The 53,502-nt window shown below is 39.1% G+C and overlaps 4 protein-coding genes across 14 annotated transcripts; 1 reads left to right on the forward strand and 3 right to left on the reverse strand.

Moving 5' to 3' along the window:
- Positions 1-1,819: 1,819 nt before the first annotated feature.
- Tif-IA (RNA polymerase I-specific transcription initiation factor RRN3 homolog Tif-IA) lies at positions 1,820-6,501 on the reverse strand. Its single transcript, XM_022853974.2, has 3 exons — positions 6,219-6,501; positions 2,971-4,452; positions 1,820-2,653 (listed from the first exon to the last, which is right to left on the reverse strand). The coding sequence occupies exons 1-3, from the start codon at positions 6,219-6,221 to the stop codon at positions 2,132-2,134; spliced, it is 2,007 nt and encodes a 668-aa protein (XP_022709709.1). The 5' UTR covers positions 6,222-6,501; the 3' UTR covers positions 1,820-2,131.
- Positions 6,502-7,718: 1,217 nt separating this feature from the next.
- LOC111272485 (stearoyl-CoA desaturase 5) lies at positions 7,719-19,929 on the reverse strand. 3 transcript variants are annotated; one of them, XM_022853971.2, is made up of 8 exons: positions 19,598-19,929; positions 11,542-11,846; positions 10,741-10,817; positions 10,350-10,486; positions 9,972-10,094; positions 9,497-9,682; positions 8,962-9,072; positions 7,719-8,643 (listed from the first exon to the last, which is right to left on the reverse strand). In XM_022853971.2, the coding sequence occupies exons 1-8, from the start codon at positions 19,606-19,608 to the stop codon at positions 8,451-8,453; spliced, it is 1,143 nt and encodes a 380-aa protein (XP_022709706.1). In that variant the 5' UTR covers positions 19,609-19,929; the 3' UTR covers positions 7,719-8,450. The 3 variants fall into 3 exon arrangements, with proteins under 3 accessions (XP_022709706.1, XP_022709708.1, XP_022709707.1); XM_022853973.2 differs by having other exon boundaries at positions 11,542-11,807; positions 19,598-19,927; XM_022853972.2 differs by lacking the exon at positions 19,598-19,929 and adding an exon at positions 13,382-13,715 and having other exon boundaries at positions 11,542-11,807.
- Positions 19,930-30,135: 10,206 nt separating this feature from the next.
- On the reverse strand, positions 30,136-44,809 carry LOC111272483 (uncharacterized). Of its 7 annotated transcripts, none has more exons than XM_086973300.1 (7): positions 43,930-44,809; positions 42,999-43,273; positions 38,864-39,004; positions 38,366-38,551; positions 37,455-37,701; positions 36,507-36,707; positions 30,136-36,149 (listed from the first exon to the last, which is right to left on the reverse strand). In XM_086973300.1, exons 2-7 carry the CDS (start codon positions 43,185-43,187, stop codon positions 34,390-34,392), a joined length of 2,724 nt encoding a protein of 907 aa, XP_086829426.1. In that variant the 5' UTR covers positions 43,188-43,273; positions 43,930-44,809; the 3' UTR covers positions 30,136-34,389. The 7 variants fall into 7 exon arrangements, with proteins under 7 accessions (XP_086829426.1, XP_086829427.1, XP_022709699.1 ...); XM_086973301.1 differs by having other exon boundaries at positions 36,507-36,701; positions 42,999-43,278; XM_022853964.2 differs by having other exon boundaries at positions 42,999-43,278.
- Positions 44,810-46,186: 1,377 nt separating this feature from the next.
- Bap60 (Brahma-associated protein 60) lies at positions 46,187-52,258 on the forward strand. Of its 3 annotated transcripts, none has more exons than XM_022853970.2 (5): positions 46,187-47,103; positions 47,428-48,338; positions 48,793-49,014; positions 49,330-49,440; positions 50,137-52,258. In XM_022853970.2, the coding sequence occupies exons 2-5, from the start codon at positions 47,430-47,432 to the stop codon at positions 50,533-50,535; spliced, it is 1,641 nt and encodes a 546-aa protein (XP_022709705.1). In that variant the 5' UTR covers positions 46,187-47,103; positions 47,428-47,429; the 3' UTR covers positions 50,536-52,258. The 3 variants fall into 3 exon arrangements, with proteins under 3 accessions (XP_022709705.1, XP_086829431.1, XP_086829430.1); XM_086973305.1 differs by having other exon boundaries at positions 46,187-46,907; XM_086973304.1 differs by having other exon boundaries at positions 46,187-48,338.
- Positions 52,259-53,502: the final 1,244 nt, after the last annotated feature.

The following is a 53,502-nucleotide window of genomic DNA, read 5'->3' on the forward strand; positions in this document are numbered from 1 at the left end:
ATATTAAAACAAATAATAAAAAAATTCGCTAATTATGAGTGAACGTGTATCGCGTTTTCGTTCACATAGATTCGTTTTTCCTTTGCCCTAAGTTATTCAACGTGTTTTTCATAGAGTCTCATAAATTAAGGTAGGTTTAGGTTGAAAAATAACACGGAGATAAAATTAACTATAACATTGGCACAAAAAAATGCGAAGTTTTTTTACCAGTTCAAGTTACGATTATCGTATGCATTCGTTTGAATTATAAAAATATTATATCAGAAAGTTAAGCGAACAGCTAAAAGTACGGTAGTCGCTTTTGCCAGACGCATGGTATATATACATGAAAGCATCGATTTCAGAACCAGATGAGACACTAACTAAACTAAATGATATGATGCTTGGATTTACTTGCTACGCAAGCAACTTTTTTAGGAAGTTTTTAGTATGATGGGAGCTTCAGCTAAATTCTGCATCAGAATAACGTGGCCAATATTCTTAGAGCATATTATCACGTTCTCTTTTTCTCTGAAGTCGCAACTCACTCGAATTAATCCCCCCCAGGTTTCAGGAATAGATTAGCCAGGTAAAAATATGTGTTAATAAATAATGACAGGGTTACATCGAATACGCTAACGAGAATATTCAGAGACGTTAGAATCCTATAACCTGTAGAAGTGATGACCGTTTCCAGGTAAGATACAGCTAGAACTGCGGAAATATTGTATCTGTAGTAGTTCTATACACGAACCTAACAACCGAATGAGCACTGCGATTTTTTAAGTGATAAACTGAAAAAATTATAATTTATTTAATCAGTTTTAGAACCTAGTAGAACATTTGCTGTATCGCCTCGCATAACTGTATTTGCACAAGAGTATCACAAAATGTGGTTATTATTTTCTGCACCCTTAAAGACTAATGGATATACCTGTAAAAATGATGTATAAATTAAATGAAAGTTTCAACCGTGCCACACGTCCCACTGTCTTGAAAACGTTGTACTACTCATGGTTTTTCACACAAGCCATGAGCAGCAACCGTATTTTCACCTTAAGGTCGACATAGAACTGATTCGGTTCAATCACACCACAGTCAAGTTGTGCCGATTCAATTCTATACCGCAAAAAACTGGTGCCTCTGGTGTTGCTTTTCTGCGTTTGTAAATATCGGATAAACACGAATTGGTTTCGATTTACCCTTCATGACACAAGGAAGAATTGCTTTGAATTCATATCTAGTAATACAAGTACGGTTTACTGGTTAGCAAGCTATTAATTAGTATTTGATTCGAATCATGAGAATATCTTCTATTACGATGCCATTATTGAATCCGAATCTCCTTGGATGATCGCATTCCTTGTTTGTAAATAACTGCGTATAAGCGATTCCTTTCTAAATCGTGGTTTCTCGTCGTTTTAATTTTACAACCTACACTTTAACTTGTATTTACCACATAGAGACATATTCCTTCTTTTGATTGTTGAATTACTGAGTTTAGTAATGATACATCAACAGTGCTCCGCAACAAATTTCGCCGATGCTTGTCTTACTTAACAAATCAACTAAATGAGTAATTATTTTCATTTATATTATATAACTATACGTATCCATGGGTGGGATTACTAGATTCAACGCTCTGGAAGAAAAGCCTTTAGATACTAAGTCACAGCAGGTAATTTAACATCTTGCATTTGCCACTTGCCTCGTTAAAAATCAGTGTTACAACCGTACAACCCCTATATTCTATTATAAGTTTCACGAGAAGCGCTAACCTTCCCTTTCATTGTGAAACCACCCGTATTATAAGCTCTTTAACCATGTAAGTACAAAGCGATAGGTTTCCACACATTTTTATTTCGTTTTCAGCGATATTACACGTATCATATACTTGTTTCTCTTACAGCTCGTTCTTTGTCTAAAACAAATCAGTCTGCGACGCTTAACACCTACTCATCTTTGTTCTTTCGGAGTAACGAGAAACACAACAAAAACCAACAATAACGACTAATTCGATCGCCTGCAGCAAGTTCTGTCGTATCGAAAATTAGTAAAAGTTACCTTCATTTGCATTTACCGAACGACCCTATTATCCTACTGTGTTTAGATTACACTATAGTTCTTCAACCCAACTATAACATACACTTCATCAGTGAATGAAACCCGGTGAAACAGAGTAGGCAAAAAGCTTCTCAGCGCCTTGTCCGCTCAGCGAGCTATTTGCACTCACGATACTCATTGCTACCGAAGCGTCGTGCGGCGACGCTGACGTTATCGAGGTCTGTCTGTCAATTTTCATAACGCGACTTCGGCTCGAACCATCTTCTCCACCACCGCCACTCGTTTCGTCGTCCATTTCCTCAACGTCTTCATCCTCGTCATCATCTAAATCGCCGGCCGATGACAAATAATCAACGTAATGCCTGTAAATGGGCTCAATCCATCGACGAGACCGTATGAGCACGTACGGATCGAAGGGAAAATAACCCTCAATGATGGTGCTGCATTGTGAAGTTTGACCGGATGCCGTTTGGGCATTATGAGGTCCGTAGGCCACATGAGCCATGGGTAAAGCGCTTCGCTGGTTGCGCTCAATAATAGCGTGGCAATATACGACCTGATAATGGCGCGATACATTGGCGAAGTTTGTAGCAATCGACTTCGACATGATCTAAAAATAGCCAAAAAAAAGATTAAAAAATTAAGATTGTTTAAATTACAAAATATACAACAAGGCTAGGTTGATGATACATTATTATTAGTTTAGTATTTACGCACTTATGGAGAAATAGAGCACTAGACGCTTATAGGACAAGTACACAAATATTCCAGTAACAGCAAATTCTAAATGATATGTCCTGTATACTTTTAACAAACCAATCTCGCCAAAGTGCACACAAAAGTTGTTTTCAACATTGTATTCTATAGGTTTTTAATGAATCAATCCAACGAAAATTATATGTACACTGACATACGTAATTGTCTTACCTTCAATGGATTCAGCGGCGACGTGATCAGTTGCTCAAGGTTGAGACTCCGTAAGAACTCTAGCCCGTTAGTGCTTTCAGCAATATCCTTATGACGGAATGCGACACAGTAGAGAAGCGATTGGCAAACAGCGTAAAATGTTGCGTGACGATTTACATCTACCCCTAGCAACTGGGCAGAGCTGCTTTGTGCAATATAACTATGTAGAAAACGTGACAAGAGTGTCAGGGTGTCCTTTAGCGTGCCAACGCTAACAAACGCTGCCCGACTAAGCAACGAACCGAGATACGCAACGGATATCTGTCGAAACACAACTGGTGTATTTGGATCCTGCACTTTGTGCCACAGAAAATCAATCAAATGGTCCATAAATAGCGGACGCTTCGAGCAGATGTAAAACATAAGAAATTGAACGTGCAAACATTTATACGTCGCCATAATGTACTTGTCGAATACGGCCAAGAACCGCCGATATGTGGCCTTTGCCTCGTCTAGAGAACCTGTCACGTGGCTGTCGATGTATTCAAACAAGAGCTCCATAAGTCGATCTAATGCATTGCCTAGAGAATGCTTCATTTCCCTATTACAAATGGAGATGGCCGATGGTTGGCTGTCACTGCCAATCTTCGATGAGTGTTTTGTTGGGCCTTGTTCTTTGATTGTGCTGTCATTTTCAGCAGAATCCATTGTAAACTGGGTTGCCACCGTATCGTCTACAGTTTCTTCCATTGTCAACATCTCCTCTTTGGGGCAGTGACAATCGAGGTCAATGATTTTGTGTACCAGTCGTGATAAAACGTCGAGCGAAAGTTGTGTGGGAACGTAATCGACGATTCGAAGCACTTGTCGGTACATGTTCACCTGCTGAGACCACGGTTTAGTCATAAACGGAAGACATTTGCTAATCTGCTTTAGCAAAACGTCGCTGAAATGTGGCAGCTCTTGGATCATCTGCTGGAGCGCCTTATGCACCAGATCGAGCTGATCTTCGGGTGGCTTCTCGTCCTCAATCGATGCCATAGTACTGAGTAGCAACCGGCAAATTTCGTCGTAGTGAAATGTGTTGGACCGAGCTAACTCAACCAAAAGATGAAGGTAGGCTGCTAGTATGTCAGTTTGAAGTGATAGGATTTTGAATTTAAACAGTTCAACAACAAGCACCTCGTTGAAGCCATCCAATAGACTGGTCATTTTGGCCAATTCGTTAAGAAGTTGTACCGGAGGAATCGAGTTTGTTGACCTGACTCCTGTGTGGATGGACTTCAATGAGGCAAGAATCAAACGATATTTATCACTGAAGGCGCGAGAAGCGCTAGCCTCGCTAAGAACTTCTACAAAATTCATTGCTGTATGAATTATTCCAGACGAGGTTGCCGGCTGAGTTAGGGTTCCATCTCTGCGAGGAACAGGTTGAGGAGTCAAAAACTCCGGTCTCGACTGAACGGGTTTCGGAGTCTCGTTAGTTGCCACAAGGGACGCCATCTGAAAGAATCATAGAAATTGGTTCTTCAACGCAATGTCGTCGAGCCCTTCACGATTTGTTTGTTACGCGGTCGTTCACGTAGTTCCTATATGCCAATATATATGTTCTTTACTGTCCATTACATTCAATATTGTCTTTAAACGTTTGCCAACATTTAAAGAAGCTCTACTTTGTTTTTTGGTGTTTATTCTAAATCGAACGTAAGCACACTTCGTTTTGTGTAGAAACTGACCAGCCGTTTAACGCCTAACGACGGTACCGGACGTGAAAGTTTGAATTTGAATTCTCATATTAACTCATAATAAAATGGAATACATTTGAAAAAAATGCATTTAAACTTATAAACACGTATAACTAGCATAAATATACTCATTCACCTTAAATAGGTTAGTTACTAAGAGATCAGCTATGAGCCCGAACGAAAGAAGACAAGAGGCAAAAAAACTATTTGATTCTTATGGTAAACATATAAATTACAACCGGTAAACAACAAATAAACCTAATTGCTGCCTCTATTGTCACGGCTCTCAAACTGTTACAAACACAATATTAGATAACGAAGTATAAGAATAAAATACGAAACACAACCAGGGCTTTTTCTGTGAGTCAATCGGGTACTTACATCTGAACGACTGCGCGAAACGCACAGGACCAGAATCAAACTATATTATACGAGATGCGGTTTGCGGGTAACACACTTGTGACATGTTTAATCAGACATCAGTCGCGCGATATGTACATGACAAGTTCGACAGTTACCACCTCACTATTAAGATTATGGGCAAATGCAGGCAAATCTAGAGAGAAAAGATAAGGACGAAAAATAAAGAAGCAAATTCTATGGAAACAGTTTAGAAATAAGACATGAAATAATGTAAATAATTATAAAAGCTTCTTACAAAATTGGCGCCGATTAAGAAATTATTAGATTAGAATAACTATAGATATAGAACTCTTCCGAGTTCTATGAACGGCCTTGATGACCGCATCTTAACCTGGTCGTAAGTAATAAAACAGCATTCTTTGTCATTTCATTTAGCTAGCTCCCATCAGTCCTTTGTCGAATCGCAAATTTTGTAATTAATTGGTGCGCTTTTAGACAACTCATATACAAATTCCATAAGGTTTTGGTTTTCCAAAACAGCACAGTCATATTCAACATTATCATACATGTAAAACAAAGTGATTTTTCTTCCATTATCTGTCACGCGCATATTTTATATATATATATTATATACACGATCAATTTTATCCAGTAGATCACATGATTCGAACATCTTTTCCTCGCTTCACGCCTAAGTAAGTTAGCGGACAAAAAGAAGCGAGTCGACACATCCGCATCGAACTCCGGCGTGGGCACTAATATCAATCATCAAATCCGCCACTACCATTCGCACCCAACAGTAACCGATTCGCCCGAAATTGCAGTAGCCACCAGGGCGAACCGGGCAGGCAAAACTCAACTGTCGTTAGCATCTAACTTAAATGGAGCCTGAATACATTCTTGAACGTGACTATGCATCGCTAGCAATAGAGAGAATTGTTACGACACCTATTCTGCCCCGGTAAACACACGAGGAGGTTTCGTCTGGGACACCACGATCTTCTGAGTTTGGGCAATACAAATTTTTAGAAATTTCTTACTGCCCCGCACGTGCTCGCGGGCCCTAACAGACTAAGCAGGAATCGACAATACGCACGATTCGTCCCAGAAGAGTTCTGCATCTGCTCAAACTCTACTGATAGAAAGAATGCAAAGGCTCACCATCACAAACCAACGCACCAGCTGACGGATGCAATAGGAAACAACGATAGAGTAATCGATTGCAATTTTCGCCGCATCTAAAGAACACAACCAAGCATTACCCGTGACGGAACTAAATGGTGAAGTCGTACGAAGTGGTGGCGCACTATATGCTGAGCTAGTCGGTGAATGAAATAGTAAATAATCGCATGTAAAAGGGAAAGGGAAAAAGGCGGGCACTGGGCTGGATCGATTTGGGAAAAAAGATTTTGAACTGAGGCTGTTTGTGGATCCGTTTTGGCGAAAGTAATCACTGAAGATAATAATAGTTGCATTTATTGTCTTAGGTGATGTTGAAACAAGAAATTGGAAATTCTGAACTATGAATCAGCCTTCTCTAGCGTTTAAGTATAGTTCACTTAATCTATTTATTTTCAAAACTTGTTCAACTGCGCAACAGAATAAATGAGTCTAGTTCTTAAATTTGGAAATCAACTCTATGCCACAGATCGTCGTAGCAAAAAAGACAGCACACATTTTAAATCTTTTTTTTTGTTAAGATTAAGCTAAATATTGAAGTTCCGAGAAAAAGTTTAACTGGAAAGGTAACAAACCCATGAGACCCTCGTATTGCAATTATTATGCAGCCGACGTTTTAGGTGATTCTGATATACCTAGAAGGCATACGTTTTCTGAGATGAAAATTTCTCCTATAGAAATACGCACACCAAAAAAACCTTATGAAAACAGTGTGCAAATTATAGTATAAAAAACGGGTTCAGCTTGTATATTTTTAGTATTTGCAAAAATGCACGCACATAGGCGATCTCACATTAAGCTATTAGGATTACATCTAAAAATAGACGCCAAAACAATGGTCGTGCTCGGTAAGTTACAATATATGAAATATCTAACTTGTTCTCCAACATTAAAAAAATAGAATCAATAAATTTCCATGTAATGTTAAATTTTCATTGATACACTTTGCACCTATCGTTCACTAGACGGGGAAAAAGATATCTTGCAGATTTCGGGGTTTTTAGGCTTTCGTGCGCAGATTGATTAAAAGTTGGTCCACAGCATCGTTCTGAGATTAAACCAATTGCTCTCAAGTGTCTTTATAAAAAAAGTATAGTTTGCAAGCAAAATCTGGCCTTTTATCAGCACCCGTTTGTCTCGAAAGGTTGATGATGGCTTTCCGATAAGGACATCCGTTGTATACTTTTTTTTAATGTTATCACGCATATTATACAATATATGCTAATAGTGCGGTTTGAACCCGAATCTACGAATTTTTCACCTTATTTTCAGGTTTATTAGTTACAGACTCACAGCCACTACCTCCAACCACCAAGAAAAACGGCGATTCCCACACTCAACATTCAAGCTGTACCTGAAAAGGCAAGTTTTTGTTGTTTTTAGGTTTTTTCAACTGAAGGGACACAAAGATATATATCCTGGAAAATCTATAAGTGCAATATATATATATATATATATATATATACAAAAAGAAACTTTCAATAGATTCTGAAATAAAAAACGCACGCATTTATTTACCGTAGTTACAATATGAATCTAAGGAAACTACTAAGTTCCTTTGTAAGCGTTTAGACACTTTTACAATATATACAGGCTATTCGAGAATGCTATGACTGCTGTTGGCGTTAAGTACTGGTGTTCAGTACAGGCACAGAGTGAAAACTCAATCGCTTCTCGAAACCCTTTGAGCTGAAATTCTTTGGCATCGAACTGACAACCAATAATAATCGAGCCTCATAGAGAAACTGCTCTATTTCGAACACGTTGGCCACATGCTATTTGCCTTAAATGTAGAAAATATCTGTTGCATTTGCTTGTTTTCATATAGATCGCTTAGGTTCAAAACGCAACCGTCTCAATAAAATACTTAATAATAATAATGCTTAATAAAAAATTTCAATTTAGCAAAAAGAACTTTTGATTCGGATGCGTTTTGAGAGGTGAATTCCTGAATGATTCTCAGATTGATAAATCTTTCGGGCTTTCGTGAGATTCTTGAAACCCATTTCAGATAATTAAGGTGATTAAGTTACTATTAAGATATATGCATTAAAAAAAATCGCTAGTTAACATTAGCATTTTATATTGCGTAGTTAAAAGGGTAATTCAGACGCCAGCATAAGCGCATGTTTAAAGAAGTTTTCATGCAAGATTTATGCCGGGATCCTCTACGCAATCTGTGTGCCTAAAGGACGTTGTATAAAACACCATGGTTTATAAACCTTGCCGATTCATCTCGGTCTGGATAGCCATTGTTTTAATCTCTTTGATTCTTGCTGGAAGACGAGTGCCGTCTCCGGTGGCGAGCTTCTTTCTTAAGATGGTTTCTCGTGAAACCGACCTGCAATCGTATGCCAGGTCAAAGTAGGCCATCAGGTCTATAAACAGCTTAGAGGGATTCACGAACCTGAAAAGGGCACAAAAAGCAGAACCAAATAGGGAAAACATTGTTTTAAATCAGATAGGTCAAATTGGGTTTCGTTCTAGTATAAAACATATGGTAATAGCATGCAGGTGCAACGTTTATGACTATTATGGATTACTTATTCTCGAAAAGATCCACATAGCTTTATTGTTGTAATAATTATTATATACAAATGTAACGAGTGTAAAATGACGGAACGTCCTTTACCTTGATTCAGAGGTGAATACATTTAAATTGATTAGAGAAGCCCCCCTCCGCTTAATCAAAAGTAAATGGATTAATTAAAAAAGTATATATTACCATCCGAGTTCCGAGCAGGAGTAGTCGAACGGGAACGCATGGTGGAAATTATGGAAGCCCTCTCCAACAGCCCAAAAGGACACTAGCGTTGTTTCAGTTGGAGCCATATATCTATGAACAAGAACAGTGTACAGTAGAAAGTAAGTACGAACTTCAGAAAAATCCTTGATCTTAAAAAGCAGATGGTCGTGGAATGATTGCACGGTGGTTGTACACAAAAACTATAGCGACATCCGTTAAGGCGGGGCAGCTGACAGCGAATAGCTACACAGGGAAATTGTTTTGATAGTAGCAATCTACAAATCAGTAGACAACTATGACATGCTGTACACGGCTTACGTATGCATATTATTTTATTCACTTTAATGTTTCGATAATTGTGCTTAGGCATTGGTGATCTGTTTTCAGCGCCTGCCCCGGAAGTAATCTCCGTCTAATGACTGCATATTGTTTTACCTATTGTTTAGTGCAATGGAAATTGCTGATTCTATATATTTTTACATATGTGACCAAAAATTCAGCTAAAGACACTTACTTGTCGAACGGCTTGTCACCAAAATAATGCGCCAACGAATTAACGGACCAAGTGAAGTGGAGTGACGCAATTAGTCTCAAACAAGTTGGTACGAGGAAACTTATCAACAAGGATTCGTTCCACAGCAGCCACGGCACGTATGTGGGGACAAGGAATGCCATAAAGATCACAAGCCATCCGTAATACCTGACAGTCCCAATCGACAACAATCATTGGAATATGGGCAAAAAACAAAAACATATATGTATTTACACTTATTAGAGAACTATCTTTCTATCTGTTCCACTCGTCGCTCTGGAATCGTAAATAAACTTTGCAATAAATAACATAAAAGGTAAAAGAGTTCTTAGACTGAAGCTAGCGATAAGGGATTGCATTTAAGGTACTACTTTATCGCAGGTATAGATGGGTACCTTGACTATGCGGATTGATTTAACTAAATGGCCCTTATAAAAAGCTATCCGTGTTACGATACCTCCTTTGGAAGCGCACAATAGGATCCGCTAGGACATCCGAGCAGTCGATACGGCGTCCGAATTTAGTCACATCGGGATGCTTCTTGAAAAGGAGCCAACCCATGTGTGAGAAAAATAAGCCTCTGAAAAATTAAATTCAGATACTAATCTGTATAATTTCGTTGCACACGTAATTCACTTGGGCTTGAACTTTTTTTGGAAAACAACAATGGGAAGCTCATATGTAACTCACGGAGATTCCTAATATCTGTCTATTATCTTGAGCTTGACCTAATAATGAAATAACGCGCCACCATGATAACGCTAACGAAGCTTTTTCTAGTAGTTCTGGTCGTTTTCTAGTTTGACTTTCTAGTTGTTTTTGGTATATTGTTCACCTGTTTATGTTGTGGGGATCGGCATTAGTATCAGAGTACTTGTGGTGCACCCGATGGTCTCGTACCCATTCGTAGAGATCATTTTGGGCAGCGATACAGTTGAGGATCATAAGAAAGGCCCGAAGTGGACTTTTCGCCTAAATAAAATAAGATAAAGTAATAGAAATCGAGATCAAGAACACTTGGTAATACTTATGTGTGTGGGGGGGGGAAGGGGGGAACAGCAACAGCAAAAAAACCATTCGATTTAATATTCATCTTCGGCCTATCAGTCCTTGATTTTACCAAACATATAGATTTCACTTAACTATTACTTATAATAGCGCAAAATTACTTAGCTAATCTTTTAGTTGTACATAGACGTTTATTATGGGTCGTCTCCATTGTTTACCTTATAGGATCGGTGACACCATAGACGGTGAGCTCCTACGGTTACGGAAAGGCCCGACAGCTGCAACCAAATTAGACCTACAATCCGAAGGATGGTGTCATAAGGAACCTCATGTCAAAAAACAAAGTTTGCAGCTGAAATTGTATGTGTACGTACATCGCCGCGGGTTAACTTGCCCGGTCGATGTATAGTTTATTTTCTAGTAACTATTATTAGCACTTGTCAGAACGAGATTTTTTTGAAATGTTTGTGAAGTGGATTTTAACTTACAATTAACGATATACAAACTATGCCGGGAACATGGACCAAGAAAGTTTCCCGTTATGACCTGGTTGGGCATGTGCAAATTGATGTGATTTTAGCTTAAAAAATGTGCGAACAAACAAAACTCTTATACTTTTTACCTTTTCAAATTTCAAGCAAACTACAACGTTAGAATTCTGTTAGAAGAAGACTAGCACTGAAAAGCTTCAGTAGAACTACATACTAAGAACAGCGCGCTCTGGCGACTGAAATATAAAACAAAAGCATTTTCGATCTCGTAGATGGATAGCTATAGCAACTGGAGAATGCATGATTCCGTTGCCTCTTTACACATATGATATCAGTATGAGTGGCAGGTAAAGATTTAAAAATGATATTTAAAAATATCTAAAAATTCAAATTAACGAAACTACAAGTAATAAATGAAATCCAGCTACTAATTGTGGTATATTATAAGTTTCTATTATGCGGATTTTCTAATGTAACATTTTCTGGTATATTTATTCACTTATTTTTGATACTACCCTTGTCACTTACCGAAGACATGTGTTTGCCATTTCAGTAGGTGCCAGTGAAAGATGCCCCAAATAGCGAAGATATGCAGAAAGCCAAGCTTGACTACGTTACTCCAAACGATGTTACTCCATGTCCATGTCGGAAGCTCTTCACTTGGCTTTTCGAGAACAAGACCATCACGTTTTTGCTCAATCTCATTCTTCAACTCTGTGCCGTGTAAATTTTGCCTGTCACGCTGGTGGGTCTTCAAGTCGGTCTGATGAAGCTGGCCCGTAAAGGCGTTGAATCTACACAACGAACGGGAATCGATAGCCGAGGGAAGGATACTCCGAGTTTGTGAGATAGGTTAGCGGCATTATCGTTAAAAATCTAATAATCTATCGCAAGTGAGATAGAAGTTCTAGAAAAATCATCACTTATGTTATCATCACTTATCACATTACAAAGTTATCCTGTAAGATTTTTTTTTATACTGATAGGCGCCCGTGAGGTTTAGATAGAAAAACCCATCCCTGATAATTAATGGACTTACATATCGCTGACGAGCGTGTCGAACGAAGACAAAAACCTACTTAAAGATCTTATTCTACTTCTTCTACCGCGTATAGAATCGCGTATCGTCAAAGTCTTTGATGCCCAAAATAGTAATATGATTGAGATTAATATTGCTAAAAATATGTGTTTTGAATAAATAGTTGGTCATAATAAACATATCTTAACTAGACTGTTTGGATCCATCAACCCAAGAAACAAGCCATTTGAAGTTTCTCCTCATAGTTTAATTCAAGTCGTTAATAAACCTCACGGGGCCCAAAAGTCTTCGACGCCTGTTCAGCGTCTTTATAAAACTAAGTGCTATTACATAGCGTCCAGCGGAAATGTTCCATTAGAGCTTGAAGAGATATTTCACCCAAATGCGGCAATACCCTCTCATAAATGTGTACCAACTAATTCTTGAACCCATACCGTCTTCTGGATCTTGTGGATCTATGTGCAACTAACTAATGAAGTAGAAACCAATGAAACTTTCGTTCGTTTACGAGATCCCCAGGAGGTTGTGTAGTCTTCATTTTGCACGGTACAGTGTTTCTCAAGGCTTAACCACATCAAATAACGGCAAATGGCCACTCTCTGGCATTACATTCAGTTTGTTTATATTTATAGGCATGATTCCTCCCGTTACGCAAAAAAATAATTTTTCCTTCATTGAAATTTGTTCGCTTATATCAATTCATTTATATCTTGCTCTACGGGGTGTTACCAACTCTCCTATTATATGTTAACCAAACTGTTTAATGGAAATGTTCTATAGCAATAAATCACCGGTGCGACCTATTTTCTAAGAGAAGTGTTCGATTCGTCGATACAATATTGTACATCGCGTGGTGAAACCTTGGCGTTGACATTATTTTCTAAATTAAATTGTTAATTATTATGAAATTAAGTATCTACGGTGTACTTATAGGCTGCCTTTCGGTCCTTGACTAAATAAAAAAAATAACTCGTACAAAAAGCACATCGTTTTGGTTGCTTACGAGCGCGTAAAATCTATACAGTTAGTTTACTTTACTAGGCCTAATCATCTATCACTTTTTTTTTTTATCAAATCAACGCATACCTATAATTGAATTTCATAACTCTTTTATAATAATGATGTTTTGTTTGCACGGCTTCACTACCTGCCAACCCTACTGCTCCTTGCCAGTAGAGAGACTCGATTCGTAGGCGTATCCGAATTGTCAGTGATATTTGCCAAGGAATAGGACATGTCACTGTATTCGTAGTTTATAATCCGCTACATTCTACATACACATGCATGATAATAACAACACTGATCCAAAAGATACAAAAAAAACAATACCCGATATCTTGAGTCATCATGTCAAGCCAGAGTCGGACAGATGCCGTACGAACAGGCGCAAGCAGGCCGTTGATTCACCTCACTCTACTTGAAACGTTCGGTCAGTTTTTCGCCCACCGGACCTGTGACAGGTGTAATGATACTTCCGACGAGAAGTAAACTGTCGCTCTGCGTCGGAGCTGCTTGATACCGTCATGAACGGCAGTTTCAAGCTAGTAGTAGTAGTAGCAGTAACAGTAATCCTTAATCCATTGGATTCGTATTTGGCGAGGAGATAGATCTCACCCCATAAAATGATACTGTGCCTACGAGAAGGTGCGGAGATGGATGCAATGGTTTCGTCTGGGTAAAATACATGTATCGTTGCATAGTTAGAAGACGGGACCGACGAACGACAAATTTTCCCCCTTTCTGGATCCCCAGAGCACTCTCCCCTCAAACTAAGACATATCGATATGACGACTGGTGCTAACTGAAGGACTAGACCTGACGGCTTTCAACGACTGACATATTCGACCCATATCTACGCATCTAAAAAGCTCTTCGGTTGTTCCGCCTAATCGACATGAACACCCGAATGATGCGTTTTAAATTGTATTTTATACACTATAATTTTTACCGGAATTCGTAAGAGAAGGACTATACCGCTCTCTTTGCTGAATGAGGCACCTTTCGGCTCAATAGGGATCTATCTCGACGTTTATATTGGTTCGGGCGGAACAGAAATGAAACCATATATGATGAGTTCGGCAGAGTGCGAAGTAGTGAAGGCGGGTCATGGTTTGTATTAAAAATCTCAGCTCTACTTAGTTTACTAGCATCGTGCTCATAAGCCAAAAACCCAATATTGGGATGTATGCACGCCTATTTTGACATCATTTTTCTAATAGTTGTACATTTTCTCGTCTGATTCTGTTTTTTCAATTGCATCATGCTAACAATCACATAGAACTAATCAGCTTCATTTTGTTAAACCACATATGCAAGAGCTATTGGTACTGTTTGGGGGCCGCTAATTATCCGGAACTGCCTTTTTATAAGATGCATAATGCTTACCCTTGACAGTTTTCACCAGTTTGTGTCAGTGGAAAGTGTTGAATCTGATAAAAAAAAAACTTTTGACACGAGATCAATTTCGCAGAAAATACGAGGCAGCCATATCAATGAATCACTCGCTGTGCAGCGTTTGTTAAAAACTGCTGCTAACCACGCCGATGATGAAGTACGGGTGGTCTTCGTACTGCAAACGTTAAAACGTATTTTGGGTAGCCATCACGAGACGTGACTAATAACAACACAAGCAAACCCGTACTTCGAACCTGGTTTTGCTACGGACACGTGCATGTATGTACTAGTGCTTGCAGCTTAGCAGAGAACAGATCAATTGAACGACGACTGTAGTTAAGTTGTCAAACGGCTGGCCAATGAAATTATTTGTACTTCGTTTAGTCTATAGAAAATCATACGAACGAGAGCTGTGCTTGGATTGCGCTGTTATGTTTAATTACCGAACAAAGAGGTGGGTCTTTTACTCCCGTCTTCAGCTCGATAGTTGTTATGGTCGTTGCTTAAAAAAATCATACTCTCAAATATGGCAAATCGGACCGGGATAAGAATCAATATATGCTGTGGACATGTCGCCAACTCTGGGCTGACAATACGCAGTGACCCGAAACGTAATAAAAATATGAAGTTCAATGAATATAAGCGGTCTATATGTAAAACTCGAAAAGAAAGATAGGTCGAGAGAAATTAGAAAGATTAACGATCGTTTTTTTTTATCTACATGTCGGGACCACGTAAACAACTAGTTAAAGCCATTAACCCGCTATGGCGTACGGCGGTGACAAACGAAATCAGTCGGCTTGAAGACGCCGCTTACCATAGAGAACCTTTAATAAGTTTGACACCATTGATAAGATTCCCCCGTACCGAAATCCAATGTGGCCCATCTATTAAAATGGCAGCGTTCCACATAAAAGTAAAAATATCCTCTTGGGCGTAAAACACACGAGCAGAGATTCGTACCATGGAGAGCATTGTTTGTCTTTTTCCTGTCAGAGCCAAAAAAAATCACGGTCTGTTCGGCGAAGCAATCAGAGAGTACCCTGGTAAGCGTAGCTGCCGGTGCAAGTTTTTAGTTATTACTTATTTACAGTTATTATTTAGTTAAACAAGTATTATAGTGTTGTGTTATATTATATTGAATTGAATTTAGCGTGTCGTCGGATTCGTTGCAGCGAAAGATCAAATGATTTTATACTTTTTCCCGAACGAATGGGGTCGATGTATTCTATAGTGTGCTAACAAGAGCGACCGTAGCTATTGTAACAGCTACCATTGGTAACAATAAACTATATATATATATATATACATATAAATAAATATAAAGATAAAAGCTTATGAAGGAGGAGACAATTGATACGTGTCATGAGGAAAAGGACTTCGATAAGAAACATACATGCGCGATAGTTGTCAATATTGACAGGGTAACGCAGCGGCAAGCAATTCTGATGGCCAGCTTGTGTCCTTTCAGTTTGATTGACAAAAAAACTGAAATGGAGTGTAGTTGTTGGCTTAACAGGGAAGAATTGCGCTTGGAAAAGTGTCACTAGACATTTTGTTTACACGTTATTCACGTCTACTACAGAAATCCTTATGCTTCTTAGGAACTTATCCTGGTCAGGTTCAAACCTGTTAGTCAGTACTGATCGCTGTTACGTGCGAGTGTTCGAATTTTAGCCAATGGGGAATGGCTTTCCTCTATTGGAATTCGTTTGTAGTAAAAAATCAAGAGCAGAAATTGTCCTTTGTTTTTTTTGTTTAGCTAAGCACTCGACGCGTAGGTCCAGTGTTAGTAAGCTGAATTAGTAACATACATGTGTTTCAGAAATAGTGGTGATCCATTTTATTTCGAAAATACGAAGCGTTATCGAAGTGCAAGAAGTGGGACAAAAAGTCGTTCATCTATCATCCGATTTCATATATACTGAATAGAGTGGTTTAGCCGGCCTAATTTATAAGATTCTTTGTTATTAGATAGTTGGTGTCGTTTTTATGGCGGTAGTAATGGTCAGTAGCCTACAGCCGGGTAAATTCCACGAGGTGACGACTGTTTCCATCAATACCACAATGTACAAAACTTAAAACTTCGATAATTTCATATTGCATGAAAAGAAAGAACATGAACTCGCTAATAACATTTACACATGGTCAAATCTAAGTGGTTTCGCGGCGATTACCAAGCGATCAGGTGACGCTGATGGAAACTTATTTTACCGATGGGTATCTTCATGGGGTGAGAAAGCATCTATAAACCCGGCCGAACCCAGTGAAACATACCAGCTCAAACCTAGAAGCTCCACTAGCTGATGCAGCAATCCAAACGGCCATTAATTTTCTTACGTTAATTTACTAAAATTAAGAAGAAGACAGCATACAGTAGAATTAATTCTCGCGTCTAATCACGAGGTTAGGTCACATTTGTAGCAGGTCAGTATTCTTCTATAATCAAATGCGTCAAGCTTCCATAGAATATTCTAGACGAAGATGACTTCATCTGAAAATAAGGTCCCTGTACTAGCTCAGTGGGTAACTTATTTGCGTGCTAATGTTAGGAATACGTTGTGGTCTTGGTTTGAGCTCGGCCATAGACACACTTCGTTTCGTGCTGGGAAGGTTTGATGGAACACCGAACGGCGATACCGGACAGAGAGTTCGAAACGAAAGAGATGAAGTGATACTAACAATGTTAATATAAATTCTCTCGATATGGACGTCACTCTCTTAGTAAACTGGGTGGCAGTAGTAATATCAGCTATTAGAAATCCTACATTGTTAGCATTAATTTCTTTCCGCAACGTTAAAGGCGGTCATCAGCTTTCGTACTTCAGTTCTACGTGTACAGAACTGCTGGTATGGCCTTTTTTGCTTTTTGTCAGTACAAGGTGTTAGCTACTCTATTTATCTACTTGATCGTCTCAGCTATTTTCGCCAAACGTTAGCAATGGACACCGAAAATTCAGACGAGCGTGTTTCAAGGACAGCGTCCATGCACATACGTCGCATACATTAGGCGCACACAAATAAATGTATGTATTTTTTTTTCCTCAAGACACATCCATGTGCACCTAGCGAAAGATGAAAAAATCAACATCAATCACCAAAAATCTTCTCATACATGAATGTTACTTGGACAGGCATTTGCGGGGTTTAATGGTCAACATGTCGTGTAAAGTAAACGTAATCAATTCAGTTCAGATGTACACTTATATGCTTGTTTTTTTTTTAAGCTAATTCTATCGCTAATTTCAAATGCTCTACTAGTATTACGATATATTGTCATTACAGGGCTGTGAATAATATAGATCTATATGAAAGGGACCCTTGATAGCATCGTTTTTTCCTAAACATTTAAAAATACATAATGGACTTAACAAATAATATAACTGTTATCGAGTCCGTCCATGATTTCATGTTAGCGGACTGCGAGGCCGCTACATTGGTCGCGTCTATAATGATCAACATGGTCCTACTTGATAACAATAATTGTTTACCCTTTGGCAAAAGCCCTGCTATATGGCCTGTCCTTAGCGAACACTCGGTGTTCAATACTTTCTTACACAAGTAGTGTTTGGTGCATCTGTCTTGTCTTAAGCAAACGATCCATGATCAATCTAAGATTAGTTTGCAGCAGAATTCAGCAAGAACATTATCTATAGGTGTAGTCTTTTTGTATTGACAAATACGACAGTATTGAGAAACGTAACTATACATTAATTTAATTATCAACGATGCAAATCCAACTCAAATAATGAACTCAACTTAATCATATTAAAATTAAGCTAAACTGCCTTAGAAACAGACATATTAAAACATTTAGGGCCTTCGTCAAGTTATATTCAAGCAGGCTAGCATGGCAGGCATTTTATGGTGCCATGGTGAATCTAAGTCTACGAAAAATGTGCGTCCCCAGTATTTGTCTCACCAAACAATGAAACGATAATGAAACAATCGACGACCAGCCAGAACAGATACGGAACTGTTAATGTTTCGGCCAGAAAATCAAGGATCCTTCATTTCTGTAAAATCTGTACGCGGATATAATGAGAATATAGAAACGGCAGAGCGAGGATATTCACTTGGAAAAAACTACTCATTTTACTTTTCCGCCCTGCTTCTTGCTTTGTCATAACTGACCCATTGAAAAGGTGGCTGCTACGAGCAGCGGTCTTTATCGAATCTATCTATGCTAACAACGCGACGCAAGTTACTTTGTAGCTACGAGTTAAAGAATGTAACAAATTGATGCTAACGAAATAAGTTCTTAAGATAAAACTTTTCAACAAAAATAAGAAAAGCCTCTGTAACGAGAAAAGATGTGTACCACATGATAATATCCTAGCGCGATTTTGTTTGACAGCCGGCTGCCATTTTAAGGAATGCATTACCATGAAATGACTTCGGTGTTGAGGTGTCTTGCCGTTTGTTTGTTTCACATGGTCAAAGTGTTTTCCTTGTCTGCAATCATTTTTATGCGTGCCAAATGACATTATTTGATTAATAGAAGTGCTCACGGACGCGCTCGTTCGCTAAAGCAAATAGAAACTCAAACAAACGATTAATTTCTACCTACTCTATAACGTTTTAAGTGAACAAGCATTGCCACAACGTATAGATACTACAAAGCATAAAGTCTGTACCTAAAATGCCCAGTACTCTGCAGTCTCTGACAGTTATTGACGACATAGCGATTCAGAGATAGTAGGATAATTCATTCAGGAGTAAATTGAAGGTGCGCTTTTTCAGAGGGGCGAAAACTGATTTTGGGATGCTACGGAAGAGTTACTTGATAGCTGAGGTCATACAAATTGAATCCTTTGAGGCATTCAGGAAAAGAGCTCAAGCTTACGGAGAGCTAGTGGTTTGATTCATCAGTTAACTGATTCATTACTAGGAACAGAAATAAATCTACTATTTCCAATTTTCCAAGTGCTCAAAATGGCCAGTTATATGGTAGAGGAGCAAACAACCCAAAGTAACAACATTAATCACAATTGCTATACGAGCAACACGTCACAACAAACAACATGTTCATTTTCAGATATCCAAGAAATAAGAAATCCCAGAGGTCAGCTGAACCAATCCACCTTATCCCTTCGATTCCATCACATGAGTAATAATTAACATATAGACCGCGGCTTAACTGATGCTCACTTGATGACCATGGTGACGCCTACGGAGGTAATTCGTCCACTTCCGGTTCATACGCTGCTACTACCCGATAGTTCAATGCTTGATGCTAACGTCACCTATTCGCGAAGTCACTTGTTTACTGACTGACAGAACATCTGCGCGAAGTTATCAAGTCTGCTTTTATACATCGAGCTGTCTCTCCCTTAAACGCCGAAGGAGTGTATCAGCATTTCGGGGGTGGACTGATAATATCATTCTCATCTCTTACCCAAGCACCTTGTACATCAGCATTAATAGCTCCTTCGAATGACCTTAACCATCTGCTTTAACGATTTCACCATACGCAGTGCTTCTCCTTCTCTTTCAGTGAAATACACCCACATGTGTGCACAGAATCCAGGAGCGACCTCCCTTTCTTATTAGTTTATAGTGTATCATTATTAAGCTTATCTTTACTCAAGCGATTAATCGCCACTTCAAGTGGAGGTATTTGGCCTACCAAAAAACAAAAGCGAAAAAAACAGCGTTCGCATCGTAACGCATCGTGGTGGGCTTTGAACTAGAAGCTTCGTCCGGTCCTCGATCCACAGGAAGTTATCAGGGCTGCTCTTGTTTCAGCCTTTTTCTACACTCGACGAACCATTCGTTGCTTCACATATAATAAATGTTCATCTATAGTACTCGCAAAACAGTTACATTTCCCGTAGCAGGCATCTTTGGCAAGCGCTAGGGGTTCAACGAATCAGAAGGGCAAGGACTTTTGTATTTGCATGCTTAGGACTCACTGTCCCTTGCACTTTACTGTTACCTTGTCGATGATCAGATAGATCGATGGTAGTGGACGAAGCGCGGCACGATGACAGAATGGCTGACCGATTTTCTACTAGCCGCATTCAGTCCGATTCCTCGTGTTTATTTAACCGGTAGATGCATGTGTACAGCTGTGTGACACTCTGACCCATTCGAACTTGAACTTTATCATGAGCGGAACAAACGACAATCGTAGTCATAATGCAGCGATATTATCTTCGCCTTGTGTGGAAGGTACTGATTGCCGATGTCTTGACGGCCTTCACTGCCGGTAGTCATTGGGCTCCTTCATTGCCAACGCCTTTCCTTCGATCCCGGAAGCGGATAATTGTGGACAGTTTTCTGTCGTCTTCGATGAATAAAGTTACGAATCGTTTGTTTGCCTACAGCCCATCACCCCGTCGAAAGGGCAGCTGTTGCTTTTGGCGCGTTGTCTGGAAGCTCGGTGCAGCAACAAGCACCTCACTGTAGTATACAGGTGTATGTGGTTGGTAAAGTCAATAGGAACTGGTGCATATACTCATAATGCATGATCTAAGGATATATTTGTCCTATTTTAGTGGGCAACGAGGCAATTTTTTATAAAAACCTGCAAGTTGGCTAGATATTGAAAGTAAAAAATAGGTTGTCGCTGAAAATTAAATTAATTATTATTATTACTGAATTGATTGTATTCAATTCGATACAGGATGGCGCCTATATTACTGTTTATATAATATATTACCGAAGAGCTGCCATATGGCCAATATGATTTCTGATGCAATATTAATCATATTGACGAATATTCGTTTCGAGAGCCAAATGAGGCTACACGCCAATTTTCAAATCGCTACCTATTTGTATAGCGGATCCGAAGCTGAGGAACTTACGGAAGTTGAGGGACAGATAACAAAGCAATTATAATCTTCCAACCATGGCCCACACCTTCGTGGAACTCGCTGACTGCGCTGGACTTTCAGTAATAATAATAATACTCATAGTAATTATCGTGATCGCTTCATGATGACGATAACAACTGCTCGTTATGGTAAAAACGTACTGTATATTGAACTCCCTCGTTCAATTACTGATGGGTGGTAGGCAATGGTCAATACAATTAACAGTGAATCAATAATCCCTACTATATAAATGATTAATCTTGTGTTTTTTTCATTTGTTGCTCGTTTCGGACTTATTTATTAGGGCTGTTTTGGGATCTTAGCTGTTCTACTGTTCTCAATATTGGAGCCGTAATTCGGCATCAGTTTTCTCTATAAATAATGAAATAATCCTAAAGATAAAGCATGCTCGAGGTCCCGAATTTACGAAAGCAAAAAATTACGTACTTCCTCAGTAACCTATGAAATTTATTTAGAATATGGCAGTACGCTCTAGTTGGCCATACTGCCATACGAAACAGCCGTTTTTATAGTACCTTATATGCGCTTATAGTACATTATATACGCATTCCTGCATTTTATAGCCACATATAAGTCATCTCCGTAAAATGATGCAAGGGTAGCATGTTTCCCTGCCAAGAGAACTTAGGGACACTTGGTGAGGTGATCTATGTTCAGGACCAAGCGCGGCAATACATGCTAGAAGCCCAATGGCAGTTACGTACGCAAATTTTAAGACATCTATATTGCCTACGCGTACACATCTCTAGGTTATTGTAAAAAAACCGATGAAGACAACAACAACAATATTAAGGTTAAAATTTCAATTGCTATGTTTCTTAGCTAGCTCATAACTGTAGTTATCCAACAGATACCGATCGTAGGGGCTTCATATATGTAAGCATTCAAATGACACTTGAGAATGGCGGAAAGAAAAGACGACGACCCCGACAGATTTCTTCTATTTTCATGCCGCTATTATGTAGCTGGCGCTGTGTATCATTACCGGCGTCGTCTACTAGGAACGAGAGAGAAAACGCACCAACGATGGGGCGGTCTCGACCGTGAATTGGTCACGGCTACATATCAACGCCACCGCAACTACAATGACAGTAATAAATCAATATTGGGTAGTTCTTCACCTAAACGACACGAGCGCGTAAAGCTGCGCTTAAGAAGACTGAATTGAAGAAGACGACTGGAAGAAACTGGGAAAGAAATTAAAAAAAAAAATAGAGGAATGCTGAAAATGTTGACCGGTGCGATTAATCTTTCGGAAGAACAAGACCGTATCGCGTACAGAGCAGACCTATAGGGAATCAATTTAGCCTGCCATCGAAGGGGCAGCCGAAAGTCAAGTTTGGAAGAAATTCGATGAAATAAACGTTGTTATTATTACGGGAGAAATAACTGTGTCTGGGCTGAAATTGTGGGGGCGACAGCAGGGGGAAAAACATTACGTGTCACTGTGTCTTATAAAGCTAAATACTTCTGAATTTGATGTCCGATTCCTCTGCTCTAGCTCCAAACGGCAGCTGGACCCTTCCAGGACCAAATAAATCGTACGTATACGCTTGTCCCTAGGCCTTTTTTTTGTAAAGCTTAGTGTGAGAAATTGGTTGTTCATAGCGGTATAACTAGACATTTAGATGAAGTACAGAGAATTGATTAATATTTAAGTTTATGCAATTTTTACAAATCAACACAAAGGCTGTTTGTGAGGCATAAATTAGTAACAGAAGTTAATCCCCAATGAGCTTCACGGCTCAGCTGATTTCATTCTGTACGACTCGTATGAGCGGTACACACCAGGACACATATAGGAAAACTGTATCTAATTGGAGAAGTCCAATGAAAGAAACGAAGGAGGCTGGCAGAATATCAGTGAATGCAATTCTTTCTGCCAATGATGCGTAAACACCGTATCCACGGTGACTATCGATTCTGCTTAGTAGTGTTATTGGTTGAGGTTTTCCCACCAAAATATTTCACTGGCCATAGTAGACCAGCCAGGATCATTTAATTTAGTCAAATATAATAGCTGTGTCGTGATAGTCAACCATACGCGGCACATTTTCAACGCACAGACGAATACATGTGAATTCGCTAAGTTACCCATTGATTCACACCGATGGATATTTACAGGTGCAGCCATTTGACGGCACACTACGGTTTTTGCGTAAGCCTCACCAGAGCTTACAAACAGGTATGGCCGAGAAAATTATGTAGCTATGTGCATCGATCGTTAATCTTGTACGTTATAAAGTCAGTATAATTGCACTGACAAAGCTTGCATTTCCCGTGTAGCGATGCATTAAGGGGCGCAACTGTATGATGAACTTCAAAATTGTCAAAGATACCACGAGCAACAAAAAAAAGATCTACTTGCGAACTCAACACATCACATTAACATCTCAGCATTTAGAGCAAAAAGTAAACAAAAACTGGCGGCATACCAGTGTTTGGTCTAGGCCTACGTGAGCTGCCGGAAATTTACAATCTTATTTTTTTTACGAATTTCCGTTGTTTTTTCAAACGTCTTCATCCCGTTTGGAAAATCGAGTGCCAAAATGACTACAGGAAGAAAACACTTGTGTTGTACTGTTCTTCTTTAGAAAAGCATCTTTGTAGGACCTCATCTTTGATGACATGTGCAAAAAGAATATCGTCATACCCTGTTCCCGACAAAATAACGAAGAGGCTATCAAATGGCATCTATTTCCGAGCATCTGTAGCATAGCGAATTAAAGTATACAGATGAAGATAATTGATATAATTTCGTAACGTAAAAGTAGAATCTGTAACTTGCATAAAATTTTACTTGTTTAAAATTAACTGCTATAGTTGTAGGCTTAACAAAACTCCGAAAATCAATGAAACTGAAGTAAACTAAAGTTCCAATACGCCTTATTTTTGTCAAATATAAATTCGGCAAATATAAATAGTGTGCAATTCGTTTGACGAAACAGTGTCCTGTCTTTTTGTTTCGATCAAAACATACTTAAACCTTAATACCATTCACCAGGTTTCCACTTGTCACAGGTAATTATCACACTCGATATCCATTCAATATCACACGGATCAATCGAATTAGTTTTTTTCTTAAAGATCATGCCTTGCAAACATGGTAGACTTGGAAGTATAAACCTCTAACGGTACCGTGCCGTAAAGTCTATCTTTGACACTACCGATATTACTTTTTGCCAGTAATGCCAGTTCGCACTGTTGATTTCACACCAGCTACCGTTTATACGAACACAGACGGTCTGAGACAACAACCATTAACGATAAATTTGCGGAAGGCGGGAAATGAGAAAGTCCGAACGATAATCTCCTGCTAATCCCCTACGCTGTGTGCATCTCTGCGGTACAGCGCTATATACACATATATATATCGCAAGTCTGTTTGTCAACGGAAGTCAAATCTCGTTCTTTTTTGTTTTCCAGCAACGGGTGCAATTTGTTTGTACACTACTTTATGTACGGACAGAGGTATATCTACGCAAGCCTTCGAATGGTACTTAACAATACATGGTATACCGGTATGGATAATAAGTGATTTTGATGATCGTAATAGGGATATGCAACGGCCTGAAATTGCGGCGTAAGTATTGGTGAGCCTTTAAGGTTGTCAAAAAAAGTTGTGGCGAAACCAGTGAAGAATCCAAATGTCTAAACGCGCACCGCTTTTAACGTGTTAGTGGAGCACCTGTATACTAGCGTCCTCTAATTATTATTAGCTAACGTTATAGTACTGTACTGTTAAATGAGACTTTTCAGCGAACGTTCGTAGTAATGGAACACGACGCTGAAGGAGGTTTAACAATGTCAGATCGGTGGAGGGTATCTTGTTTTTACTTAGATTATGAAGCTATATCAGATTATATCAATTCGATAGATGCCATCAGCTGCTGCCCTTGGGTAAATTCACACTGAAACGTATTTCGAATATTCCGGGTCTTTTTTCATCGCGTAGTTGTATTCATATCAATCGCCAGATACATACACAGAGTTTGAGCGCGCTATTGTGGTAATTGTTATAAGATGGGTCCGCATCTAAGGGAAGGCATTTTCGGCTGGAATTCTTGTTTATGCTTCCTCGTAGAGCAAAGGGTTGTTAATGATCGCAGGGTAAAATCCACTTTAAATCTGGTTATATCCATTGAAATCGAAAGCGGCAGTGTACGCAGGTCAAATTGCAAAGACCACTTTAGGCAAATTTGATAATGATCAAATTGGCGCATATGCTTACTGTTCTATAAAGGTATGGATAATTACAGGAATTTACGCCTAAATTTTGACCTACTCCTGACTGGGTGAAGATAGGGTAATTATTCTAGAATTAGCTTATGTCTCAGTCTATTGATGAAATTAAACTAGTCTTTACCCGCTATTTTTTCAGAACGATTGGGTGGTCTTAAAAATTTCATGTTCCGTAAGATCAATGCGTATTTTCTCAAACTACTGAAAAACTGAACGTAGAATTAAAACTATGCATGTAGCTATTATGAAGCGCTAAATAATTGTTTTTGTCTCATTTTTGTTAAAGTAGCATAAAACTTGCGTAAGCAAAACTTTGAGCTCATTTACTGCTCTTTAGGTAAGCCGCGCGAACGCTGCTCACATTCTTATGTGATCGCATCGTCCATAATAAAAAAAGGCCTGAAAATTCAGATCAAGCTACCGCGGATTCCTAATCTAATTGATATTTTTTATTTTATACTATATAGGTAGACACGTCCCAATACCTATAATAATAATAACAACGACAGGCAGATAATACTTCATTGTAATCACAAGTCTAAAAAAGATCCGCATTATCGTTCAAAAAACTGCGGTCAGGTCACGAATCTATTCTTGAGAAGAGAGACTAAGACAACTCAACGACTTTATTATCTGTTTGTTTATCCATAGCATCGTCGATTCCGTGTTTATTCGAGTCTTTGAACTTCAACGTTTCGTCGTGATAGCTATTTTCTGTTAATATTTTTGACCGTTGCTTTGCATTTTATAGAGCTCAGGCGAAAGGCATTGGCCTATTGAAGGATTCGACACCAAGTTTCATCAGGACGGTCGTTTCTGAAAGCATCCGTATCGTCTGCGGTACGCGGCGTACTGCGGTACGGAAAACGCGGTAAACTTGGACAAATGTTTAACCAAATACTAACATAAATTTTTTGCACTACTTTGAGTGAACCTTCACTGTACTGTATATTTTTGTATGCTAGTACAATGTAATTCGTATCCGACAAATCGCATTATTGTCGGGTAAGCGCTATCCGAAGAAGAGTCATGTGTTACACTATTTTTCTCAAAAGAATGGACATGCTTTTAGCAACTTAAAGATTCATCTTATCGGTGCAGATTGGAATTGTCTACTAGATGGAAGTCTGAATTAGCGTTTACCTATTCAGCAGTCTTTGGCCGAGAAATCCAAGCGCGAGTGCTCCTGTCGTCGTGCCAATGACATCTATATGACGGACTTTGGAAAGATGATATTATTATTCATGGTTCCACGGTCTTAAGTTAATAAAAGTTTTTTTTTTCCATTAGATTATTTCCATGACATGAGCATAATGCTTTCTATTCTTTTAACTATGAATTTACCTGACCTTTTGTTAGTGCAGAACTGTTCGCCGATTCATTATGTGCCTTTTTGGTCACAAGATTTCCATCCATCTTTCCCGATATTATTTCCTGTTGCTTTAACGTTACGCTACGCAGTTTTTGTTTCTTTTAAACAAGGTCCCTAAGAGTGACGCCCGCAGACATCGGATCAGCTATACAGATGGCAAGTCGTTGCTAGTTCATCAGGCCGATTTCCCCCAAGACAGGGCCAACTGTAGATCAAGACTAGAACTTGTTTAACGAACTATGTCCTCGCTGCTGGATCTGGATAATTTTTGCTGAAAGTGCGAGTCATATTTAACTACTATAATTTCTACTATTATCTGTTTCAAGACCAGCTCTCTGTGGAGAAGCAGAGGCATATCCAAAAATCGACATAATTTACTTCAAAGAACACCCTTATATCTAAGAGCATGCCGTTGGCAAATTATTGATGAATAACTAAATCCGCTTGCAGTAGAGAACGCATATCAAATAGGCTTTCTACTGCCTACAATTAGTACTTAATCAGACTGTCGATGCCAAAAAGTTTCAACAAGTGCAAAAGTAATTGCCTTCGATACAAGCACCAAAATAGGCCCGTCATACTGCTCAAGATTTCAATATGGATTTCTGATATTCTGTTGTTAATGTTTCGTTCGTTATCGAAAAATTATAACGTATTTGCTGACGTTGCAAGCCTCATTACAGGACTATAGTGTTGATGGCGGTAGATCCGGGCACTTCATAATATATCACAATACCAAACAAAAACGCAGTCGATGTAATAAACAAGTAATTAAAATCCTACCAGTATTCAAGTAATTATAATCCTATCTTTAATTACTTGGTCGGTATCGGGTCACTCAAGTTACTTCAACGAGCAATTTTTTACATACAAGCACAGCACAAAGGGGTCGCGGTGGTTCCTGTCTACATAACGATATGTTCCGTATTATTATTTAATCAGACTTGCCATGTACTACATATATACCGTGAGATTGAATCGTCTAATATATATATATATATAGGAAGGAAGGCTCGATAGGGAAATTACTGAAGCACAATGAACGTCATTGCGGTACTGAAGAGTCTTCGGTTGTTAGTCGGAGGAACTTATTCAGATCGAAGCTTAACCAGTAGCCTACTTTATTACAGGAATTCTACAGAGAGGATCGTTGGAAGTCAACCCTCACTGATCGGGTAATGAAAATGGTGAGTTCTGACTGCAACGGAAGCGATATCAACTCTAGGGCTGACTGACAACTCTAGCTCGCGCTGTTTCGGTACACAAATTTTTCTGAATTAGCTAGTCTCGCTATTCTATATGATTATGATGGTGCTGCTGTTAGCGCTAACAAATTTTGGTGATCCGAGGAGTTCAGGTGAGTCTGCTCATAGATGGTAAGTAACCATAAGTAAGAGAGTAAGGGCAATAACCTAAACGACTTAAATAGAATGTGTGCAGATCAATGCGAAATGTGCACGAATTGACATAGATCTTCGAAACTTTCATTAAAAGTCATTAAGCCCCTGATCCAAAAGCAACTTTTAGTGTATAAATGGTAGACAACACGTGAGTACGGCTTGACGAAAATTATTGAACGTTTAGAATCTGAAACAAAAAGGTGCTGACAACTTAAAATGCGAAAAACATATGCAAAATGAAGAAAAAGATAAATATATGAATATGAAAAATGTATGCCCTTAGTGATTTTTGATTCGTTTGGTTTAACATAGAGAAAGGGAGAGAAAGAGAGGGCGGGAACTTTTGAATGTTATAGGAAAAAATAAGCGTAGCCCACCTTCAGTATTGAAGGAAGTTTCAAGCAGATCCGTCTTCACATCTTATAATTAATCAAACAAAAGGTAAATTCAGTATAAATAGAGCTGTTCTGAATGTTCATAGACAACATACAGAAACACCAAGAAGATCAACGAACTTACACAACCACGAAAGAGCACTGGAAAGTATATGGAAAGTATGACGATTTATAAGCTAGGCACTAGTCGTGTCGATCGCAGCGAACTCGTTATTCGAATTATTATATCGAATAAATTATAAGGAAGTCGTTACCATAAAGGTTGCATTCACACAATGGTACATTCTATTAATAAAGATGATCCGAACAAACTAACCATACGATATATATTTTTTTGGGAAAATTTTTAAAGTGATAAAGCTGCAGTTAAATCGATTGTCGTACTTAGTCAATCTAGTGGCACTTACTGCTTAACTTTAAGGGCACACGTTAAAGCAGGAACAGCATATAACTTTACAATAAGTAAATTCATATTAAGTAATATTTTTTTTTTTACTACACAGTGCGAATCATTTGAACCTGTTTTAGAATGTATTTAGGAAGACTTTGGGAAAGATGGCGATTTTAATTTCCAATAGGACATTATCATCGCATCGTGAGAGAATGTTCCAAACAGGTGATTTCAACCAAAGGGTTGTCCTGGAAAACCCCCGCTTCTTATACTTTACACCTTTGAAATTTTCTTGCAGGAATATTTTAAAAAAGTCAGTATCAGAAAAGGGATGACACTGAAACATTCAAAAGCTTCAGTTAAACAAAAATGTGTCGACAGTTAAACAAAAATGAATGCTTGTTGAAGTTTGTGAATCAATAACAAACGGTTGTCAGCAGCGTGTTCACTAAAGCAGTAATGGTTCTAATTCTATAATTCCGCGGTAGGAATAATAGTTACGTGGAGTATTCTGCAATTAAGCATTCATGATTGTTAATAAAAACTGCAGTTGACATCATTCAAACTGTACATACATTTTTAAGACATCTATATACATATAGACATTAGTACCCCATAGGGTTCTAATATTTTGCGCTCATCGATATGTAATTTGTGTAAACCGTAGACCACACAGTTCAACTTTAAAAGAAAATTAATTTTTTTTCTTCATTCATACATTGATCACCTAATATGTACGGAATGTTTATTGTTCATAATATGGTAGCGAAATAAGGTTGGATTTAGTTGTTTGATTGAAATATTATATTAGTAATAGTTATCCTTTTTGTGAAACCCGATTCGTGATAGCCAAAGTCTAATCTAAACTTATGTCGAATAATCATTATCTATAATATAACTCTCAATAAGCACCTGATACACCAACTAAATCTTCTTATCAAAATACGTTCAGCATATACATATATATGCTGAACCTGAATATATCATATATATATATACATATATAAATTGTTGTTTTATCAAAGTACAGGGTAGTAAAATGCAGTAATGTAAAAAAACTAAGTTAATTTATTTAATTATTAACTGAACATGACAAACTTATTTCTCTCAGCTTACTATAACAATATGCCAGGATTCCGCATATTCCATTTTAGATAAATACCATGATTTTGTGGAGACACAATTTAAGTGTTCTCTACTGTCGTTCAGCATGATTCTGCATAACCTGATTTTTAATAATACTGATTTTGCCCCTACTGTGAAAATGCTACAATTGCAACACGTAGCCAAAATAACTTTGTCAGGTCTCATATAGTACAGCTGTCATTCAAAATCTACGCTTTACTGAGTGAGCTAAAAAATCGGAGCACGGACCCAGCGACGGTGTACTACGTCGCAAAATTGTCAGCCGCGACATAGTAACGACAGCTAATGTAAGCGATTCTTTAATAAATATAATGAAAATTCCAGCAAAAAAAGGCGCGCCTCTATAATTCTTGTTTTATATATACGTAAAAAAAATTGAAATGGAATATATTCTCGAAGCAGACAATTAGGATCCAATTTTGTACCCACGTTTCTTTCCTCAAACGATTGCCCCTACACAACAAACGCGCGGGCGGTTCGGTACCTGTCACCTTCATTTTCTGCAAATCAGAGGGCAAACGGTGCAGTCACCAACAAGCAGTGAAAATAGTACTCAGCATCACTATCAAGTGTTATCATCATAAGGGAAGTAGCGACTGGCTGTATTTGCACCACTGCATTGCACCGTATAAACGAGCTGCGGGCCAAAATTATCACAGATCACGGAGCTGATAACTATGCGTTATATAACGCACAATTATCAGCTCCGTGATTCTTATATCCGGTGAGCGTTAGAGTAACCAATGACAATAATGTACCCACCGGTGAAGCAAGAACAACCCCACCAAGAAAGGTCAACTTAGTTCTCTCGAAATATACGTGACGGCCGGTACGTGCACTCTGATAGATGCGTGTGCATATGGCCTGTTTGTTGTATATTTGGGAGAAAGAGTTGATTGTGTTAGCTAACATTCGAAACTCAAGAGAGCAGCAACTATGCTAAGCAATGCTGCATGCTAGAGATACATTGATATACATTCGATCTGGACATCGAGACGCGACAAAGAAGGCTCACTTAAGCTCACTTAAGCTACGGCCATGTGTGAAAGGGTCTAGATTAGCGAATGGGCATAAACGCACCGAGGCACCAGTTGAAGCACTAGCTGACGGAAGTACCAAATTGAAAGAACAATTTGGAGGCTTTCTAGTTTTGAATTCGCTCAGTTCCCGTTTAGGCTAGACCATTTAATATACGATGGGATAGCTTTCGTTATTTCCTACCGGGTGACTGTATTGCATATACGACAAGGAACTTAATATAAAATCACGGGGAAATTACGAACAACGAAAATCATGGAACCATCACATGGCCAGGTCTACCAGACTGAGCTAAACATAGACATACAGACGAGCAGATACTGATGACTAGTTTACTCATTTTGCATTAATTGTTGAGGGAAGTTTTAATAATCAGTGTCTGCTAATCGGTGCGGAGCGTTCAGCTCGTGTAGTTTTCGAATTCCTAGAACAGATGAAGTATGACAACCTCCACGTAAAAGCAGTGAAGGCAGTAGTGACTTTAGCAATTGCCTTAGGCATTGGAATCACACATTGCGCTCTCATTTTCAATTCGAGCTTCTATCAATCAATTACTTAATTAATTAATTTCTGTATTTTCGTAAGTTGCTGTAGTCGTCATGATACAATGTAAATTTAGTCATATAACCAACCTGCTTTTAAACAATAAATCGATATTAAGGTAGTATTTCTAAGCACATGGTTGTTCATAAGGTTCGTGACAACGTTGGCATGCTCAGGCTTTTCATACTCTTTTTTAATACCTATGCTGGATCAGTGTCTGAAATAGGGAAGATCGGCTTGCAGAAAACGCATGCATCGAGCTCAAATCAGTTTTAACTAAATCCATCGATGGAGTTAGTTTCGAATCAATTTCTGCTTCGCCTTTCTTAGACCATAAACAAACTATCACCCCTCTCCTTATAGTGATATTATAGTTGAATATCATTGTCCCTGTCTACGTATAAATATGTTTAAAGAAATTTACCGTCCTTCCTTGTCTATAAGTTTTTTGCTTGCCAACACAAAATATCCAGGCAATACACGTGTTTATATGCGTATTTTCAAGGGAAGCATCTGGGGGTTCATAGTGTGCACGTTATCCATTGTTCAAGGGGGCTTGCATACAGGACGACTGCTGCGCACTAATTTCTAATTGTCAATGGGAAAAACATATAGTGGTGGAATTCCATTTCTTTTTTTAGTATTTTTTTTACGAAAGTCTATATTGAGCGGATCCCAGCATCGTCGTAGAATAGCCTAATGATCACAATTAAAAGGTCAGGCGCTGCCGTATTCTTTCGACAGGAGGTGCTTAATCGTACATCATACTGGATTGTGTTTTTCACCAGTTTGTCGTTAGCTGTCAAGATTACTTCTTTTGGTTTTAATTACGGTCTTAATATTAACTATTAATTTTCTAAAAATTAAAGTTGTACTCTTGTATTGCGACAAAGGATTCGTGTAAGCCACTTACGATGCGCAGAGTTGGCGACCAATTGCTGTTCCAACATGAAAACCGTCTACTTTCCCTAACTTCTTTACGCTTGGTCAAGTCAATACATTTTTCAACACATATCTGTATATTATCTTTTTGTTTAAAATCAGGCATTAGATCGATTTCGGTTTGCTGTTCAGATGCGATTCAACGCTTCTTCTGAGTAGTGGTGAACTTGCTTGAGGTTTCAACAAAAAGAAGCAATCAAGCATATCTCAAAAGTGAGGGAAACAAATAAAAACATTTTAGACCCCCATACATCTCTATATAGCATACCACGTTTCATTGGTGACCCATCGAAAAACATAGACATGTGAAAAACCTAAAACATTATAATCTCTAATGTCATTTGATGGTTTGCCTTACCACCTCTTACTTTAAGATATGCTTGATTTAAAAGGTATCAAGCACTTGGTCTTCTTTTTTATTCTCTTTTTTGTTTGTCCAATTCACTGTAATCTAGCTGTTATCAACAACCTTTGTTTACTTTTCTTTCATACCACTCGAGACCTTGCTCTTCTAACTGTTCAACAATCGCAGATTTCTCGTCTGTTTCCAACGTCAATTGTATGCACCTATAGTAAAATATCGTCTGCAAATTTTTGGCCGAAGAAGCTTAAAGAAAAGAGCCAAAAAGTAAGATTTGTCTTCGTTTTTTCGGGAGTTGATTCAGCCATAGGGAACACTAACCAGCTGGCGGCGCTGCGAGTAGATAATGAGCTTTTTTAAACACCTAATATAGTATAATGCTAATTGCTCTGGAACTTTTTAGAATTTTTATCTTTTTTCCGTTGTTCTTTTTGTCTCTTTTGTATGATTAGCGTTAACAAGCCCAGCGCAGATCATAATATTGATATATACGGGTGCATGTATAACATATTACTTTCAATATGTTTCGCTTTGTTATTGGGAATAGAATATATACTGTTAACGAGTTAATATATATGGTGCGTTGTGTCGCCGCTCTCTCGCTTGTAATATCGTTCGTTTAGGTAGAGCTTGTGTACTTAGCGAACAATATAAAAAAATCATCAAAAACTAAAACATTTCGCTATTAAGCAGCAGTAATGTTATTAGTAATATAGTTGCATTCGCCGAATCTGTTTTTCGGTTTGTCTACCGTCTTTCACTTTTTCGTTATATTTTCACTTTTTTTATTACAATTGTTTTCTATATCGTTTAGTGAAATATTTATATTATAATAATGTGCCATTAATAACTTCTAGCGCTCACCAAAGCTTTAAACCATTGTCTTCAGTCTTGTCTCGCTTAAATTTAGCTTGCTCGCTGCTGCTTCCACCCCTTAACTCCCTTTTTAACGCCCTTGCTTCGGACGTGACCTCTTTTTCACGGTTTTTCTACATTAATATGAACCTACTCATTGGTCTGTAACCTATTGTTATTATGCCCATAATAACCTTTAGGCCAGGCCCATTATTTATTCCTCTGTCCTGCACTGCGGCGCAGAGCATCAAGCCCATTATCGCTCAACTGTTCCTACGGTGCAATTATCCTTGAGCTTTCTAAACAATCGGATCGTCCTGCCTGAACACCATTTGGGCGTTGATGTCCTGGTTTCTGTCGACGAGTGCGCCTACCGCCATATCTCTTGGATCACTTTGCTGCTGCTGTGCGTGGCCTCCCTAGTGGTCGCCCAGGTCATGGAATTGCTGATAACGTCTGTCCCGGAACCGCTGCAATACCACAGGCACACCCTTGGTTAGCAGCACAGTGAACAGCACGGCGAGCGGTAGACCCGCTCCGAATGCCGCTTTCCAACCGTTTGATCCGATCTGGTGTGGTATCGGCTGAGGACCTTTGCAGTAAAACTCGTCTGAACCGTCGGAGCAATCAGCCTTTCCGTTGCACCGCCAGCCAGGCAGCATGCAATTCCGTTCGGTCTTACACATCGTGTACGTACCGTTATCATTGCTGCCATCGACTGGCGTTTCGAACTCACAGGAGATTTTGGTAAACGAAATATTTAGCAATTCGCTTCCTTGATACTTAATGATCACCTGTCGGTGACTCGAGAGGAAATAACCACCCTGACTGAGGTTGGCTACCGGCGCTATCAGTGGACTTCGAAGGGTGGATTCTCCGTCCCAGACAAGCAGTTCGCCAGCGATTAGCTTCTTTTGAGTAGGAACGGTCACGGTCAGATTAATGGCGACGCCCTTAGTTGCAGAATTATCTAAAGGCAAGCTGATAATGTAGATACAACGTTGGTCTTTGCACTTATCAAGAGTATAGAATTTGCCCGCGGCTGTGACGTCGGTGATTGTCTGCGAGTCGGGGGCCGTTGGGGCGATATTGACACGGAATCCATACGAGCCCTTTGGATTGAACCTTTGATTAGTGCCAGCTGATTCAAATAAAATATTGGTAAACTTCTCCTTCGAAAGCAATTGGTCCGCAGGCAATTTTCTGCCGCTATATTGTACTTTATCTTTGCTACTTCCAAACACCAGTGTATCACCCTCCGATAGATCCATTGCCTCGAAGCTGACCAAGTACTGATCGGCAGGATTGTCGCCCAGCCTTACATCGTACGTAAACATAGCCCCCATCGGGTAGACGTCTGGGAAAAACGGTGACATGAGGGTGAAGTTACTACCCTGCGATGCCACAACCTCAATCGGCGCCTTCGAGTTTGCCGTGATGTATGACATCTTGAAATTCGAATTCGCTTGGAATATCAACTTAGCTCCATGTAGTACATTGTAGGCGAACATGAACGGGTCACTACTTTGCGAAACGGAAACCTGGCCTCCGGTATCAGTCAAGTGCGTGATATTTGCAAATTGGACATTGTTTGGCCAAATCTTGACAAACAAAGCTGTATTTTTCGAGTCAGGAACGTCGGGACGAATGATCCAGATGCCTGTGGCAGTGCAGTCACCATTGAGGTGCATGTTAGCTTGCTGGGCAGCGATCGAGGTGCGAACGCAGCCTGAGTCGCGTGCAATCGTCTTGAAAGTGACACGTTCAGGTGTTGTAAATCCAGTCCCTTTTACGTGAAGTTCCGAGCCTGGCGAGCTAATATCGAATGGCGGGTGATCCTTGTCAAACTTGACAAGAGGGGTAGTTGACGTGAAATCGGTGTAGATTTCAATAGTCTTCTCATCGCTCAAATTTTGCACTGGAGCAAGGCTCACAGCAATCGACTGGTTGCTAAGACTGGACAAGAAGTAATCACTTTTGCTTCCAAAAGTCAAGTTGCCTTCGCCAGATAGGTGTCCGCCAGACGAAATTAAAGACGCTGATATACTGACCCCACTGCTGTTTTGTTGGAAGTTCATAGAAGTTAGAATAACCATTAGGTAGCTTCCGGAAGAAACAACGACTGAGGGAACTGCCGTAGTTGTGGTCACTTGAAGTAGCAGCTTTCCTGCTAGGTTACCTGTAGAGGTGAATTACATTTAAAGTAAACAGGAGATGAGATCGCCTTTAATAGGTTCGGAAAAACTACTATTCATTTTGCTTAAATAACAAATGCTTGAGTTGCAGCTACGATTGTCAGATACTACTTAATAGACGTCTGTGCAGACACATATAAATGGAGATACCAAATGTGGTTCGACTAAAAGCCGAAGAACGTTTTTGATTTGAAATCGAAAAAATGTATATTTGATTCTTAAATTATCATTGTATGCTCGAATGGGCTTCTTCGTTAAGTCCACTATTGTGTGGTGACGTCCAGTCTATCCAAATGCTATCAAGAGTTCTCTAGCTTTGACTAAAATCGTTTTATACGCACCAGAGTCGAGAACACTGAGAGTGTCTGTGGGATACTCGCGCTGGAATTTGTTTAGGCTCAATTCGATCTTCTTATCGCCGGTGGCACACAGGAGCCAAACGCACATGCCAAGTCCGGGTCCAGCTTTGGCGTCCAGCAACATAGGAAAATCAACGCTGGAGTTTCCTACTGTAATTGCATTCTTAGGTCCGCACACTGTACCTTGATTACGCAAAAAATCAAGTACACTTCAACGTCATTTAGATATAATAGCACAAAGAATCTTTACTGGATTTCACGATACGGATGCAACAAACGATTAGTGACGCTATACATTTCTTTAAGCTTCTCGACGGGAGTTCGTTAGTTATAATTGGAAAATTGGTTGTTCTAGTTAGATCAAGGCTCAGTTATGCTTAGCGTTTACTCAGCGATTTAGCCTGTTGTTATTGAAATCTCTGTGGTTTGCCCTATATTATCATTTTCGTAATAATAAAAATGGGCTTGTAAGATATGGATAGAGACGATTCATAAAATTAGTCTTCGGGTTTCCTAGCCCACATCGAGGAGGGTTATATAACACCAACATGTTCGAGCTCAGATACATTCAATGTATTGAAAAAACGAGGTAAAGTAAAGAGGAAATGTCTCGACATAACCCTCGATGCAATGTAATGCAGGCTTATCCTCCGCTATTGTAGGACCTCTGTGAAAACAATCCATGTTGTCTTAATAGAACTCATGGAAGATATCTCTCCCTATAGTGACCTCCAATGAAATGGAGGTCACCTTTTTTAAGTTTTTTAGAAAATGCAATTTTGATAGTACACGAGAAGCACCTTGTGCACTTAGATCACGAATACGAAATATTTGAGATATTTTGGGTATATATACATATATGTTTTGATTTACGTGCAAATAGATTGATGACCGTCGTAATTACTTTTAATTGTTCTTCTTCTTACTTACCAGCCAAAAGAATAATGAATAAGTCTATGTCCTGATTAGGGTCTGTGACGTCCAATTCGAACTTTACAATGGTATTCGTTGAACCAATAATCACGTGATCAGGTTTTGTCCGAAATGGTCCTTTAGGCTCGGCCTCAATAAACGTCACACTTGACTTTTGGGCCAAAGTAAGATTGCGGAACTCGTATACCGCAGGGTCACTGACCTTGAAGATGCACGGTACTGGTAGTAAAGACCCGAGCTCACCCTATAGCGTAAGCATTATTGAAAAATTCATCGTTAGTGCCTTAGTCAGTGTCGTTCGCCGCAATACATTAAGTAATAGATATTATTAGATTTCGCAAATTTATAGTAAATTTCGCTAAGCTAGCAAGTTTGCTTTTGTGTAGGAGATAAACATCTAGATAGTGTAAAATCTTGGTCTTTCATCGCGCACGGGCTTCTAGGATGCTCGCACATAACGATAATTGTAGAAACTACACATATACACCAAGCTGAATGCATACAGAACACTTCGACCGTATTGTTATTTTCAAATGAAGTGCTTGAGTGAAGTCTCTCTTAGCATACCTGAGCTTGCACTGGCATATTTAGGCGACTGGCCAAAAGAAACCTGGGGTCTTTTCGATTTACTATGCCCCTTATTGTTATTTAGCTTGCGTTACAGTCGCGTTTTCTTCAAGCTCTTTAATTAATTTAGCCTAATTATAGGTGTATTAATCAAGTCAACGCCCTCATAAAATGGTTACAATTTATTCTTATTACAACAGATAAAGTCAAGAGAACTCGACTCATTCATGAATCACAAACGCTTGCCGTGTAACAAACAGGAAATTCATGAAAGGATAAACTCTGCTAGGCCACTCATGCCAACAACAAGTTGCAGCCTCCCTCGGCAGAATAGTACTTACAGAGCTGGGTAGTACTAGTGGACTGGATAGTCCTGGTTTGAGGATTTCATTATTGCCACAGGCCTGCTTGACCTCGAGATAAACATCTCCCCTTTTTGAATTTGAAATTTCAATTCGAAGAGATGACGTGCCTATAGGCATCCAGGTGTCAATTCGTCTAGACATAATATTTTCCGCATGAACTTTCTGAAAAGAGAAGAACGTCGTTCAATTTAAAATGGACAGGATCCAACTTCACACGTGTACATTTCGTGTACCGCAAATTGAATTTTGAATAAAAGCGAGAAAGTAAATATATCTAAGTATGGTGTGGGACAACTCTCACAAAAGTGAGGCGCCTTTGTTATTATTATTATTAATTTTCTTTCTGGTTCCAGGCAAATATAAATCAACAAACTCGCATAGATAACAATGGCACCACATTGAGGAAGTAAGCAGGTAGTAAATATAAGCTTTTTTTGCTTTTAGTTCGCTGAGAAAATTCGGCAGATGACTCACCTTAAACACATTCTGGACTTGAGCCCACACCACAAAAGTGTCATTTGAAGCGAAGTCCAGGAGACTATTGAACTTAATTGATAGCTTAGAGACTGTCTGACTGGTGACAGTCACGTTCAATCTCTGCCACTTCGAATTAGTCTGAAAGCCAATCCAAACATTAATCTAGATGTGATTAGCGGTACATTCAGATATGGACTTTCAAAATATAATTTACCACTTCGCTATTGCAATTGTACTGAAATATATCTAATATTCTCAAATATGCTACTCAAGTTAGCATGGGCAACAATTCCCAAAACACTGACCAACAGAAGCTTATAAAGATGCATTCGTGGCAACAATGTGTTAAGCAGACCAAACCAAACACTGCAAAGGACGGTAAAGTCGCTCTGCAGGTGCTTCACTAGGGGATTCTGCCGCATCTTGCATATCCTTGTGTCAACGGCTTGTCACCGTTTCCAACTCCTTGCAAATAAAATGCTAAGCACTCATTTTACAAATCAAAAATCCGATGAACGGGCTCATCGACAGCAGACCTGAACGTTTTGATGGAACAGTGTTGTGGGAAATAACAATCAGAACAATGAGTGAATGAATTGATTAATTCATTCACGGCTATACTTCACACCAAACGCTGAATTTTTATTTAATAGTTCAAAATAGTGGACATTACCTATGCACTAACCTAATGGTATTCACAGTGATTCATTCATGTGATGAATTCAATGATATCACATCCCTACACGAGTGGTGTTGTCCTGCCTTAAGTAGGTCACTTACTATAATTATTAATAAAGTTAGCAAAGTCTATTAATGAAACCATTATACACTCCTGCAATTCTCATTACAAGTTTTTTTTTCAATTTAACAATTAAAATCAGGAGGACCTCAAACGTATCGTCATATCGGCGAGCTGGGCTTATCAGCAGTGCTGCTGATAGAGAAATGTTTGTAGCCTAAGTATGGTCCGTGGCGACTGATAATTCACCGCCGGCCACGCAAGTGACCAACCAGCCAGCAGGTTTAGAAATATACGCTAAACTAGAAGGTTAGCCAATTAAAAAGCTGTCTGCAGTAGCCAACAACTAATATATGTTCCTCTCCTTTATTAATATTTCACTGCTAATATTCGATATTGCTCGTGTACAGTAACCCTACTAAGTTTGATAGCATCCTCAGTTGGATAAGATAATCAAAAATTGAAACAGGCACCGAGCGAATTTCGAATTTTTAACGAAAGCTAACATACACGTACATAGCAATTCAAGCCAGATATCGCGCGGAAATCAAGAGCTAATCATTTCGGCGCTTCCAATATAATGAACTCTCCCCTGGTCCCTTGAATGTGAATTTTAAATGGGCCCATAATACTAACCATTAGGGTTATTGTCAAGCCGGTTGATTTTTTGCTGTTACCCAATATCATAAGAAGTATCGGCGTACCTCGCTGACAAATGTAGCCGGTAATAGGGCTGTGATTTATAAAATTCCATCCCATTCGCCACAGTCAGACTCCTAGAGGCTACAACGCAAGCTGTAGGTTCGCGAAAAAGAGTCCGAAAGTGTTTAAGAATTAATCAATGAATTCTTGACACGACTAGGCGCCTTGTGTGTATATACTATATACCCTAAGCCTTTTCTAAACTGCAGAGTTCCAGTTATATCTGCATTTAGGTAAAACAGGTATGGCTGTGCGAAGCTGGCTCCAATATAAACTAATAGCAAAAATAAAGAAAACCAAGAAAATTTATCCGTAATTCGTATGGTTCGGTTTACGATTAAGTGTGACGCCATATCGTGGGCTGATGGTAGTATATTTCAGTTTATTTACTCTTGTTGTGTCTAAGAAAACTGATTATTTACATGCGTTTATGACAATATTTGACATGAACCTGGTGACAGAAGTGTACTGCTGGGCCCCAACTTACTATACTATTATATTTGTACGGCAATTAAGACACGTTTGATCCATCAAATCATCAATAGATAGATAAAAATCGTCAACTTTATTTGATGCTCGTATTTATCGAATTACCGATGTCGCTTACTCTCAATGCAACAGTTCAATAACTTAGAAGCTTATTCAACAAAATAACATGCAGGGAACGAATCGAAGTAAAGTTGAGTCAGTATAATGCCCGTTGGTTTGCCAACGCTAAGCGGCTGGAACAGCACGCCATCTATCCAGAGCGTAGACATGGGGGCAGGTCTAAGGTAGGTTGAAGATCAATTTTCACCAAACTACAATATACGTCGCAGATCTATTGGCGAACAAAGCCATGATACTTATCTAAGCAACACACAACTCGCCTTGGTCTACATGCTGTAATGTAGCCGTATCTTTTGCCACTTACAAAAGTCTCTTTGGTAGGTTTATCGATCATTCCATTTGGCTAAGATACTGTCGTTCTTAAGGTAATTTGACGCCGCGTTAAAAAGATATTCATACCTTAAGTTTCTTTCGAACTAAAATATCCCACTTTACGAAATGTGTATTCGTATATATGGATATAGATATTATCTTGCGCATATACTTGATCCTTGATATATCTCTGCAACGATTTGCACTCGCACAGCATCGCGACTCACTAACATTTTGGTTTTGATAGAATAGAGTTAATGCGCAGGGTTTTAAGTCATATACTTATTGACCGAAATTTATGTACGGCTATGAAAAAGTTTCACCTCCTCCCACCGATTAAGTCGCTGTGTACCAGTAAAGCAATGTAGAACGAAATCGTCCTGCCTGATTTCTCTGGATTGATTCTCACGTCGCCTTCCTAAGGATCTCTATATCAAAAACAGTGGACTTACACGCTTTGTGACAACCATTACCGTCACCAAATCAATATGCGAACAATGTACGTACGACACAATACTAAGACCAGTACTGACCCGCAACACGAATTTTAACTTGACCTTTGCTCTTGTCGGTCGACTATGCTTCGCGAGTTGACATCCAATACGCTACATTCGCCAGTCGTTGCGTCTATCAGAGGCTACAACCGCTGACGTCGCACCAAACTGAATACGCGTGCACGCATGCGGTTTGTAAGATGGGAATCTCATGCCAGATAATGTACTTCCACTAAAGATAATTCCAGGCAAATGGTAAAATTATTAAATTGGCGGAGCCCAATGGCGAACAAGTCCGCTGTATGTATATATATACACATGTAATAGCGAGTTTTAATTTTTCCTTCTTTCGTCGAATTCAATACTCGATCTCGTTCATCTAAAGTTGCTTCATTTTTGATGAACACCAGAAGCTTTTTTTAATTTAAGGTGTGCCAAAAGGCTGGCAACGCGTGTATATGTATATTCAATAGAATAAGATTCTAGAGAATTGTCCTAACGCTAAGTACAGCTATATCACTATAAATAACTAGGAAATATTCTTATATTACCTTATATTACAAGTACCTATCTTCCCATAGATTGGACGAGAGTCAATGCCACATTTGTATTTAACAGTCGTAATCATAGTTCTATCATTGCTTACTTACACAAAATTATAACAGCTGGGTATTGTAGCTGTTGGCGGATCACCGTTATTCGATAGCTCATTGACTCCGCATCTGATTATCAAAATAGCCGAGTAAAATTAGTATTCGCTTTTACGACAATATAAAGTCTTTAATAATTACAAGAGCTTTGTTACAAAAGCTGTTACTTCAACGGACTTGCTGATAGCGCAAATCACTTGAATATCGAAAAATATAATGAAACAGTTTTTATTGCATAATAGTTTTATGCAAATGGCGACATGCTTGTCGAATAGCCACTACTTGGTACTGCTTAATGCCATCATAGCTAAATCAAGTTAGAACGACCACTTAAGACACATAATGATACATTTCGCAATGTCAACAGGAAACATTTGCTGACAACAGGGTACAGCGTGATGTTATGCCTGTAGCATCCTCTAGGGCGATGTGGCGCGTATTTGTAAGTCTCAAGTTTGGCGTTTGCTGCTTTGTGGGAGTCACCGTTCGTACAAATTATCGCACGCAGTTACGTACGCGTACGCATTCTTGCATAAATTGTTGCTCTACAAACAACAATATGAAACCACTGTTGTTTGACGTGATACACAAATACGGTCATGGAACAACTAATTGTTTTCACCTACCTGACAGTTGATATACGCAGAAGCGTTAGAGGTCGGAAGATGGATTTCTTGGTTTTCTTTCGTAGTGCAGTTGGCATATATACTCATATTATTCGACTTCTTGTACAAGTCATTTTCATCATTCACAGCAACGATCAACCTAGCCACTAACGCGATTGTCAGCAATAGTCTCCACATTAGGTTTGCCATCACGCAGAGCAGGCTATGTCCCGTTTCATGAAATACCTACCCTTACCAGCCCGCATAAAAACCAAAAGACGATCCGCGACGTCCTGCTATCCTGTACAGAACACACAGACATACAGAACTTACACAAACACTCAGTGGCAACAAGTTTCCGCGTCAATCCTTGAGCCGAGTCCCGCCTTTAAAATCTACTTGTCTTTCCTTTTTGCATACTTGATGTCAGTCAACTCGAGGTGGGCGACAAAAGACTGTCGTTCAATGATTCAATGTGTTAATAAGTTTATGGAAACCAATGGAAATACTGGAAAGGTAACCGGTGGTCGTAGTTGTTACGGTCAGGCCGTGCTATACCGATCACCAGCGGCAACAAGATTTGTTGTGTACGACAGCAACTCCGGAACCTAGACGATTCCAGAAATGTTGCTGCAGCGATTGACGACAAAGGTAGGACGGGCAACACGAGTTAGCAGAAACGTTCAACATGGAGACAACACTATTTTACAGCTGTAAAGACAGACTTTCCTATCATCTGCTGCAACAATAACAATAGTAGCTAACAATAAAATAGATTGGTGTACACGTAAGAGCAATCCTTTTTCCAGTGCACGCCAGAAATATGGAACTTGGCTAAAGAAGCAATAGACGTGCGGACTAGAAGACTGACTCCCGTGAAACCATACAATTACTACAGCGGAAGGAGGCCGCAGTAAATGACTGACGCTCCAACAGCGCTAGCGGTTATCACCTCAGGTCGATGTCAACGCCGCTGCCATTTCATAGGTGGTACCGACTGTGACAGACTGGATTAAGGGAGAATCGTAGCAACAAAGAGCAAATCGTGCTGTGACATGAGAGAGCGGTCCGGCAAATGAACAACAAACGCTAGATGGAAATAAACAAAAACCGGCCCAAAAACCCAGACATGAGCTAGAGCTGGCTGGACATGACAGTGATTTGGTTAAAGATGGTGACAGGCAGAAAAATGTTTATGACAATATCGGAACCTGCTACATAACACAGATTAATATGAAAGAAAAAGAGCAAAAAAGATAAAGTCGAAAAGTAGAAATGTGGGAAAGTAGAAAATGTAGATAGGCTTCCATCAACCTTAACCGGTCAGCGTATTTTGAGCAAACAGGTCGCTAAGGTCGAAGTGGTATGAAGTGGAGCGAACGTACTGTCTAGCGGATTGCCTGGAGAAGACTTCCTTTCTCTACCTTTAACAAAGGCTTAAGTGATTTTCACAAATGTAATGGAAAGGACTCTCAGTATTTTTATTGTATTCGTTTACGGAATAAAGGAAGTTGGAAGCTGAAAACGCGAGTAATAAACCGAGGAAGGATGGAAAGAAAAAAAAAAAGTAAATGGGTGACAAACAGATTTGGAAGTAAGGCGAGACGAAAAGCGGCACGGATGCAAAAAGCTTTGTCTGGTGCATCAGTAATCAATTACCTAATATCAGTGAAATCGACTCTCATTTCAAGGCAAAATCGATATCATAAAATCGACACCTATTATATACTAAAATTCAAGCGAAATTTTTAATAGGTTCGCCGAAACATGTATCATAGCTGTATCGATAAGAATAGTTTAGTCAAATAAAAAGAAATTAATGTTGATGACGCACCATATTTTCTGTTATTTTCTTTGAAATTTTACTTGTATGAAGGGTTCCATAAATTCCTACATGCTCAGAAACATTTAAACTCGAGTGAATTTAGGGACCAGGAGAGTGGATAAGATAGAACTGTATTTGCAGCTCATCTTAATTCTGATTGAAATGGTAAAATTAAGCGGACATCACGACTAGGACGACGTTTAGCTTCTGACTATAAAAAACGCATCATCCTAGAGCTGTAAAGCCCAAGTCATGAAAAAAAACGTGCGTTTGAGCTTATTTACGGGTGCCAAGGTAGCTGTAGCATATATACTATTATTCAAAGATCCGAACGCGTTAGGAACTTTAAAATTGAATTACTTCAATTGACCAAATAGAACGTTAAATTTAATTAAAAAATGAATAAGTACACAAATCCACCTATAAATATTATAAACAACGATACATTTATCCAGCTTGAATTACAAACTCTGCGAATCTAGATAAAAAATCCAAAAATAGCATAGTATCTATGAATTCCACAAATTTGTATACATCGTCTCCTGGAAACCACGTACCAATCTGTTAAAGATGCTAGTTGAGCCCGAAAATAAATTAATTCTAACTTTATAATAAACTTTTTAATAAACTTTATTCTAATGTTTGTTACTAATTGTTAATAGATAAAATACTGACCCGAAAGTATATAGTATTTACCCTTACTGGTCTATACCAGGCCTCAGGCACGATTGCACCTTGTTGGGGGTACTGACGCTTAGAGGTTCCAACAACTATGAAAAAAATGTCCGTTTTAAAATGGATTCCTCATGTAAACTGGGGACGCTACTGAACTCTTACATATGTGTATCGTAATACTTTCTCGTGTTTTTTAGATTTTTATAATGGCCAAATCCCATGATGACGATAGAGACTACAGTAACCTCACTTATTTAAACGAACGATATTTGAATAACATTAATATTACTAAAAAAAACCAATTACTATTTAATGATTCTGTTTTCCGAACTCTATGATTGCAATTTGCTGGAGGTTTTTTCGGTTATTAAGCACCACCCATCTAACTGAGTAATTATTGTCATAGTGGAGCATGATCTTCAAAAAAAAATTGAAATGTGTGCCTTTATAAAAATAAAAAAGTATTGTACTGAGAAAAGTCGTTTGAAAACCATATATAGAGTCGGTAATCGCGACCTATCTGTCTAGTCAATCACTCACTAATCTATAATTAATTATACAGTACAGAAAGTATTGCGCAAAATTGGAGCTTTTTCTGGAAGTTTTCACATTATGCTTTTCTTTTTTTTATTTAAAAATACATTCAGTTTAGAAGTGTATTATGACACAAAGAAAATAAATTCTACAGAAAGAAACTCCAACAAACGGTTTCCATCATAGAATCATTGCAGGATCTCAGCTGAAATGTAATCGCATCTAAGTTTCTGTTACTTCGTCGTATTTTCATTTCCATTTAGAATTACATACCTCTCTTTAAATATGCATTTAGAGAAAATAGAAAATGAAAAAGAATTAATTAAAAAATGTACATTAAAAATGTAGAATTACAATCATTGATAGACTTTAAATTCTAATCCCGACAAATTTAACTTATCTCACTTTAAGAAGTCACCGAGTGAAACGCACCTTTATCAACTTAAAGATGACAGATATTTTGATAATTCTGAAGGTATATATACATACACAATTTATTATCGAAACGCCCGGGGCTGAGCATGGCAGCCGTGGCTATTTAGCAGACAATGCTCGGAACACAACGCAGCGCCGTCAGAATTCGTTGCGTGTCTGGGTTTCAGCCCTCTTGCGTTCGTGTATGAACATGTTTGTTATGATGCCGTATGGCTGTCGACTGGTCAAAAAGCGGTGGCTTGATTGTGCTTTCCAATAGCAGCAGCGGTCGGTGGTTTGCGATGGTCCACTGGCCTAAGTGACGCTCGTTAGAATAGAGCTTCCCCACATTTACATTACATACATCTGACGAGCCGGTTTCTGTGCCGACGTAACAACAAGAACATTTTTCAATATGGCTGATTGTACGGCAGCTCGTAGTTGAGAAACCAACGGGAAACAGTTATTATGCCAGAATGCATGTATGCAAATGGATTCGATGTGATGCGTCAATGAAGTAGTTGCCAGTCCTGTGGTTAACAACCTCCATAACCTTCTAAACATTTTGGTCCTGCGTTGTATCAGACGAGTACTCCTTTCGCCGCAGTTTCTGATGAAACGAGAAGAACTTTTTGTCTGTGTGTTGTCGGTATATCGCACTTATTATAGGCACCTGAGGTAAACGTTAAGAACGTCCGTCTATCTCAGCCTTAATCACCAATTGGTATCCATGTGGTCAACCAAATATTTAAACTGGATGATCTTCGTCGAGTAATTCCTCTCCGAAATTAATAGTGAACCTGCATTGAAGTTTTTCTTAATAACAACCAACTCAAACAGCATTAGTGTCTGTGTGTGGGTGTGTGTTAACATTCGTTATATGGTACTAATGCGAACGTGCCCTCTACTACTGGTCCTTTTAGTATTAACCACACCAGCAATCGCAACAGGCCAGTCGTACCGTATATATATATAAATATACATACGCTCTTTCATTTGTAGTGATGTCCGGCTATATGAATTCGCCGTCACGGCCTTATTCCCCAGGCGGTGCTCCACCCGCTGGTGGAAATCCTTCTGGCCCTCCTGGAGCAGGCGCCCCTATGGGCTCACCGATGCGACCACAGATGATGGGATCCCAGATGGGAGGAGGTCCGCCTAGGGGCACATATCCCGCTGGTGGCTATCCACCTTCACAAGGCTCATCCCCCCGACCTCCGCCGCAGGGTTATCCGAGTCCTCGGCCATCGATGGGTCCCCCGCCAAGTGGCGGCGGTGCAAGCTACGGAGGAGGTGGCCGATCAGGTGGCGGAAGTGGTGGAGGCGCTACCCCTAAGCGGCCAGGCGACGCCAGGACGGGCCCAATGGGAGCTCGCCCCGGCGCTGGTCCTCCGCAGCCATCACCCCAGCAACCCCCCCAATCACAGCAGCAGCAACAGCCGCCGAAGAAGAAGAAGAAGCTCGCGGACAAAATTCTGCCCCAGCGGGTCCGTGACCTCGTGCCGGAATCTCAGGCGTATATGGACCTACTGGCGTTTGAACGAAAGCTCGATTTTACAATTATGCGTAAGCGGCTTGATATTCAAGAGTCGTTGAAGAGACCGATGAAACAGAAACGCAAATTGCGTATATTTATCTCAAACACGTATTTCCCAGGCAGCGGCGGACCGGCAGATCCAGCCGACAGCGGAGGCCCGCCTCCAACTGACGGCGCCGTACCCTCTTGGGAACTCCGAGTCGAAGGCCGCCTTCTTGAGGATGCAAAAGAAGGTGCCCCGAAAGGCCCTAAAAGAAAGTTCTCATCGTTTTTCAAATCGCTTGTCATCGAACTTGACAAGGAGCTGTACGGGCCAGACAACCACCTTGTTGAGTGGCATCGTACGCCCACCACAAATGAAACTGATGGTTTTCAGGTAGAATTATTTTACTTAGAAGCTCGCTTTTTCCTTATAGATAGGATAAGGCTATTCATATTATCCCATTTTAATTAACAGCTTTCAAACCAGATCAATTTGAAGGTACGTTATTTGATTTGATGACTGTAAATTGAAGGTACGTTAATTTATTGGTCTTTATAAATCCGGAGTCAATAATAAAAAGATACACAATGGCGCAATCGAGCGATGCTGGTTACAACAATTACTAAAGCTATTAAAAACCTGAAAGTCCTTTGTATATCGTCCCCTGTGAAAGTTTGATTTGTCAACCAATAGGGCACTTCTAATTTATATTAAACGTACTCTTGGATCATTCTGCTGCTGAAGTCCTGATATCTTCGCCCCTCCACTCTTTTCATCAATGTATACCAAGTTTAGGCGGAACGACCTGTCCTGACAACTGTCGGTATACCTAAATCTCTATCTGCAGGTAAAGCGTCCCGGCGATCGCAACGTTCGCTGTACCATATTGCTTCTCTTAGATTATCAACCTTTACAGTTCAAGCTGGATCCACGGCTCGCTAGACTGTTAGGTATTCACACGCAGACCAGGCCAGTGATTATAGCTGCTCTTTGGCAGTACGTTCGAACGCACCATTTACAAGATCAGCATGAACGCGAGTTTATCAACTGTGATAAATATCTCGAACAGGTAGGAAAAACTGAAATCTTGTTTAACCTAGGCTCCACCGAATGTAAAACATTTAGTTTCTATGGAAGACTGCACGGCTTGTTGTAGTTTCTATGAAAGACTGCATGGCTTGTTTTTTTTTTTTATCAGGCTTCGACTTGCATTTTGTAGGAAGAGTTCGCAAAGATAAGGAGACTTGACGCATATGTTCTTCGGAATGTGGTCGAGTTCATGGACGGTAATTTCTCACGTCTTTTTTTAATTTTTTTAAGTTATTTAATATATTAAAATATTAAGATGATAATCAATGCATGTTTATTTGGTTCCGCTGACTAGATATTCCAGTGCTCACGAATGAAATTCGCCGAAATTCCGCAGCGGCTTCATCAGTTGCTCCATCCACCAGATCCCATTGTCATCAATCACCTAATTACGGTTGACCCTCAGGTACGTCGATAGACAAAGTCATATTTTTATCAAGTTCTATCATGTACACTTAGCTAGGAAATTGTTATGAAATTTCTAAATGCGAAGTGGCGCAGCTATATTATTTCTTCAATGTAACTAAAAAATAATCATCTGTTCATTGTGGAACGGTCACTTAGTATTATCATTATTAGTATTATAATCTATATATATATACACTACAAACCCGCAAAACTGTAAATTAAGGAGCAGCTATTTTTCTGAACACCTTCTATTAGCCGTGCGTGGAAAAAAATGGTAACCAAAGAGCGCTATGGTCATCTGTCCTGTAAATCTCCAATGCTCATACCTACTTGTTCATTGCGTAATCATTGTACCAGGATGTCACATCCCACATAAGCTTTGTTGATAAGCATACTTCAGAAACGACCGTTTGCAGAATGCTGAAGAATAAACCCTGTATCAAATAACCGTTCTATTAGACGGGTTTATTGTACCATCCGCGACAACTCAATTGTCAGACAATTTCTGTACTCGTAGATTCGTCTTTTGAATATGTATCTATTTAGAATGCTGTGGCCATCTTTTCGCACAAATTCTTCCGTTTGTTCCAATATTTTAGAAAAGGACACAGGTGCTACTAATTATTATCGTACAATAATAAACTCAGTTCACTCCTAATATACGGTTAATTTTGTTTGCTTTTGTTTCACATAGGACACCAAGAAGACCGCCTGTTACGATATTGACGTTGAAATCGATGATGCTCTCAAAAATCAGATGAACCAATTCGTGCTGTCCACATCAAATCAGCAGGAAATTCAACAACTAGAGCATAAAATCCACGAGACCGTCGAGACGATCAACCAACTGAAAACTCATCGAGAGTTCTTTCTATCCTTTGCGAAAGATCCTCAATGCTTTGTGAACAAGTGGCTCATATCACAAAGCCGCGACCTGAAGACAATGACAGACGTCGTCGGAAATCCGGAAGAAGAGCGCAGAGCAGATTTCTACCATCAGCGGTGGTCAACCGAAGCTGTGTACCGCTACTTTTATGGCAAAGTCCAGCAGAAACGAGCTGAACTGGAGCAGGCACTGGGTATACGGACGTAGATAGATGAGCGGTAGTATGCACAAACGAAAAAAATGAGCTGCTATTAAAGCTTCAGTATATATATATATATATATATAAGATGGCATAATGATAAAAAATTGGAAAAGCTAGACAACAGTTGGAGATCAGCTGGAATTTGTATATAATGATATATCTATTTGTGACTTGCGCCAAAAGACTGAGAAACTCTTATGCGGTTGCAAAAATAGCAGTAGCTACAGAACTCAAACTAGCGTGAAAACGTCACGTAAGAAAAGTGTTAGGGAGAACAAGTTACACAAGACGAAACCAATAAAATCGATGCACATCTCCGTAAAAACCGAAACGATCATGTACTATGCACGTATGTGTGTGTGTGTTGATAACGATTCAGGCGTGTAATTATAGTATTGATAGTAACCATTGATAAATTATGCAGATCCCATAAGTTCTATATATTTAACATATGACAGTGGATTGTACAGGTATTACTCTCTGCGAATATTGAAAATCAACTTGGGTACATGGCTACAATGCCCTACATCTTTTAAAGCTATTACCCGCTCTACCGGCCTATAATCGCAACTGTAAAGTATAACTTTTTATGGCCAAAAAGCTCTTAATTGTCTAAATGATATTTGATTGTTTTTGCTTTTTTTTTGCTTCTTTGTAAAAATGCTACGTTTCATTTACAATAAACTCCTATTCATGTATTATGTTATTCGGTCTGAGAATAGACCTATTTAAATCTCGGTATCATTTGTGGCAAAGCTATAATTATGATTATTATTATTAGTTCTTCCCCCAATCTCTTACCAGATTATATGAGATACCCTGAAAACCAGTGAAACCCCATATCCTGTAGAGTGAAATTTTAGCTGCAGATACCGTGATGACTGTTGGGTTTTACTAAAAACACCTCTTGTGACAATTGAATGCAAATGTCATATTGAGTGTGCACGGTTGGGACAAACAGATGCTGCACTACATACCTGAAGTGAAATTATTCTAAAAAGCGAGCACTTGAATTGCGATAATTCGATCATAACACAAGTGCACGGTTCAGAGTTCATTCCTGTTGCGATTGGGGACTTGCGATGCTACGTACGCACCCTTTAATATACACTATTAGTAACACAACAGTATACAGACCGACAAACCAACTATGATAAATTTTAGCAGTGAAAAAATGTCGGCGACTGTGTAAAGACGAACGAAATACAATATTCATTTGAAGCACCGTCACCAATACATTATTATATAGAGCAGTATACTGTCTTGTAATGCGAATAGCAAAACATATGAAATTGCGTGTGTTACTACTGTCCCAGGAAAGAAACGACAAACAGAAGAAAGATAGAAAATTAAAGAACTGAAGAAAAAATTATCACAAAGGAAGATGTTGAAATAAATATATTGATATATTAAATAATATTAGAGTGGTGTGCGCTCTATTTATTGGGACAGCTTATTAATTCATTCTTATTAGTAATTGCAATCAGACGGTTTGTTTCGTACCCAGGACGGAGGCATCCATATAGCATAGAGCCAGCGTACTGCGTTAACGTGGAGGACGGGACATCGAAATACCTGGTACATGGATGTCATCTCGAGAAGAGCCCCCATGTTCTCCTGCTACGGCAGATATGCCTTGTTAGTGTTACGAGACGTTGCTATGTGTAAAACGAAGCTACAGAATATGTAAATTACATGATAAATAGAGAATAAAAAATAATTAACTTAGGGGACTCTTAATTTTTGGAAAAAATTAACTCCGTGTGCAGTTTTCAACGCGATGGTCTCTATGCTCACTTCGAACACATTTTTTCTACTTCTTAGTTTCACCTCAACGTCTGACAAACGAACATTTACAATATTTCTGAACTGCGCATTAGCAACGTGTGCAACCCTCATAACGATTTTGCGTTTGGTCAACATAAGTATAATTGTAAACACAAATAGAGTTATTTTAAATATCATTACGTTGAGTAGATGTTATCTATTCTGAACGGCCTTCCATAGTATCAAGTTTAAAACCTTATATTGGTGCCGAAGAAAGCCCCTTAAGAAATCGTTTCTATCCTCTACAAATTATTTTCCTGTTAATTATCTATATGTACTAAGCCAAGAATACTCTCCATGTATTTCAACTGATTATATTTCTGCCATCAAATGCTGGCCATTTCTATTTCCGATCGCTACGTCAAAATCTTCATCTAAACGCCTGAAGGCTAAGTATACTAGATGAGCGTATTTCGAAAGAGTTACATGCTCGACTCTTGGGTCAAACTATTTTTCGCATTCCTTTAAATTTGTGATGCCTTCACAAATTACTCTTTTGTCTATATATTGTCAATGATTTTCCCATATTTTTTTGTCCTCTAAGCAAATGAGGTTCACTCGGTGCACCTCAGTGCTGTGAGTTCTCTCAAGTAGTGTCATATTACTGCGGAAGTGCTCACATCAGTATCCTTACAAGGTTTACCTATTGGAAAGCATACTTCAAGTACGGGTTGAAAAATAGCCGTTTGTTCAAATGTATGAAATAGACCATATGGGGTTCAATTCCGCTGTTTACTTGGGAAAAGCACCGGTCGCGACACATCATTCTTTAAACAAAGAAATCAAATGGATTATCAGGTCGACGTGATCAAGCCAGGCCAAAGACATCATTGACCTTGAAATATGCATAAGTAACACCACTTGTCTAATGCAAAGCTTACACCTTCCGATATTAACTTGCTTAATATTATTGAAAACTACGTACCTGTCTCGTGCTTTTAGAGTTAAGTAATAGATAATCAGTATTCAGTAGACTCATATTGCATTATAGATAATTTCTAAAACCACATTCGCAATTGCAAATTTGAATAATGCTACATAGCGTTACCTTAACGATTTAAGGTTTTTTTTAACTTAAATTAAAACCGCAAGGCATTAATACTTCTTATGAAAGCTTATAGCCCTCTTCGCTATACAGACTGATT

The sequence above is a fragment of the Varroa jacobsoni genome, unplaced genomic scaffold, assembly GCF_002532875.2.
Source record: "Varroa jacobsoni isolate VJ856 unplaced genomic scaffold, vjacob_1.0 contig02413, whole genome shotgun sequence".
Taxonomy (NCBI): domain Eukaryota; kingdom Metazoa; phylum Arthropoda; class Arachnida; order Mesostigmata; family Varroidae; genus Varroa; species Varroa jacobsoni.

Coding starts and splice junctions, on each gene's coding strand:
- Tif-IA (XM_022853974.2), bottom strand. Junction 2,654..2,970: donor CGCCGCTGAATCCATTGAAG/GTAAGACAATTA, acceptor GGCTATTTTTAG/ATCATGTCGAAGTCGATTGC.
- LOC111272485 (XM_022853971.2), bottom strand. Junction 9,683..9,971: donor ATTGTGCGCTTCCAAAGGAG/GTATCGTAACAC, acceptor TGGGACTGTCAG/GTATTACGGATGGCTTGTGA. Junction 9,073..9,496: donor GGTGACAAGCCGTTCGACAA/GTAAGTGTCTTT, acceptor TCTTGTTCATAG/ATATATGGCTCCAACTGAAA.
- LOC111272483 (XM_086973300.1), bottom strand. CDS start 43,187: ATGGCAAACCTAATGTGGAGACTATTGCTGACAATCGCGTTAGTGGCT. Junction 38,552..38,863: donor AAGTCCAGAATGTGTTTAAG/GTGAGTCATCTG, acceptor TTCTCTTTTCAG/AAAGTTCATGCGGAAAATAT. Junction 36,150..36,506: donor TCTCAGTGTTCTCGACTCTG/GTGCGTATAAAA, acceptor TCACCTCTACAG/GTAACCTAGCAGGAAAGCTG.
- Bap60 (XM_086973304.1), top strand. CDS start 47,430: ATGTCCGGCTATATGAATTCGCCGTCACGGCCTTATTCCCCAGGCGGT. Junction 48,339..48,792: donor ATGAAACTGATGGTTTTCAG/GTAGAATTATTT, acceptor CTCTATCTGCAG/GTAAAGCGTCCCGGCGATCG. Junction 49,015..49,329: donor GTGATAAATATCTCGAACAG/GTAGGAAAAACT, acceptor TCCGCTGACTAG/ATATTCCAGTGCTCACGAAT.